The sequence below is a fragment of the Aquila chrysaetos genome, chromosome 13 (genome assembly GCF_900496995.4).
Source record: "Aquila chrysaetos chrysaetos chromosome 13, bAquChr1.4, whole genome shotgun sequence".
NCBI lineage: Eukaryota > Metazoa > Chordata > Aves > Accipitriformes > Accipitridae > Aquila > Aquila chrysaetos.
This window is the reverse complement of record NC_044016.1, coordinates 36776358-36848446: the sequence shown is the minus strand read 5'-3', so window position 1 is coordinate 36848446 and position 72089 is coordinate 36776358. Positions and strand designations below refer to the sequence as shown.

Here is a 72089-nt window from a genome sequence, read left to right as displayed (position 1 = left end):
AACTGGTTTGGATCTATTTTCAAGAGTGGCTGATGATTCTCCCCCCTGCCCAAGTTCTCATTTTGGGTGCCCGTTTTAAAACACTTAATTGTTCTCTAGAACATAAAGTCAATGTACATTGGTGGCCTTTTTAAAATGTTGCCCACAGCATTTGAAGAATTGCCATAGCGCCTTTAAATAATCCTCGTTGCAGAAGAGAACTCAAATCTTTTGAAGAAGTCAGCAGTACTGAAAAATCTCTTGCATCTTCAAGGCTAGGTCATAAGTCCATAGTGGTCTGATCTGGGTAGTTGAATAAACTAAAGTAGTCAAATATACTTCTGAAAGATATGGAGGTAGGTGAATAGACAGAAATGTTATCTATGCTGTTTCCTACTGAAAAGTACCTCTCAGGTGAAGAGAAGGGGCTGGTGCCAAATTTGATATTCAGGCTGCTAAAATACACATTTTTTTCTGCTATATCACTGCTAAAGCTCAGCACTTTGTAAATACGTCTCATCAAACCATCAAAATAAACGTGGAAAGGTAGATACGGTATCTAACTTTGTGGTAACTAGCTATACAACTTAATTAAAAAGACAGCTCTATTTGAGGAATGGAGCAGCTCAGGACTCCCAAGTTTTGCCTTGAAAAGCTGTCTCTTTCCTTCCCTCTGCTGTGATCATTGTATTTTAAAGACAGGTTTTCTTAGTCTAAAAGCAGAAATGAAAATAAGCAAAATGGAGGCTTTTCCCTTCTGGAGCCAGCTAAAAAGATTGATGAAATAACGGATAGTCTTTAACAAAATAGCAAGTCTACCTGACAGGAACCACACATCCCTTCAAAGGGTACAACAGCAAGACTGATGCATTTTAAACATACTCCCAACTGGTTTGTCAGTAACAAATTAGACTTGTCACATTCTCCAAACAGTTTTAGTGAGAACATTAACAATGTTAATGATCTATGGTTTCAGCAAGAGAAAGAAGTTTGAGTCTAGTTCCAGGAAAGCACAGAATGGCTTGCAATTGTTTTGTTCTTGAGACTGCAGGGGTTTCAAAAAAATACATAATGTAAGCAATTGCTTAGTTTAGAAATTTAGAATAATTGGTAGTCATTATGCCCTTGATCATATAATTGTGTCAGCATATGCATAACTTGACTCACTTGGTATCAGATTTTGAAAACACACCAGCTCCTTTCTGAACAATCACTTAAGGGCTAGAAAGCCTTGGCACCCAGTTCTGGATTCTGAACTGTTACGAAAATTTTGGGCTTTGCATATGTCTATGTGTGGTTTTTAATTTACAGAACTGAATCAGACTGTTGTCTGTGTGTTTATATGTGTGTATGCGCATGTGAAAACAAGGAAAAAGGTGGGGTGAGTTGTTGCAAACTTCTATGATTTAGTGTTTAGTCTGTCTTGATGCAGGCTTCTGCCAAGTTCTTCTTGAGGAGATGATACATTGTGGTTTTTTCCCATATCCAAATGTTTATCAAGAAAAAATACTGTTAAAATACATTACTAGAGTTATGTGATTATAGTCATGTTAACAGTGTAAAGGAGTGGAAATAAAAATGTATTTTATTTGTTTTGAGCTTTCATGACACATTATGTTCCTCAATTTCCCTGGCTGTTGAAGAGTATTAAAAAAACAGAGCTGTCTCCCAAGTGGACTAATGTAACTGAAGGGCCCTGAGATACATACTTCAAGAACTCTATTGGGATGCATTTCCCATTCAGGGGAACATTTCTGTTCAACAGTTGTAGGACTCTTATAAGAAGCAGAGTAATCTTTCTTGCTGGTGACTTACTACAGGACAGAGCACATGAGGTTCTTTCACAAGTGCTCATGTAAGACCTACTACAATGGGATCCTCACTGAGATGTTATAGTAACAGAATAATAATAGTAAAAATCCTCGTAGTCATCCTTCAAAGTTTTTCGCTCTTCCTAATCTGAAATACAGGACAGGATTCCTGTATGCCCTTTGAAGCACTTAAGCCTATGTAAAAAGAAAAAAAAACCCAGTATTTTGTTTTTCTTTTAACAGTCTTACTGTATTACTTTTCTTGTTTGATGTCTAATTCAAAGTATAATATTTTATGAGGAAATACGTTTATTGTCAAGTATACAGGAGAACACAGAAACAAATCTACCTGTTTCTCTTAAATCTCCAGTAATTATGCCAATGACCCAGAGTTAATGCATAGCTAGAAGAGAGAGAGAAGCTTGGAGTGATGAGTTGTTCAGGTTGAAGCCAGCTGGTAATTAATTCTGCAAAACAAACACTGTAATTACTAAAAAGTAATAAAACTTTACATTACATTAAAGAGTGTAATAGGTTTTCTAAAAGGATTCTATTAAGTTTAGTGCATTAGAAGTATTCTGTTTATAAATGTGAGCCTTGCAAAATGTCAATAGCCTAGTATTTACTTAGGAAATTAAGGCAACTACATAAAAAATAAATAATTATATTTTAAAACCCATTTAGAAATTCTTTCATTAGTGAAATTAATTATATAATCTTAATGAGGCCTTTGGTGCATAATAGTTCTAATTCCTGAAGCTCTGAAAATAAAAATGAGCAACAGAAAATGAGAACACAAACCAAGGAAAATCCCTACTCTTGCTTGTTTTCATTTCAAAACCAAAAGGCTGTGAATTTAAACCCCTTTGAAGGAGAACTCAGAACTCCTTTAGAGGTCTGGGTTAGGGATGTGGGTGTGGAAAACCACGTCAGATTGACTGGGTGTGGTGATCAGAGGATGAACTCTTCTCAGGTTAAGTTACCATCCTGAGATGTGGTAACTGACGACTTTTTGTGGTAGCGTCAGCTCACCAGTTTTACTTTGAATAAGAAGTATTCTGTTAACAAGAAATGGGACTGTTAATTGTTGTGATGACTCTCTATGTAAGACCAGCAGGGCTAAAGAGGAACTGGGCTGAGACTGCAACACAGTCATCTAGTGAGGCATGTCTATTTCTGCTCTCTCTGTATTAGAACCACTGGCCTATTAAGAAAAGGCAATTCAAGCCATTGTTGATTTGGCAGACTATATTCCCTGTAAAAGTAATGTTCTTTTAGTAAAGTACCAGCTGTCTTTGACCAGGTTGAAATAAATAGTAGTAGAAATGAAGCACAGTGCCTGTACAGTCAAAATACTGTATTCCTATGTACCCTTCACCTTGCAGTTTATCTTGACTATTTAAACCTAGGTGAAAGCATGCTTCTTGCTGGGATTTTGCATTAAAGCAGCTATCTTGGGTCAGCTATTTTGACATGAAATATTTCTTGTTTCTTCTGCCCTAAAGGTACTAATTCATCCTGTCACGAACGTGCTGTTGACAGCGTGCCTTAGTTCTGACTTTCGTTTCTGGTAGGGCTTGTGCTAAACTGTACTTTGAAAACTGCAATGGAAGGGAGAAGAAAATGAGAGGAATAGAGTAGTAATAGAAATTAATACACAGATACTCAGCTGGACTAATCCTGCCACCTGCACCCTCCATATCCTGCTATTAGGACAACGGTGAGTCTCTTTACAGCGGTAACAGTACCATAACTTTTATTCCTGCACCTCTGAAATCCTCTGTGGTGTGAACATAGGAATTTGAATTTCTGTGGGACACACTTGAGTTTTTCCTAGTTAGCTTAGGGTGGTTTTCTGTCTTGTCTTTCTCACGCTGCTTGTTTTTTTTTCTAATAGTTGTCAGTTCTAACCACCCTACTGCTTGTGAAAAGATGTTCAGGCTCAGCAGAGCATCTCATGGGGCTGCTTGGCCATATGAGTTTCAAATGGAATCAGTCTGCATCCCTGAAACATGACAGAGCTTAAAGCAAGCTATTAGACTGCCACGTGCTGGGCTGTCTACTTAACGCAGAGTCCAACACACACAGAGCCATGAAGGAAAGTGATATGAGGGTTCACCTGTGTATGATATACTAAGGTGTGATATAATGTGAGGAGTTCTTATATGTCTGATAGAGAAGTAACTGAGGATTACAGCTGATGTTGCCTTGTTCTCAGCTATTGATTATTTTTCTGTTCAATCACTAAATTGTGTCTTAAGATGAGGACCTGAAACAGACTTCAGCATGACACGGATTCTTCCCTAGGCTGGTGGGAGGTTTCAGTGCTGACAAAACTAACTCCATTACATGTTCTTTGATTTGCTTGGACAGTGGGACTGATGATGTCCCTTAGTCATTTATTCTGTGTAAACTCAACATTCAGAATACCCCTTACCTTCATAAATAAGGGAAAGACAGTTAAAGCAATAAAGGCTTGAGCTTCTTAGTGGAATAGAAAACAGTTCTTGGGCCAAAAAGCTCCCAATGCCTAAGAAATGTTTTCTGTTGTCATTTGTTTTGGAGTGGACGGGCTTTTTGTTAGCATGTTTCAACCTCTAACCCCAATGTCCAAGGTTTTTCACCAAGATTTTTGGTGAAAATATGAAGGGGCGCGGCGAGGGGGGAAGCATAGAAATCTAAAAATACATATTTGTACCTATGATTCTTGCAGGGCCACCTCTTGCCTGTTTCAATAGGAAATGTATATTTTTACCTTTGCCTCCAAAAGCTGCCTTAAAGTCTTAAGGGTATCATTGTAGATTTCACAAGGGATCCAGCAAGATTGTTAGCACTTGCTCCAAATCTTTCTAAAGCCAGTGGAAAGATCTGTGCTGACTACAGTGAATTTTGAGTCAGACCCCTTAATTATAACAATGAAGATAAAAAAATAAGGGCAGAGAATTTGTGTGTTACTGGGGAGAAAAGGAGGGAGAAGTACAAGAAAGTAAACTATAAACCACCAGACTCCGCTCTTGCACGCATATCATCCAAGTGGAATACCTTGCAGCTCCTGCTCAAAGACAATAAATGTTACAGCTTTACAGTGAGAAAAAATGACAAGTGCCATTCCCAAAGGATACAAAATACATCTCTACCTATGACAAGCAGTTAACAATATGGATAGCATCTGCCTGGGCTTTTATCTTGATTTAAATTTGTTTTGCATTCACCAGGCTCAATTGTAGGAGAGTAATATTGAAATGTGCATGAACCACTAGATAAAAATTTTATTACCACCTCTGTGGTATACCTACTATAGAGAGAGAAGTTTATGAGTGAAAAAGATCACAGGATACTTAGTCACCTCCAATATTTGCAGTCCAGACTGAAAGAAGTAATTGATTTTCTAATAATAGAGAAAATTCTTGGCTGGAGGTATAGTATTGTGTGTTAGCCCATGTCTGGGTGATGTAATTTCCACTATAGGCAGTCACTGATCTGCCTTACAGTGAATGGTTTGCAGGATTACTTCTTAACAGTCTTGCAGATGATATAACAGTTCTGGGGCTTTCTAGCCATTAGACTCCTTAAAAAAATGCATTCCCGTTTCTTGCAGCTACGAAGTTGTTGGCGCCTTTGAGTGGTGCTACTGTCCTGGAGGGATAAAGTGCCAACTTTATGCAAGGCAAATACTCTTGAATATTGCTGAGCCCTGGTGTATGGATTGTCCGGCTCATAGTTCACAAATGAGTTTCACCATGTCTGGTGCACACAGGCAACTCAAGGGGGGGTTACAAAAGTGACCCAGCACCGGGTTGCCTTGAGGCCCTGTCTCTCGGCAGAGAGGACTCACAGGGAGCTGTGTAGACAGCTTAGCCCTCGGGTGTCTGATAAACCCTAAAGTAAACAGGGCACTGGCTGCGCCATTCAAAGAACCAAAACCTGAACTGAGTCTTGAAATCCCTTAACAAATAGTATGCCCTGAGTCTCAGTCCAACCACTATTCAGTTGCTGAGGAAGCAAGGTAAAAAAACCTAAAACCTGGAGGGTTTCAGCTTCAGTTTCAAATGACAACCTTGTGTATTCAAACAATTGCAGACCAACAAAGGAAAGACAAGGGGAAACTCCACTCAGATATACATAATCCATTTAGGCATATATCATAATCCACTCAGACATAGTCATACACACCATTCCACAAGTCGGGGGATAAAAACTCTAAGATTCAGGTTGGAAATGGGGGAGTCACTTCTCCAACTATACAGCTGGCTTGCGAAGGAAACCCTTCCCCCCCGCCTTGATCGGGACGCTGGTTGAGGTAACTCCCCTGGGATTGAAAGCCCTTACCTGGAGGGGTAAGTGAATATTGTTTATGCTTTAAGTTTGTAAACGCATGTGTGCTTGTGGTTGTCTGTGAATCGCTTGTGGTTGTAATAACGTACTACTCTTGCCTTAAAAAGTTGCAATTGTGCATTCCTCCATTGTATCTGTAAAACCTGCAATAGTGGCATGTTAAGTCTGTAAATGAAGTTCAAATAAGTTGTTTGCTTGAACCTTACCGTCACACCTGGTAATAATAAAACAGGCACTCCCTACCTGGAGGCAAGGTGGGACAGAGTCTTATTTTGCTCCTGCTAGTTTAATGCAGAGGTTGCCTAAGGCTGCAGAGCACTGTACCAGTGAAGGATACCACTGCCTTTAGTGGAAAGCTACTTCTTCCTTACAGCAATGCTCTTTAGGCCTTCTTGAACAAAAGAGCTGGTTTGTTTTAATAGTAGATCTGTCTGACCTGTCTCAATTGGAACAGAAACAGATCAGAAAAACAAATGCTCTGATAATACATCTGAAGAGATGGTAACCCCTAGCAAGAGAGAAGAGATGGGAAGTCAAGGAATGGTAGATAAAGTAACTTCTCCAGATGTGGTAGCTACCTGTCCAGACTGGGAAAGGAATGTATGTAGGCACAATGGGTAGCAAAGAATGTTATCCAGTGCATTGTGGGGTTTTTCTCTTTCTAGATACAAAAAATTGTGTCCTTCAGAGTGATTACTTGTCTTGGTAAAAGCTGCCAGTTGGGAGAAAGAGCCTTCTGCCTTTTACTAACTGACTGATTTCTGTGTCTGGGGCACAGTCTCAAAAGATGTGTTGCTTCTTTTATTCTGAATTACTGGTATTCATGCGCAAAAAGTATACATGCCATGTTACAGGGAAACCACAGCAGTGCAACCTGATGATGTTCAAACGGATTCTGAAAGTATTTCATATGAATTTCAAAGGGCTTTGGATTCAGTCTTCTGTGAACTGCATAAAAAATGAGTTTGGGCCAGTAATGTTTACATTTTTTCATAATGTTTATATTGAATTATTGCACATTCACTGGCACTTTGCTGTCAGTTAAGAGATGGGAGTTGGAGCTTGGGAATGCCCATGTACTTTTCATTTTGCTGTGCAGAGTTATCACACCAATTCTCTGAGTGATCAAAAGGGGAATGAAGTGCACGTGGTTAATAGTGTCCTAAAGTTATTTTGAGCCTCTAATTACTAAACAGAGTCTGAGCAATTTGATTCAGTTTTTACTCATGAGAAGGTCATTTGGCTCAAAATTGGGAACTTCTAGTTTCTAATCTTGCAAATAGTCAAATTTGTGGACTATAACTGCGTTTACAAATCTGCAAGACAGAGATCTAAAACCAAGGTTCCATGGTAGAGTCAAGGATGTACAGGTCTTCAGCCCCTACCTGTGTCGTATTCAAGTGGCAACAGACTTCCCCTCTCCTTTTTTTTTTTTTGGTTTTACAATATAAATGAAATAAAAAGATTAACTAGTAATTAGGGTTATTGAAAAGAAGATAAATGGTGAACAATAGGAAGTATACCCACTTGCTAATGTAAATCAATGCTATCAAATTAGGTTGAGGTGTGAGGGGCAGGTGTCAGCTGAGCTGCAACTAATAAGGGCCTGTAAAAGAGATTAGCTGGCTACCTATGGGCCTCTCCTTGTTCTTGCCAGCGATGCTTTGTGTGGCAAAGTGGAGCAATTGTGGAAAGGATGCTGGAATCACTTTGGTGAGTCCTTGTGGGCTACAACAGTTTCAGATGTTTTTTGTCTTCCTTAGAAACCTTTCTTTTCTTGATCTTTGCTGGGCTCCTACTGCTGGAGCACATTATATATGTTATGTATATATATTGTGTGTGCACTGCATATGTAAAATTAATGTATGTTTCTGTCTTATCTTTGTTCCTTAAGGGATAGATCACAAGTTTGATACCAGGATATCATTCAGATTGAATGTATGCAAAGCATTCAAGAAACATTTGGTTGAAAACTTAAAGCTATAAAAATCCTACGAGTATAAGTTTGTAGTTTACTATTGTACTTTTTATGGCATGTATTCCTGTCATGCACTGAGGGCGTGAATCATGAAAGCAACTGGCACATCGAACCCCATTGGATGTTTTGGCTTTCAGTCCTGGCTGAAAACAGAAGAATTAGATATGATTGCTGGTACTCTTAATGAAAATAGCCAGTTTCTTGGTAGGACTGACAGACAACCATCCTTTTAGAAGGTTTGGGATGAAATGTAATAAGCAATAGAATTTACCAAAGTCTATTTTAATCAGTAAAACTCTTGATGAGAAGCCCAACAGAAGCAGATGCACAAAGAACCGTGACTCTCCTTTCTTTTCTGCTAAGTTCTCACATTCATGAGGTTAACTGGTTTTGTATCAATATGAGCTGTGATTCAGAATTTTTCTTAACCACCATATTAAGAACAATGTGTTAGTTAAGCTTCCTTTCCAGCTTTGCTGATTCTGAAATGAACTCTAAACTAGTGATCCTTGAACTAACGTACATTCTTGAGATTTTGGTTTTAGGGGCACACCAGCAAAATAATCATGGAGGGAGGCATGAGGTGCAACATCAGGCCATTATTTTGTAAAATTCTAAATAATTATGTCCAGAATATATATTTGGTAGGCAGCCATAGTAAGGACTCGTAATGTATTTTGAGAGAATTGCAGAGAAAAGGAAACGTTACCCTTTGTAGATGCATTCAGAAGAGTTACAGTCACTTTTAACAACTTGATGGAATCACACTGGTACAGAGCTCAAAGGTCTACATCTGTGTTTCCTTGTGGTAGCCACAAACCTCTGGCTGTGGGATCTCATCAGTATTCCTGCTGTAAGACTTGGTGCCGGTATGGTCTTTGTTCCCTGAGCTTAAAAACCAGCCTGTTTTCACTGCTGACAGCTTTATGGAAGCAGCTATAAAGTTTTGCCAGTGCTCCCTCTGCTTGCACCAGTGAATCTACATTTCCCACTACAGAAGGATTGATAGTAGGCTATTTTTATATTCTGAGCCAGATTTATGCATTCTGCGGAATCATATGAAGCTAACCACATAATACATGCACGTATCAGTGAATGTGCAAAAAGTTATGCCAACTCTTCCTGAATGTGTCTCTGCATATCACTAATATTGCAAAAGAGGACTTTTGGAAGGCAAATAATGTGGCAGTTTTAATTCTTTTTTTCTTACAGGTGGTTGGTCTACATAGAGGGGAAAACTTGGATATATGCAGAAAGGTGTCAGAAGAAACATTAAGCTAAATCAGAAGGACTGAGTTCCAGTTGTCAGGCAGCCCTGAGTCAGGGGCAATACTGCCCCTGAGGGCTCAGCCTCAAATGAAAATCCCCTTGGCTCTGACAATGCTGATACTTTGACAGATCCTATAGTTGAGTTGGAAATCTTCCAACAGAAGAAAATGGATGAAGAAATAGAGGGAGAATGACAAAACATTTTTTCTTTGTTTTCTGAGCTACTTTCCCACAGTCTGATTTCCAAAGAGATCTGTTGACGTAAGTGCAGCAGCTGGAGATGAGAGGTTTTTAAAACAACCTTCAGTGATATACAGTTTATACTGGTAAAATAATTATTCTTCAAATATTTCTGAAAAATAGTGTTTAAGGTGTTTAATGATTAAAAACCTGATGTCCTTGAATAGAAATGTTAGATAAAAGAACTGCCAGAGACCTTAATGCAGTTGAAATGATAAACATAAAGGGAGCAATAATGATCAAGCCTGAGGTGATTACATTCTCTAATTAGAACACATGTATCATTTAGGCATGTTAATATTTGTCTGTCTAATGTACTTTGGTTAGACTAACTTATATCCAGTGCAAACTACTTTGATCATAACATCAGCACATGTAGCAAGAAGAACCATTACGTGTGTCCTCAGTCCTCTAAGCAAACATTGAAACTCCCCATAGCATTATGGTTCACCTTTGGAAATACACCTGAGTGGGCTAAGAGCCCAGTTCCCACTGATGTGTTATTGTAAGCATCTTGCTGTATTAGACCCCTTTGAATATTTGCACCAGTATCTTGGGAGCAGAGAAGAGATGTTTAAAATAAGGACTGACCCAAGCAGTAAGCTTGATGTCAAACACGTGCTCTTTAGCATTCTAGATGAAAAAAATCTATTAATGAAGTTATATAGCTGCTATCTCTGCTGCTGGGTCAGTTTGTCTCCATACCTGTGACTCTCAAAATTAACTGAATTATACATCTTTGTCCTTGCTGAGGATCTGGAACATGGATCTTGGTTCCCAGGCTGAAGTATTTAAGAAGCTTGACAAAAAAAATTAAAAAAAATCAGTGTTATCTTAATGCCCCTTGGAGGTGTCCTCTGCAATAATCAGCAGATGTGATTCTGCTCAAGCAAGTCTGTGTGAATGTGTATCACAGCCATTGTCTCTAAAAGCCTTTGTACTTTTCCTGATTCTGCTGCACAAGCAATAGAAGGGTATGCACAGGAAAAGCAGCGGGGCTGGCTGCTAAATCTGCAGTTACTGATGGATTTTGCAATCCCAAGACTTGTAGAATATTGTTACTTAATAAGCTGCTTCTTGGCCAGGGCGGGTCAAAGAGGAACATGGGTGAAATAATAGGGGTTACAGTACAATGTTTTGTGGCACTGTTTTTCAGACTTCCATGTACATGTGGATCGAGATCTGATTCTGAATGTGACTGCCCTTCTGCCCTTTCCCACTCCACTCCGTCTTGGTGATGATGATGCTCATTCTGTTAACTTTGATTGCTGAGAGGTTTCAATGGGAGTAATTTACTCTAAACTGGAGATACTTAAACACAGAAGCATCTTAATCTGCAGGAGATTTTTTTAAACACGAAGGAACTGATGGCTGTGCAGCCCTTGCCCTTCTTGTTCCTGCTTGCAGCTACTCCTTCCTCCAACTTCTCCCTGAAGGGACAATTGGACTATATTTGAAGAAGGGCTTGTCTGATTCCAGGTTGTTGGTTGAATTGGAGCTTTCTTTACTGGAGCTGAAATGGAGGACGAGCAAGTACTGCGTGGTGCCTGCTTTTGTGAGACATGAATCTCTCTGTGGGTCATAATCAGTATGTGATACTGATGTGTTACATTGGGTCTTTTATGGCCAGGAGGTGTCTTTGGTTTGTGTGATACAAAAGCATGTTTGCATCCAGCAATAGAGTCGGCTGTAACAAGTCACGTGACTTATAATGAAGACAAGTCATTATGTTCTGACCCTTCCTGAATCTGCACATGTAGGTGGACCTTTATATGCGATGCGTGAACATGTACTTGGTTGGTCATGGTACCTGTCAGGAGCATTCCTTATTTTCAGGGTTTAGGATCCATAGCAGCAGGTTTCTAGTCACCCATGCTTACACCACCTCAGTAAATGCAGTTCTTGACAGTGAAGGAGTAAATGATGATGATGCTTACAAGGCAATGGGTGTCAGTAGTTCTGGCTTCCATTCCTGGATTTGCCAGTAGTGAATAGACATAGAAGAATCTCCAGCTGCTTGCAGTTCAGTTTTTGTTCAATAAAAGAGAAATACTGTCAGAATTCTTCATCAGTATAAATAGTGGGTTTTCCTCCTGGCAGTAACAAAACTAGTATTTAATCAGAGAAATCTTGAGATCCTCGTTTTCTTTTATCTCTGTATTTCCTCGTGCTGTAAATATCGGAATGTTCTAAAACTTTTATATTTTAAATTAAGCTGGCAGTATTTGGTCTCCAAATGTGGGCTAGACGGTTATGAGGAGAGACAGGAAGGGAGAGTGCTCCATGGAGACCTCAGAGTTTTAATTTGCACCTACATCACCATTGAAATTAGCTTCAGTGGATGTGTGGAGTGTAATCATACCTCTTAGTGTACATTGGTACCTTGTAATGAAGTGAGCAAGGATCAGGCCTCAAACTGATACCAGAAGCAGGAACCCCCTAAAAAAAAGTCTTTGGTAAAAAGAGATACGTTGAGATGCCATCAGCCTAGCTGAGATTTCTGCAAGGCGAGCTTGATTGCAGAGCAGTTTGTCACTGCTAGTAAAGATGGCTGAAAGACTGGTAAGCTTAGGAGATAGAGTTTCAGTTCCATTCACCTGCAGACCTCCTGCTTGACTTTGGGGAGGAACAGAAAAATCATGTGCTACTCCTTTTGTTTCACCTCCCTGTTTGGAAAATGGGGATGTGCAGTTTCCCTCCCACGCAGGCATGCTGTGAAGAGAACTCTGCAAATGACTGATATGCTCTTGCACTGTGGAGATAAGGACCAGACAAACAGCAAGGGCCCAATTTATCCCTGTACAACCCATTTCAGACTTCTCAGTTGCATCCTCTATCCTAACTCCCATATTATACATTAGATGATCAGTAGCCCCATGAGGTTTGTTAAATCTGGGAATTACCCTGGAGTAGATCCAGTCCTGCTATGTCCTTGATTTCTCTTGAATACTTGTGTGCGTGGATACTCCCCCACGGAGGGAGAATTGTGAAGGACGGTTGATTCTGCTTTAAGCTGAGAGTAATTCATTGTAAAGCTTTTGTGCACAACTGCCAGAAAATAGTTGCAACACGGTGGTGAATTTACCTCCAAACAGGAATCGCAGAACAGTTCTGCGCATGAGGGAGAGCTAGTGAAAGTGTCCTGTTTAGTACACAGATGAGCTCTTGGTTGTGCTGCGTGGTGGTGCATGTTAGCAGCTTGGGGAGTAGAATCTGGGAATAGGCTGCCTTGGAAAGATAGTATCTCCTGAGGTGCTTCCTACACTGCAAGAACCATGTGGCTAGATACAGAGGTGTCTTGAAGGACATTTTGGGATTCCCTAGGGTATTCTGGCTACTAGCAAATAGGTAAGACTTTTCTGTGCACCTGCCTTTATAGAACAGCTTGTCCCAGGCTTTGAGAGGTATCCCTCGGGGCATGGCCTGGGAAGTGCTCTGGTGCCAAACTGTCACTGTCCTCTTGGTACATGGTCTTTTCTCCCAGCATATTTTTTTGTACTCTGGTCGGACATGAGAGGCCCCATAAAGTACAACATGACTTCCAAGTCAGCATGATTGAGACACTCAAACTGGTTGCATAAGGTTGTTAAAAGAATTCTTCATTAACCTCAAGTATCCCTCAGTAATGAACGCTGTGGATGAGAAAGCTTTTGAAGGCCAATAGCAAGCAGAACTTTGAGACTGATGGGCTGTATTTGAAAGCAGTGTGTGGGGAGGGAGAATGAGAGACAAACAGGTGCTTGAGACAGGCATCTGAGAATGCTGACAAAATGCAGAAGTCAAAGGGACGAACAAGTCCAAGAGCAAGCTCTTGTCCCCCCCATGCTTGCTCCAACACCAATGGGTCTAAATTTTGTCGTACTGAAGTTCATTTTCTGATTTCTTTTTTTATTTTTTTCTTCCCCTTATTGTGACCCTAAGGTGCGGCCATAACCACTCTGTGGATATGGAATGTGATTTCAACAAATAAAGGTGGAGTCCTATTTGAAGTTTGATAAGGCTCAAGTGACCTTACATGTACTAATGTAGAATTTTATGGCATGAGATACATCTGGCTGCGTCAAAAACACTGCATGTACTGGCTGAGCTCAAAGACCATCCTTTAGAGGCTGATAAATGGCAAATGCCATGCAAGGACTGTGATACTCCTTGAATGCTTAACTGTCTCTGAAGACCAGGGAAGACTGCCCACAGCCCCTTGGGTGTTCAGGCATGCAGAATTATCTGTTGAGGGGTTCCATCTCACCCTGAAGTATTTTTTTGTTTTTTGCTTGTATGCAAAGTTGTCATCCTGGGCCTTAGGAGAGCTCTACAGTTACGTGTCAGAAGTCTCAATACCGTCGTGATCTTGCCACAACTAGACAAGGATATATAGGAGAGCAATTCTAATCCCTCCTAAAAGGGGACTTTAAAAACTTTCTAGGTCTCAGCAGTGTTAGCATACCCTGGCCTGAAAGCGCTGAGTTAGGAAAGCAGCTGCATTTCAGATGTAGATGCAGGCATGTCTGGTCATCCAGCCTGATGGTGCCTATAAAGCTGCTCAGGGTCTGGTTGTAGCAGAGGAAAGCACTGCAGGAGGCATGAGAGATTATTATCCTCATCATGAGAAAATGAGAAGTGATCTTACTAATAAAATACATGCATTATATAAATAAAGAGAATTCTTATGCAATTTATTCTCTTCATGGACATGTTTGATTCTATGTCACATGGAATGTGTGTATGTGCATTCATATTAGGCAAAATAATGGCCTTTCTGAAAAGATGTTAGTGGATTATTTTACTCTTGCTGCAGGTGGCATTAAGATGAGAGGACTTGGCTATTGTGCTGTCAATTTGTTTAATGATTATTAGAGGAGCAGGTGATTTCTATTAAAGGGAAGTGACAGACTGTCCATTAGATATAGATGCATGTTTATTAAATTGGAAGCCTGGAGCAAGCAGCCTGGCTCATTTCCTTCCAAATTCCAGACCAATCTGTTTTATTTTGCACCTGGAAGGTTCAGAGCACAGTAAAAGAGGGAACTATTTACCAAGCAGGCATAAGAGGACACTTGCATTCATGCACATATATTCACTTCCCTCCCAAATAGAGATTGCAGTGGGAAGGAGGCTGGGAGAATGCAGGCTGTAATACGTTTCTTAGTTTAATTTGTTAGCCTTCTCACCTAGATAGGTTTGGAAGCAGAGAGAAATGACATAAGGATTTAATCTTTAAGTGCAAACCCTTTGTCTCTTCAATCTGTGTGTGTGTGTGTCTCCACATAATAGAAAGATTGGTGATCTCCTCTAGCCCCATTTATCCCAGTGTTCTGGGTCTGCTGGTAGCCAGCTGCTTCAGTGGAGATGTAAGCTCTCTCCACAGTGAACAATTACAGAAGAATCTACCCCAAGGAGACATTTATTTGCAGTCCCCACCAGCTATTGGTTTATGCTCTGAAGCAGCAGAATTTATCTTTCTCTTTAATCCGGTTTAATGTGACTGTGGATGTTCTCATTACCCAGACAGAAGTTTAATCCTTTCAGGAAATGTCTCCCCAATTCAATGCCTCTGTTATCCTTCTTTCCTCTGAGTCAAACTGGTGCACATTAAAATCAAATCTTTCTTTTCACAGATCTAATGTAATAAGCTTACCACTCCATCCACCCCCATTAACCAGATCTTCACTGGGATAGTGATTCTGGGTCTGGTGTCTGCAGATCAAAGAAGATACTGAAAAATTGGAAGGGTTCATAAAAGAGCCATATAAATGATTCAGAGTCTGGGAAACATCCTTCTAGTGAAAGATGTAAGAAGCTTGATCTATTTAGGCTATCAAAGAGGAAATAAAGAGGAGACTCCATCACAATGTGCAAGCACAAATACAGGGAAGATGACTTCTTAGAATAGATGGCTCCACTAGCCAGCAGAAAAATATGCAGTGGAATTTGGTTGGAAGGTCAGGATTCATCTTTCATTGGAAGCTGGAGCTAGCACAAGAGTTGGGAAAAAAAGTACATATGTTTTCAGGGTAAGATAATTAGCCATTGGAAGAATTTACCATCAGAGTAACAAATTAGGAAAATCCAGAACACAAGCCTAATTTAGGAGATCCGTAATGCTCTCTGATGAAAAGCATTATTTTATTCTACTGATTAGAGACTAAACTATAAATGATGTGTCACAGTGGACACTTGAATGTTCCTCTTAGAGACAGCAGCTGAGCATCGTGCTGCCACGTTGCAGCAGCGTGGCTGCAGAAGGGGAGCAGCTTAAAACACAGGCTTCTCTGCCAGGAAATTATGAAATCGGGTTCCTGGTATCCTCCTGAATTCCTCTGGGGCCTTAGTTTTTCTCATTCAGTTTTCCTACCTGTAAATATTGATAGCACTGAGCTATCTCCTGTCAGGGGACAGGTGTGGACATCCTCACGTTCATAAAGCATTCTGAATATATGTAATGTTATTTTTGCACCAGAAATGAGCAGTATGTGATGCCTCCTGGTGGATTTCCACTCTGTATTTAATTCCAAATGTATGCATCAGTGCAGCCTAAACTACAATTTACTCAAACTAAAGAAAACAGAAGTCTGGTCTGTGGCATGCTCCCTTTCCTGGTTTATGTATCTGTCACTGCAAAGACAGGAAAGTGTGCTACTGCATGCTAATAAATCACTTTCTTTTTGCGGCTCTGTACTCATGGTGAGTGGCTGTGATTTGTGAATGACCTGTTTCTGCTCTGGGGACAGCTAGACTGAGAAATCAACTGGGAGTTTACAGTGAGCCGATTTGGTTCCAGTCTTGGCTCAACAGCAATGAATGGGCAAAGGCTGCCACCTTCAGTCAAAACCTCCTTACAGCAGCGGAGGGGAGAAATTCAGAGAAGAGCTTGCACCCCAGGGAGATTTGAGATGGAGCAGGGACCAGGTGGAAGAAATGTGTTAGGGAAGCATGAGATGCGGAGCATAAATTGCACTGACTGGTGTCCCATCCCTCTGTCATCTGGGTGAATTCCTGTCCCCAGACTAAAGTCGGCAGGTAAACACCTCGTTACTGAAGTGGGGGTGTTTGCAGAGTGAGGGAGATATTACTGCTGTCCTTAGTTCACAGGGAGAATGAACCTTCTTTTCTCCACCCCACCCTCCCACCCCTTCTCCCTTTGGGAACTTACTTAAAATTCTTTCTGTCCTTGGCTCAGGCACCCTGGAGCCCTAGATGAGCTGATTGCAATTTTGTCATATTAGTCTCCATGAAAACAGAAGTAATGACTCTTGTCAGGTGACAGGCTGTCCCCAGGACCACCCTCACCATTCAAAACACCCTACTGGTTCCAATCACTCATAGTCCCCTCTGATGCTCAGCAAGGGAGAAAAGGGGAGGGCAGACATTAAATATTGCTGTATTTAAAGGCTACAATAACATATTCTTCGCCTCCCCTCCAACTATTTGCTGGGCTGTTATATCACCATTCTTTTTCTGTTTTTTTTTTGTCTTTTTTTTCCTGGGCACATGTTTTTCCAATTCAGGCAAAATCACTACTTCTATACTCAGCTGTCCTGATTGCATGAAGAAGAGTCTGATTGCATTATTCATCTGCAGTGCTCATAAAAGACTTCAAAACTCTTGACTAGACCTAAAGCTTTTGATGACATTCTGTTTCAATAGAAAGGGGGAAAAATACTGTGTGAACTGGTGGCATCTGATCACATTGCAACCCCACCAGCTGTGGATGGGACAGCTAGGCCTGCATGGTACAATATGAGCTGTTGCTTTTACTGGGCAGTTTCTGGGAGGTGGCTTTCTGGGCTGTTCTGCTTTGTTTTTCTCTGTGTCCAAGGCTGCGGTGATGCTGGGGAGCAAATTGATTTTACATACTGGTATGCAAAGGTAGCCTAACTCCAAGGAAATGCTGCCACCTGTGGGCATGTGAGCACGTTTATCCCAGCTTGGTTATTTTCGTATCATTAGAAACTCTGACTTAGCTTGTTAAAATTCTTCTGATTGAAAAGTTTAGTAAACTAGAAAAAGAAAGAGGGTGATCCGGTGAAATGAAGACAGCAGGGGAAAGGTCATGCTGTATTTCACCACTGACAACTGGGTAATTACAGGGACAAAATACCAGGCTAAGTGTGTCTTTGGTCTGACTGATCTGACCAGTCTTGTTTTACTTATTCTATTGTATCACTATTGCAGCTCTTATCATCACATCTACTCTTTCAGTGCCAGGGCATCTCGCTTGTGTTTGGTTTTGAGCAGTAGAAGGACTCAATCCAAAAGCTGAGTAGAGATTCCTAAGGGGGTACTGCAGTATGTACCTGTTGCAGCTCTTGAAAGGAAGCATGAAATGGGATCTGAATGGATGAGTCTTGAGTACTGTGTGTGAGACTTCACAGGTCTGTATTAAGCAACTTACGTTTATACAGTGACTCTGTATACAGTGAGAGCCAGCTTTATAAACTTAGGTATTCCAGAGAGAAAGTACCTTGGTAATGTCACTAAAAAGATATAGTTCTAAATCAGAACCCCCATTCAAATCCTTCCATTGCAGAGGGAGTCCCTCTCAGTATCCCAGCCTGTCAGTCTGCCTAGTGCTGACATGATGCATAGCACTGGCACTGAGGTCACTGCAATGTCACAAGAGCCATGAGTATTCTAGAAGGTCAGGACCAAGCAGTTAAGGAAGCTGAGGAGGAAGAAGGCAGAACAAAGTGATTCCTAATATGGCAGGGAAATTAAACCTCACCTGTGCACTGTCTTTTCAGTTGGCTTTTATTATACCATCTTTGTTTGTTTTCTTGGGAGGCCTGTTTACCATATTGGCTTTCAGGTTGGCTAGGTGTGCTTATGGTTTCAGCATAGAAAAGATCTGGATGAAAAAGGTAAGGGCAAAATGTTTCTGAAATGGCTCATATTTTGCATGTTGATGTGAGAATGCAAGAATTAGATTCAGTATGGAAGGAGTACTAAGAAAGTATCTTCTGTTATAGCATGGCATGTTCAGGGAAAGTTTGGTTTAGTTTTATCTTCGAGTTGATTACTTTGGCAGGTTAGTGCTTTTGGATGTTCCTGTCTTTCCCCTTCTAAGAGGAGGGGACAATATAGTTTTTACCCATGTAGATATTACTAGCTGCACAAACGTATGCGTACTGAAACCTCAGCACCTACATATGCATGTAAACACAGATGTACGTAAGAGCACTGTAATGCTTGCTTTTCAATCCACATTTGCATACAACCTCTGATTCTTAAACACACAAGCTAATATGTGCAAACACACAGTATCTCATACACACAGATATTTAAACACCAAGGCAGAATTCATAACAGAAATGAGGAATACATGTACATGGTCAGGCTGTCTCTCAAGACCATAAGCTCCCCACTCTGTAAACTGCAACTATTGGAAAAATTGTCTTAAGTTGTTTTTCAGTATTTTAGAATAGCCTTTTTCACATGGTCCGAACAGACTGGACAAGGGTGGGATTAAGCATGCTGAAAACAAATCCACCACCAAAAGATCTATGATCTTTTGACTCTGGTCCTCCCTGTGTGCATTGTGGAATTTTTGAGAAGGTATTAGTAGCTCTCAGGATGGTTCTTATGCAATATCCAGGTCACTTATGTACCTGGTTACAATGTCATTTGCAGGACTCAAGAGCTCTTTCCTTGTGTTGCTTCATGTTGCCTCCAACAACTGTTGCAGGCCGTTTCACTCTATCCCTTCCGAGGGAGGGCTTGACATTCTCATCAGCTTACCTGGATTGTGTGGGCAGAAAATGAAGGGAACACCTGTGCTACTGGCAAACTGTAGGCATCTCTGTTTGCCAAAATGTTAAATTAATCTGATTGTCTGCTGTTCTTTTGACTGCTGAGTAGAGGTGGGGTTTTGTTCTTAAGCGTTACTCTTTACAGATTCTGGTGCTTGGGCAACTGAGTGTAAAAAAAGAGAGGCCAGCACAGTATCTCACATTACAAGCAGCATTGGTCTGGTTTTTGTTTTGGTTTTTTTTTTCCTGGTAGGTGTTTACAGGTTTTCTGTCGTTGAATAATCTGTGTTACTTATTTGTTACAGTTATTAATAATTGTAGCTGCAAGAAGGACAGAATCCTACCTCATTGCAAAAGCTAATCAGAATTAGCTGAAGCTGTACGGTAAATCTAAGTCTTACCTGGGGCTGTTACTGGCATACATTAAAAGAGGTAACAGGCCATGTTAGAACAGAACACTGGAACTGAGCTCTTCCAGGGTATATGCTAGGGAAAGTTTTACATGGTCAAAACTAAGAAAATGAATTCACACCTGACATAAGATGGGAAAGGGTGGGGAGACTAGTAGAGAGGTGTTATTAGCAACAGAACACACTCTTCCTTTCGGACTCAGGTTATGAGGCAATCACTTTAAGGTGATGTGAATCACCATTCATTGGTGTAACCAGTAGGGAAGAAATGAGACTGCGTCTGTGTATCACACTATGTGTCTGCACAGCATGCCCTCAGTGAATTCCAGGAAGATAAGGCTTTCTGAAGCTTTTAGTAGCTTAGCTGAAGGAAAATATATTCCACCCCTCTCTTACTTTCAATCTGCATTCAGATTTGGTGGTGGCTGGATGTGTTGGCTTTAGCCGTCTTGGGAAACAGTGTCTGGCGAAGCCAAGGTTAACAATCTATTTGCTTCTCTGTCAGGACAAAAATGTCTGGTGGCCACACAAAAGGAAACAAAGTTCGGTCTACTGGATAAGAGTCTTCTCTACGCAGGTGGAAATGATGCTATCAGCTCAAACATCTATGGGGTGTGTACTGGTAAGTAGATTGGTTAGCACAGGTTTCCTCTTCTAATGCAGGTGGTGAGGCGTATCTGTTCTTTTGAGGACTTCAGGTGAAAACACAAGCATGTCTTACATATATAAAACAAGTATATATGAGTTTTGCAGCTGATACGATCTAGGTCATGCTTTTTCCTGATATAAATGTTTGGCCTCAGAAGATGATTTGGAAAGTTCCTAAGCAGGAGAAGTTATATAAAATGACTGAAACTTACCATCTGATGTTTCCCTAGATCTGGCTGTAGGCAGACTGCTGCATCTGGCTATACAATCTCTGTCTTCTGGGTAACTGAATCACTTCTGAGTGATTCAGCCCTGATGGCTTGCTTGGTGGCTTACTCTTTCAATGGGAACTGATTATAACAGTATTGGTGGTAATCATTTTTGCTATTTTAAATGCATGTCCAAAGGATTGAGAGTGCTGTCTTTATCTACCAAAAAAGGATATGCCAATGACACATCTCAATGGAACTTAACTGGCTTTTTTTTTTTTTAATCCGAGCATTCTTTTGTATATTAGATTTTGGTGACTGGAAGTGAATGAACAACTAGTCACATGGGTTTGATTCCCTGGCCTTTCACAATGACAACCAGGGAACTGGAGTTACGTGGTCAGCTGCATCAAGCCCTCATCAGTAGTAAATTAACATGACAGCGTTGACTTACATTGGTTGTGATTTTGGTTCATTGTGCATATGCCTAACTAAAATCTCTATCTTGGGATTGCTGCAGAGTGTAGGTAACTGAATTTTGTTCCTTCTGCCTCTCCTGTAAGTCATAGAAAAACAGAAAAAGTGATGTTTTAGATGTGTGCTTGTTATAGATGGAAGCTGTGTTACTACCACAGTAAACCTCATAACTTCCTCTTTGATGCCTATGTTTTCAGGTGATACTCGTGTTTCTTCTGAATATTGGTGCTCTTATCATTTATTTTGTCAATCTTGCTGAGTAAGTAGATTACTGATGTTTATCCAAAAAGCTTGTTTAAACTAACTGTAGAAACAAATTGCCAAGCTGATGTGTTTTCTAAGAGCTGTTTTGTGGCCACAGATATGGGCCAGAGGAGCCTATGGGTACTGATATGTGACAGGCCCCTTCGAGCTCCGTGGGTTGTCGTCAGGTCCATACTCCCCCCTTCCTTTAAGATGCCAATACTTTACAGGGACTACAGATGCCAGAAGAGCATACCTTGGGCATAACTGCATGATAGCAGCAGCCCGAGTAGTGCGTGGAACTACACAATGCAGCAAGAAAGGAAAAATTGTGGTTTCTATCTTTCCGTTACAGCTGTTGAAGTTTCACTGTATGTAAGGTTTTTGTGTGTATACCTTCAAGGGTGGATTTTCAGAAGAACTGAGGGACAGATGTCCAAATCCTACAGCTTTTGAAAAGGGTCGGGCACCCATTTTGGTACAGACATTTTCAAAAGCATTCAAAGCCCGGCTGTTGCTATTGCAATGTTTAGAGAATGCTAGACCACCCACTACCCAAAGCTCTTTTGAAAGTCTGGGCATTTATTTTTGGTACCTAAATGGGAATGGGGCTCTTCTGTAACATCCAGCTTTTGGTAAACAATTTGATGGGAATAAAATAATGAGACTGAGTAGGAAAGCACACTGTATCCTCTACCAGTCTTCACCTGAATACATATATTTTGTAGAAGTGCTTGGGGTAAAAAAGATATTAATATGTAAACCCCTTTGATTTAATACACGAGAGCATTGTTCTCACTTCTTTGCTTGGACTGATGCACAGCACTGGAAAAATAAAATGGAATTATAAAATGAAATAAATAGAATATAAAAGCTGTGGAACACTCTGAACTGAATTCAGTCAGCAGAGGTAAACCTGAGAAGCAGAATTACACATCAACAGCAATCCAATATTATGTTTAATCCCAAGACATTATAAATCTGACAAACATCTAGGAATAGCTTCAGAAGGGAAAGAGTAGTTTTTTTAAGGAATATACAGGCAGTTAATCCTATTTATACAGAGTTCTTTCCATGAATAGTGTTATACCTGTAGGTGAGAGTAGATGTTCCCTGGGCTGACCTATGGGACTAGTTCACTTTGTTGTGTTTCTGCTTTCAAAGTATCCCCTGCGTGGGTGGAGGAAGAGGTGCCTCACGTGGCTCATAATTGATGTACCTAACTTGCTGTCAGCCTGGTGTAGGCAATATGTCAGCACGCAAGTGTGTGAACGTGGCCTGTAATCTCTCCAGGTGCAGTCAAACATCTGTTGTTGGACCAGGTGGTACCAGTGGGAGAAGCTTATTCCCACAGCTTTCTACTGCCAGATTTTACCACTTGCGTCAGTCTGCGCTGTTACACTTTGTTTGAGCGCTCTGTAAGCTTATTTCATGCAAGGTCAGTGAGGCTGGCCTAGAAAATTTAAATTGGTGTTGTAAGCTAACCTGGCAGACTTTGATGGAAACTGCTCAGTGCTTCAACTACTCCCTTGGCAGTTAGAAGGCCATGTTCAGAAGGGGTTCAAGTGAGAAACAGCTGCAGGAGCTCTCTCTTCTGCTGACTAAGCTGAATACAGAAGAGTATACTTATACTGGTCCACAAGAGAAGGGTGAAACCGTTTTCCTGAAGAAGTCAACAGAAAGATTTGCATAAGCACTCTATGAATATATGAAACCAAATCTTTCCAGTATATTTGCATGATAGATAAATAACGTCATGTTTTAACATGCTTGCTAATGCTAATGATAACCTGCTATTAGCAGTGATTTATTCTGCCTAACTCACTGAGGAAGTAGCGGTTTAAATTACACAAAATTGTGAATACATTTAAATTTTGGTTTAGTGATTGTTTTATAATAAAAACCCAAACCAAATGTCACTTTATAGCCACTCTATTGTTTTTTGTTTTCTTTTTTTGCCCTTCCCTCCACTGGCTGTGATGCCTATTTCCCATTTAGAGCAGAGGAATTCAAGATCTCCTTTCCAGACAGCATCCTCTATGTAGATACAGGCTTCAATGCTTTCTTCCTCCTTTACTTTGGATTACGGGTAAGGGCACTTTATGGGAAAGTTGAGTTAAAAATGAACTATATTTGGGAGTAGTTTACCTGTGTGGTTAGCAGGTGCTCTGTAGTATAATGTTTGATTGCCTTAGCTTAACTCTGAGCCACTCTGTTTTTTCAACTTTTCTTGTAATTACTTTATTTTCTCCCTTTGGAATCTGGTTATTTCCAGCATTTCTGCAACATTTCCCAGCTCACATGTTAGCCTTGTCTGTCTTTCTCCATGTCTTTAAACCACTGAATGAATTAGTCAGGTCTCTCTTCAGCTTCTCTTGAACAAACTGTACAGCTGTGTGCCATCTGTTGTTAAAATGACATTAGTTGCACTGGTGTGAAATACATTTTGATTGTAGCTTTTGACATTAGAATTTTTGTCTAAGTAATTAGAAAACAGGATATTCCCTGTTACAGATCGATGGAATGAGGATGGGGTCCTGCCCGCCCTTTGGTTTTATAATTCGTTATTACTGATACTGCAGTACCACAGAGAAAGACACCCTAGAAAAAAGATGAAAGGGGCAGGTGAGAAGGAGGGAGAGAACGAGAGCATGGTTATACCTTTGGGTCCAGCCCATTTTGGGTTTTTTGGGGCTCCAGCCCAAGCCTTTCTGGAACAAAGCAGGAATGTTAAGGGGGTGTCTGCAGAAGCCAAAGCAATAGAGAAGGAAGTAGACTGCAAAAATGGGTGTCCTCAGAGAGCTGCCTTCTTGCTCTGATGAGACCCATGATCACACAGCACTGATACTTTTTGATGTTATTCATCTTTAGTTTGTGGCAGCAGATGACAAGCTGAGGTTCTGGCTTGAGCTGAATTCTCTTGTGGATTTCTTCACGATCCCTCCGGTTTTTGTCTCCTATTATTTAAAGAGGAATTGGCTTGGTAAGTAAGACTTGGAGATCTTGCTTTCCATCCATGTTGTCCTGCATCTTACATCAAGACTCCCTTCAAGTTTATTTTGATGTGCAGAGGCTTTGAGCATCAGTATGAAAACTGTTCTTTGGGAGCAAAATTATGCATCGTTGGCAAAAACTTCTTTAATTTTGAGGCGTTTGTAATTTACCCAAGTCTGTCTCCATTCTCTTTATCTGTCTGCCTGGCTTTTAGTATCTCAACAATCACTGTACTTGACCAACTGGATGAGGAGTTACCCAGCAGGGAAGCAAAGATGGTACCTTGATTTTTTGTGAATGGCTTTCTTGCATGCTCTGGGGTCTATAGTCTAGGGGACCTGTATGTCACTTAAGCCTTCAGGTTACAGCTCAAAGGAATTGCAGTTCTTATTTTGTCTCATAATTCAAGGCTTCCTTTGAGCACATAGGTGGAAATCCAGTGACATAAAGGCTCTGAATACTGAGCAGTGTCGCCAAGTTTGAGGTAGGATCCACTATAAATATGTGGAAAACAAAGCATGCATATTTAAACATACCTGAATATGTGGAAACACTCCACTTCTAGACAGACTTTTTCTTCTCCTCTGACTTCTCACTTTTCTGCAGGTTTGCGTTTTTTGAGAGCACTTAGGTTGTTAGAACTTCCACGAATACTGCAGTTCCTCAGGATCACAAAGAACAAGTAAGTTAATGCCTTGCTGAGTACACTTGGAAGCCTAACATTCTCCCTGATGTGTGTATTTTGGCTGACTCGGGTAATAGAGGAAAATACTAGTGTTGCATATGGAAAAAAATTACTATCAATAATGTTGCACTGGAAATTACAAAAAATGTTATAACTATCAGCTCAGTGAAACTCTGGTGGTGGGGAAATGAGTGGAAATCATAAATGCAAGAAATCTTAAAAGGTTTTAGAGATTGATAAATATCAAAAATGGGATTATTTGACATGTTGCCTATGACAGAAAGGGCTGGATGTAGGAAGATTTTTCTAATCCTAAATCCTTCATATGTAATCTTACACTCACTAGACAAGAGTTTTGTTGAGTGGAGTAGGGTCGTGTAGGAAATTTTAACTCTGACAAAGAACGTTACATTTTAAATGTCCTGTGAATTTTCCCTTTCTATCTCCAGTTACTCAATCAAGCTCTCCAAGCTCTTTGCTATATTTATCAGCACGTGGCTCACAGCTGCAGGATTTATTCACCTGGTATGTATCATCAGCTACACATCCTTCCTTGTCACCTTAAACCGGTATTGTCATGTGAGCTTTGGGTATATGTATTTTCCTAACAAATGCAGCATTCTCTTGGGAGAGGATGAATTTGTTGTACCAGGACAAAGCATGACTCAAGTCAGTGTATTTTACTTGTGTATGTTATCAGATGTGGTTGCATTGATGCAATACCTTCCTGCTACACCCTCCCCGCTAATGAATCACTTCTGCAATAAGTAAAATAGGGCTAATTTTTTAATGAAATAATTCTGAATTGGAGATGGACTGAAACCAAAACCAGTTTAACCTTCTTTCTTCTTTTCTCTTTTCCTGCCCCTCGGCAGGTAGAAAACCATGGAGATCCTTGGGTTCAGCCTGCAAATTCCCAGTCCCTCAGCTATTTCAAATGCATGTACCTAGTAATGATGACTATGTCCACTGTTGGTTATGGTGATGTAGTGGTTCAAACAACGTTGGGTCGAACGTTCATTATTTTCTTCATTATTGGTGGTTTGGTAAGAAACCTATACTTCTTTTCTGAAAATGGCAGCTGGGGACAGACAGTGAACAGCAGTGTCACCAAAAATTTGATCTTAGCAGGGATACAGTAGGGATTAAACATCTATGAGCAAAGAGAGTTTTGACATTAACTATTTACTGGTATTGCTATAGAGTAATTTTCTAAGAGCTGGCAGGGCTTCTAGTATTTCTTCCTGCAGCTGCAGATACTGGCTAGAGCCAAAATACTGGACAAAATTAATCCAAGGTATCAATGGCATAAATCCATTGTCACTACATCATACAGTTGTACATTCCTGCCAATGATTTTAGGAATCGGAAGTAAATTTCTTATTGTTGTTCCACATAATTTAAATTCTCACAAATTAATTTATCACGGTTAGGAGAGACAGAATTGGCTCTGAGAAAGATGATTTTTCTTGATGTCTTAGGTACTGTTTGCAAACTTTATCCCTGAAGTTGTGGAAATTGTCGAAAGCCATAAAAATTACAAATCCTCCTATGAAGTGGTGAGTGGGAAAAAGTAAGTATGGTTGCTGTTTGTCTTTGGAAAATAAAAATCAGGTCAGTGACTAGGCTGGGAACCAGCTCAGAAGAAATAAGAAGCTAAATAAAGCTTCCTGTAGTAATTTAAATGATACCCTGAAACTTACTCTTGTTTGATCCTTACCTCAAGACTGTCTGAATAAACCTTGTCGACAGCACTATTCAGCATGGGCTTTATTTTCACAGGAAGAGAAGCTAGCTGACATGATAGCCTAACTTAGAGATTGAAGAGACCTATTTCATTGGTGGGGGTGGTGTGGTTTTTTGGTTTTTGTAGGTGTGGTTTGGTTTTGTAGGGGTTTTGGGTTTGGGGGGCGGGGTTGCCACTCACAGGACTGGGCAGGTACAGCTTTAACCAGGTCTTACAAAGTTCCTTCTGTGACTCTGTTTTTGGAATGTCTACAGTTCACTGCTTCTAACACTTACAGTTCCTCTTCCTTTCCAAAATAACTCCCGAAGTACATAGTCACGATGGATGAAATTTCCATCAAACCAAAGACACAAGCTATCTTCTGCATTATTGTGATTAATATACTACAAGCAGGTGTGTAGTTTCATATAATGTCAGCTTTCCAACAACCATTCTGCTATTTTCAAAGTCATAAATCTTGCTTGATCTCTTCCTGTAGCTATATTGTTGTCTGTGGTAATATCACTCTGGAGAGTGTCACTACATTCCTACGAGACTTTTTGCTTCGGGACAAGGGAAATGTTTGCACAGAAATCCTTTTTCTGGGAGAGTAAGTATCCTTATTTCTCTGAGATATTTGACTTTGATTCCCTGAACACTTAGGGGAAATGTAGGAGATTTGAAAGTAAAGGAAAGCAATGCTGTGTAACTAATTAACACGAGTTACAAACCAAATTGTAGCAATGAAGCTTTTATGCTGGAACGTTCATGATAAAATGTTTTCCGTTGTGATCAACTGGGGAAAAAAGAAAAAGTTTCCCTGTAAGTTCCATAGTAAGCTAGCTTTGCCAGATATACCTGACTTTAAGTCTTGCCACGTCTGGCAATCAAATAATTGTCAGCTGTCTCAATTTCTTATACATTTTTTCATGCTGGGGAGAAAACTTGTAACTTCCACTTGGTCATGCTGGCATATGGCAAAGGGAGGAAAGTGAAGCCACTTTAATGTGCCAAAAATAGGCATTTCAACTGTCCTGTCAGATCCCCTCCTTCTGCCTAGCTGAAGCTATTAGACATGTTTCTGAAAGCAGAACCTTCAGAGAGAGGTGATTGCTGGGAGCACAAACACAATTTTACCTTGGAATGCAGTGGAAGTGGGGCAAGAGGTGAGCAGAATATTATAAGCATCTCTTTTGAAATACCATGACATTTTGAGAGAGCTGTTCAATTGAGGATGAATGGAAATGAGGTACAGGAACAGTTCAAAGACAGGAAAAAGTGCTTTAGAGTAAGAGATGTAGAGTTCAGTCTGTTTAGCATAACAGGAAGAGGATAGGGAGTTTGGCTCAATTAAAGTGCCTAAGTAGCTTCACAGCCAGTTTTAAAATCTTCTTTAATCTGGAAAATATAGGCATAACAAAAGCTAATAACTAAAGCGTAAAGTCAAGCAAGCTCAAGTAAGAAGCAAGGCATGCATTTTTGAAAGTGAGAAGTGATTAATAATCACTGAAACAAACTGCTCAGGGAATGGGTGGATTTTCCAACTCCTGTCTTTAAATCAAGATTGGATACCTTCCTACAGGGCATGCTTCATTACTGGGATCAATGTAGGAATATCTTGATAATGTATTGTACAGCTCATGTAGAAGAGAATGTTACAGAAGTTCCTGGGTAGATACAGTTTGCATAAATTGAATAGGAAAATAACACTTGAGTTGGAGAGAAAGTTGAAGTTCAGCAGTTTCATTTGAAAAGAGAATGCAGAATCAAGCCCTAGGAAGTATCATTTCCTGACTCTTGTGGAGTAACAGTGAGCTGTAAAATTAGAGTTGCATGGATGGCTGTGGAATGATACTCATGAAAAATTAATGACAATAGCAGAAGACAGGAAAAATCCAGGAAACATTTCCATGACTGTTAAGTTTTATAAAAGCTTGTTTTCATTAAAATCTAAACTATGTACTTTAACTGAGCTGCCAAAATCCCTGTAGCTTTTTTTAAACAGCAAGTAGTTATGGCAAATAGCTTCTCTGAGAAATGGAGACTTGCAGAGAATGTAATTACGAGAGATTGATGGATTTCCCCCCCTACCCCCCCCCCCCCCCCCGCCCCGTTGTTGTTTGTATTGAATAGGTCTCTTCCTAGTCTGGAGCTGGAAGCTGTGTTCAAATGCTATTCAGCCTACACAACTTTCTTTTATGGCTCTGCACTAAACTCTGAAGATCTGAAGAGAGTTGGAGTAAGAACTTCATCATTTGCACTTTCTTGTAGATAAGCCAACCTCATGAAAATCTTGTCCCTTCTGAAAGGATGCTTGAGCTGCATTTACTCAATTCATGTTGAGATTTACACTTCAAGGAGCTCCACTTATCTTAGTGGTACCTTTTGCATACCAACATATTGCTCATGGGAACTGAGAATGCAGGAGTCAGGCATAACAGACTTTTCAGGCTATAAATTTTTCAAGCATTGAAACAGGAAAAATAAAGGGGAAAGCCAAACTGTGATCATCTGGTTTTGAAAGAGGAATATTATGGAGTGCAGCATTTCTGGAAATTGTATTTAAATAATTGGAATAACCCTTAGTTAGCTCATCTTTAGAGTGTGCATCATATTTGGGTCTCATTCATGGATGTCCAGAAGAGACCTCGTGTTTTGAAATATTGAAGACTCAGCAAAATATTCCAATAGAAGCAGAAGGAATGGACCTGGAGTAAAGGAAAAAAAAAACCAAACCAACACTACCAACAAACAAAAAACCACCACTGGCTTTAACTTTACTGTGGTTTCTATTTGTTAGCATCCTATTTGAAATACAGTGGTAGATGTTCACCCAGTTCCCAGCAGATTATAAAACCTCCACCATAAATGAAACATTTTGTTGTTGTTGTTAATGACTTTATTACACAGCCCTAATATTGATTAGATGACTGAGACAGAGGTCTTCTGACATGCGCAAATTTTGACCCTTGAAGTGCTTCGGCTGGACTTCACTGGGAAAGAATATAGCAATGCTGCGTATTTTGTAACCTCTTCTAGGAAGATGTTAGCACTAGAAACTTAAAAATTTCACATGTTCAGCACTTTTTGAAAATAGAAATATGCATTGCATACCATATGTTTGACTGGAGCTGCGTCACTGTTGAAACATTCAGGCATGTGCACAACTCCAAGTAATAGGATCATGGTGATCTTGAGGTTCAACAAGGCCAAGTGCCAGGTCCTGCACTTCGGTCACAACAACCCCACGCAGCGCTACAGGCTTGGGGAAGAGTGGCTGGAAAGCTGCCCGGTGGAAAAGGACCTGGGGGTGCTGGTCGACAGCCGGCTGAATATGAGCCAGCAGTGTGCCCAGGTGGCCAATGGCATCCTGGCCTGTATCAGAAATAGTGTGGCCAGCAGGAGCAGGGTAGCGACTGTTCCCTTGTACTTGGCACTGGTGAGGCCACACCTCAAGTACCGTGTTCAATTTTGGGCCCCTCACTACAAGAAAGACATTGAGCTGCTGGAGCGTGTTCAGAGAAGACCAACGAAGCTGGTGAGGGCCCTGGAGCACAAGTCTCATGAAGAGCGGCTGAGGGGACTGGGTTTGTTTAGTCTGGAGAAAAGGAGGCTCAGGGGAGACCTTATCGCTCTCTACAACTACCTGAAGGGGGGTTGTAGCGAGGTGGGTACTGGTCTTTTCTCCCAAGTAACAAGTGATAGGACAAGGGGAAGTGGCCTCAAGTTGCACCAGGGGAGATTTAGATTGGATATTAGGAAAAATTTCTTTACTGAAAGGGTTGTCAGACATTGGAACAGGCTGCCCAGGGAAGTGGTTGACTCACCATCCCTGGAGGTATTCAAAAAGCGCATAGACAAGGCACATCAGGACATGGTTTAGTGGGCATGGTTGACGGTTGGACTCGATGATCTTGAAGGTCTTTTCCAACATAAATGATTCTATGATCTTACACAATTTTTAACTAAAGACATGTGCCACCAAATCATCTTGCTGTTGGAGATTGTTGTACTTCATATGGGGTTAAACCCTGATTTACCTTTTCTCTCCTGGGTTACAGATGGAATCTGCGAATGCTTGTCTCATTCTAGCAGATGTTCACTCTCCACAACCTTATACTGAAGATACTTCCAATATCATGAGGTAGGATGAGATACTCCAGTGCTTTCATCTCTATCTGATTGATATTAACAGTGACACAGATAGTGCTGCTGGCAGGGGAACATATTTGTCCTGTCACGTTTTTTTTCTGCCTGAGAACTCTGAAAGCCAACTGACTGCTTTCTGCTATGATTTTATCAGATGTGTTGAGGGATTGAGACAGGTAGCAGCTGTGCAGCCTTGTAACCCCATACAGAATATAATGTTACTAAATATGGTGTAATTACCTTCTTCAATACCCTGAATATTAGCAGTTGAGGAGTCTGGATCCTTTCCACTGGAGAGAGTTGCACACTACTGGCTGGTGTAGCTCTGCTGTCAGGTCTGCTAATTCTACACATCTTCGTACTGGGCAGACTTAAACTGGGGACTCCCTTAGTACTGCTGGGTTGTGTGAATCTGGTGGCATAATTAGCACACCCCCAAAATAGTCCAGAAGTCCAAGTTCCAAATTGGATTACCTTTATTTTCTACTTGCGAGGCATCTACTAAAGTGGAGATACTAGTTTATGAATGAAATCTACAGGTGGAATTGGCAAAGCAAATAATATTCATTATTGTTGCTTCTCTTAGCTCTAGACTTCTAGTGGGATACAGGTATGATTCTTCACCCTGTGTCCAAGCCACGTATCAGTATCTTAAAATCTTTTGATGGTGATTACCTTCCTCTCCACATAGTGGACTTGGATATGCTTAAAGTGTAGAGGTCCCAGATACGGGTATTGGGTCATATGCTGTTCTTTGTCACGACTCTCTAATCACTGCCTGCCAGAGTAAACTAGTCTGACTTGAAAAATGAGAGACCCTAGCGAGAACCAAGCATATTAATCAGATATTATATCTTTTGTACAGGGTGCTGTCTATCAAGAATCACTACCCGAACACAAGAGTGATTTTACAGATAATTCAGTCTCGTAACAAGGTATCACAATTGTCTTGTCTGTCATGAGAGTTGTCACGGTTGAAATTCTGGCCTTTATGGAATCAAAAATCTCTGCCTTTTATAAAAATAGGATCTTTGTCCAGTCCCTCTTACTCATCCAGTTACTATCCTAACTAGAATATCTTTTAACATTACCAAAAATAAAGAATAACTCTGTGTTTGTTTTTGTTGGTTTTGTCAAAGTTGTCAGCAAATCCACATTTAACATTTAAAAAAAGAAAACTAAAAAACTAAACCCACCCAAAAAACCTCAGAAGTCCATTTAGCTATCTGCTAGCATATTCCAGCACAGATTTAAAAAAAAAAAAATAATTTTGAAGGCAAGAAAGACAAGAATTGTCATTTTACAGAAACATTGTGGCCTTGCCTATCTCTATGCTGATCTGTAATCACTTTTGTACTCTGAAACAGGTATACCTGCCAAACATCCCCAGCTGGGACTGGAGGACAGGCGACAGCATTATCTGTTTCGCTGAACTGAAGCTAGGCTTCATAGCACAAAGCTGCCTTGTTCCTGGTTTGTCTACCCTCCTAACCAATTTGTTCATTGTGAAAGAGGATACTGAGGTATGTCCTTCACTTGTCTTAAGTAATGTGAATGCAGCCCAGTGGAATCTTCTCTGAAGTATGTGCCTGACTTCTGAGTAGAAGCTGCAGCCAGGTCTTTTGAAGCTTATCTTGGTCATGATGGGATTAAGATTGGCACAGATGGCAAGAAAACCTAACAGACTATTTCTAATTTAATACTTGAATTCAGTGCAAGAGGTGAAAAGAGTGCTCTAGAGCATGCTGAAGCAAAAGAACCTAAGGATGCATTTTATAGTAGTGAGCAAGGAGGTACCAAAGCAAAGGATGGCCCATAGCAAGCTATGGTGCTGCATTTAGCTGATACATGGAAACACCTTGTCTGTTGCTGTAGGTTCAAAAGCAATAATGTGATGCTGGTGCTCCACTGCCTCTGCGAGAACACAGTAAATCAGTTTTGGTTACTGCACAGTATGGACCCTGTTAGCTTCTCTGCATCTGTGTTTGATTCCATTCTGTCTGGCATTCACAATTTGAATCTGTGCTTAAAGCACTTCAGTGGAACCACTCCTGCTTGACACCCCCGAAAATGGGCTGAAAATCAGTCCAATGTACCTTTTCCAGTTAATAGCATGCTTTCTTCAGTACCCTTTTAGGCTTATTTATTTCTTTGGTTGGGTCTTACAGGGTAATTTACACAAGAACAGTGGCAATTAGAAATCCTGTCATCTCTATGCAAGGAGGGTGATCCAAATTTAGCCTCCTTTTATCTGTCTTTCCTCATCAGTACCTGCTACAATGCAAAATTGATAAACTATGCATTAACTTCACAGTACACAAGTTACTCAGATATTTCCAAATCAATACCAGAAGACCTAATAAAATAATTAAAATATAGAACTTTTAGGCATGAAGTTGCCTGAACAAGCCTCAGGTTTGCTAGTCCTGCAGTGGACATGGTTTTGCTATCACCTAGTGGCTATATGTGATACTTCACATTAATCTCCTGCACAAAAGAATTTGACTGCTTTCTCTCTTCAGGGACTTTTAATTCACAAAATTAATTTAGACAAACTAAAGAGATATCAGGTGAAATAAGTACAGAGTTTATCAATGCAGAAGTTGTATGTAGAATTGGGCTGCTTGTTAGAGTGTTTTTTCATTGACACGTGCTGTTTCATTCAAGTCCAAATATTTCACAGACATGGCAAAGCTAGCAAAATTGATATTTTAAGGTTTTTTAAGCATACTTTGAAAACTCAGCAAACTTTTTAAATTGAAAAAAAGCCTTTTATGTCAAAATCCATTAAATAATTTTTATTTGGAAAGCAACACTTTTTTACACATTTGTAGTAGCCTATTAAGTTTTATGTAGAAGGCTTTCATATGCTAAGAGAATAGCATATACGGTGACACAGTGAGTGGCAGTCTAAAACCTGAAGGAGCTGTAAGCAGTAGAATGTTTTGCTGCTTTAACTACCTAGGTATAAACAACCCTTCCCTAGTCACACAACTACCAAAGGACAAAAAAAGTGCTTATACTGGAGTAGAAGATCACAGTTCAGCAATAAATCACACCTCTAATAGCTGTATTCATCATTAGTAAAACTTAACACAAGACCAGTCCTCATCTGAATAACTAAGGAGGCAAGTTAATCTTATTGCAAAGTAAGGTGTAACTTTCCTCAGATAATGGGCTCCCAATACTTTGCAGGCATGAAATTTCCCTGTAACTTTATTTGTATGCAGTAATAACACCTGTTCTTCGATGATAATATGAATTGGAAGTGTTTAGAAGGGTTGAGACTTTCCCTGGTCTGTTGTTTATCAACTGTGATATTGTCTCTGACAACATATAGTTGATGTCATTCTGCTTCCAGTAACTAAGGGCCTTTGATGTAATACCGTGTGGTGTTAGAGTATCGGCCCAGTGTTAGATTACATATCCTACTTGCTTTGCCTCTCAGTAAATACATTCTGTTTATGGTTGATTCTTTTAGACAAAGAGAAAATATTTGAAGGACAAAATGCTTCTGGAAGACAAAGACTACAAAGTAATGACTTCTCAGCTCTCCAATGATTTTGCAGACATGACTTTTATAGAGGTTTGTCGGTATGTGGTACAGATGTGGTTGTTTTTCTGTTATTTCGTTCCAGATGTGTCTTTTCACAGTACAGAGATATTGTGACCAACTGTGGCTTGCTTTCTTTCCCCAGGTTGTGCTTTCTAAAACTGAACCTTGTCCTCTTGGGAATTGAACTCAGATTTGGCAGTCAAGGGGAGAGGTAATTGTCTGGCAGACTTCTCTACTAGTAAGAAGTCAACTAATTCCAAACTAACAATTTCCAAAGAACTCAGAAGAAACACGGCCTAGGGTCTGCACAGGTTTTATACACCTCTTATCTTCCTATGCACAGCATTTAGGAGACAGGATCGAAATGTTGTTCCTGGTTACTTAAGTGCTGGCGTGAATTTTACCATATACAGCAATTTCTTCTGCCTCCTCTTTTCTCACAGATAATCAGGTGAGAGACGGGAGACACCATTCTTACCTTTATTCCATATGCAAACAGCATAGGTCTCACTGATTTGGGGTGACCCAAGCATATTTATTTTCATTGGTAAAGGAAACGCCTCCTCATTTTTTTTAGCCACATGAGTTTTACAGAGGCTCCTAAATGCTATAAAGCATTGTCATAAAGGGATAATTTGTCAATGCTGGCAGCACAGCTTTTGCTCTCTGAAGCTGATCTGGTCCTGGGCCAGATAACACTCTGTCTGTTCTAATGATGAAATACAAGACATCCTAATGGGGAAGCTGGAACTAGTTCAGAAAGGGGAATAAATAAGTGCCATAGATCTTTAAAAAGCTTGAGAAATGGCCCAGAAAATGCAGACTATTGAGTGCAATTATTTCTGTTTCCACTTTTATAAAGGAAATGGCTGTTTTGACGAAACTGTAGAATAGAAACTCTGAAAACAGAGGGTTGTAGGGAAACACTGCTGTGAGAAATACATTGGGGCTTTCTTCCAGAATTGTTGAATGAACTCTACACTGAAAGAAGTCAGTAGATGTAGTTGCTTAGCACTAATGGAAAACAGTCCACAACTCAATCTATTCTTCCTTGAGTTCATACATTGTCTGGCTGAAAATAGAATGATGAAAAGAGAAAGCAAGAGGGAAAAGGAAGCTGCATGCTCTTTGAGATGTAGAGACTATATTTTTGCTTTCTTTACACAACAGTTGGCACAGAACAGATACCTCTTCTAAAAGCAGGACGTCTAGATGTTGCTACAGTATCTGCAGTAATAATTATAGTCATTTGTATTTTGTTTGTCCTCTGAGCCATGAATCTGGAGGAGCTGAGTCCAGGCCTTCTGTTGTGTGGAAGGAAAATGTTAACAACCTTGTCATCTTTCCCTATGCCATTCGCACTACCAATATTCATTAAAACTGGGTTGAAAGCAATAGGAATTTGGACTGAGCTGGTACCTTGAGTGGCCTTTGTAGGGGAAAGTGGTAAATTTAATGATGCTGCAGGGGATTCAACATAGATATGCTTAAAGCAGCCCAGCAGCTCAGCATTAGAGCAGATACCTCAAACCCTGCACATCCTTAGTATCTTCAGTTGCACAGAACTTTTATTTTAAGTGTGAGTATTTGGGATTCTCAGTGACCCCATGGAGAAATGACCCATCCAGGCTGCAGTAAACTATGAATTATTTTATTACATTAAACATGTTCAAAAATAATGCACTGGAAGTGAAAGCACCTGTTTCCTATGAAGTTTACAATTTAGCAAATTAATTACAAAAAAAAAAAGCTGCCAAATCCTCAGGAGCCTCAGAGTTGAATAAACTGCAGAAATCCTAAAAAAAGCTGATTTGCGTGCTTTGAGTCCCTGTTCTTCCATGGCTCCCCCAGGTTTCTGTGGACAGTAAATTCCCTTTATGCCATTGAAAAAGCATGTTAACATTTTCATGTCTCGTGTGTCTCTCGTAAGTCACAGAAGCTATAACAAAGAGGATTAATGTAAGATTGTGAGGTGAGAGGAAACTGTTATGATCATATAGTCTGAATTCTCACAACAGAGGCGAAAAAATGTCACCAGATAGACAAACTGTGATTACTCCTTTGATTGTTTCTCAATACAGCACCATCCTGATCAATCCATCTGCGCAGATAAAGCTTCATCAGAATACAATGGGCTTTTTTATTGCTCATTCCCTGGCAGAAGTCAAAAGGTAAGATTCCCTATTACTGTTTTGTTGAAAAGATGTCTAGAACAGAAAATCTTTCAAGAGCAGATGAGTGCATTTATTCTCTCATCAGTTAAACACAATTCAGTTCTGCCTAATTCACTTTTGTTTTCTAGGGCACAGTTCTATTGTAAAGCCTGTCACAGCGATATACAGGATCCAGAGCAGATTAAAAAATGTCAATGTAAAAGCAGACTCTACTCAAAACCTTTTTCAGGTAATTTTTTAAAAATCTGATTCTCATTTAAAAAAAAAAAAAAAAAAAAGAAAAAGATGGCTGAATGAATATTTCCTAACTGTATTTTTATTAACTATTTCTCTAGAAGGTTAGGTTGGAATACACAGCCCTTCACTTACCTGATAAAATAGGGAGTGTTCTGATGATACCAGTAAGTCTCAGAGATTATGATTATACTTTAAATGCTTCAAATTTATGCTTTTCTTTAGGAGTCAAAGCTTCTTGGCTAAAAAAGAGTAGGACAGAATATACCTTGTTCAAGATTTTCACTCGTTAACAGGTTTATCACAGAATACTGTTCTTTAACTTCAGAGACTGAAGCAAATGTGTCTTACTACTATAGCATGAGTATAATTGAAGCAAAAGCTACAGCTGGATAAAACCAGAATTTTGTGTCTGGTTTGTACTAGATTCTTGGTCAGGATTCCCTGAGGAAGTGTGTCTAGATCTTTGTCATCGTGAGAGTATAAAACTTTAAACATGAAGTCAGATAAATGTTTTTGAGGTTGTACAAGTTCTATAGCAACACTTACTGGTCTTTGCTCCAAGGACTGCAAATCTTAGCTGGATGGAGAGAACAGATTAATCACGGGTAACATCTAACCCTAAGCAGAGCAACTTATCCCTTTTTCACCTCTAACTCCATTTTTGAAGATGTGGGGCTTTGTTAGGTGCTAGTTTTCCATCGAAATAGAGAACAGCCTCTCAGATCTATGTGTAACTGCACCAAATTGAAGCTTGCTGCCTTTTCGTTAAGCATTTAAGGCCAAAACGTACACCTCTTCTAGGCTCCTGTAAACTTCTCTGCTAGTATCTCCCCTCCATTGAGATGGTGCTTTGCTTTAAAGAGTAGAGAAGGAGCTTTCCATTAAATGTGGATATACACATGCATGCCTACTTGTATTTCAAACACTTGCAAATCCTTTAAGCAGCAGATGGCAGCCAAGCCACATTACAAAACATGCCTCTGAACTGCAGATGGTTTGAGATAAAGGCAATACTCATTCACACTGTGCTCAGCCAGACTGAGTGAACAAGCACAAACATGCTGACACCTGGAGGACTCCATGTAGTAATGTCATGTAGAAAGAGAAGCTGGAGCCCATTTTCAGTCCAACACACTTATCAGCATAGAAGTAACTAAGGCCCTAAAAGCCAGTTACCTCCCAGAAAAGAGACTTCCATAAACTGCAAAGACATCTCAATAAAAGTCAATGGCAAATGAATAGAAAGACATTGACACCATAGGAGCTCTCCACCTGGTTGGTTTTCTTCTTGTTTCCTAGGCAATCTTAGATTTTAAAAGGACAAGATGACATTTCAGTATAAATGTGTATTAATAAAAAGCAGTTGTTTGCAAACCTGCAGTTCTGCACCAGTTATACTGTAGAGAGAGTAGTTGCCTGAGGTGGATCGGGAGCTTTGCCAGGCAAAAGACCTTGCCATTGGTTTCCCCGAGGATTCTGGATGTATCAGAGCAAAACAGAGCTTAATTATAAGCACTTTGGTTCATTCCTCCACTCTCCATACGATGTAGTTTAAGTGGTACATGGTATTCTGGATTCCTCCAAACTCATTGTGATGGAAGTAAGGGGAAGGTTAGATGGAAAAGACCCCAACTAGTGTAGATGAGTATGCCTCCAGTACCTGCAATAGAAATAAGGAAATTTAGTTGGCAAAAAGCAAGTTCATTGTCATGAATCTAAAAACTAATACAGGAGCCTCACAGATTGCGAGCTTTAGTCAAAGGAGCTACTGTTGTCATTTTAACAGGAGTGTAAATGGTGTACCAGAGTGCAGTCAGAACAGAAAACAAAGGCTATTTTTTCCTTTATCATCCAGACTTAATCAAAACCTATTACTATTATTAGATTATTAATGATTTTTCTAATCATCAAATATGCATTAAGAGGCAATAGGGCTTCTCGAGACAATGACACCCTGCCCCTCTTCGGGACCTGATCAGGCAGTGGAAGTAAATGAGAGCTTTTCTCCCTGTTCTGCATCTGTGCAGCACCTCAGAGCTGCCCTGAGCAGTCAGGCCCTGCGCAGGTTGTTCACAGGAACCCAGGAAGCCTGTGATAAAGGCTGGGACTGAGCCCAGCTCTGTGGAGTTGGCCAAGTATCTTCGTTTAGAAGACTGTAAGAGAATTCTCCCAGATACTTATTAGTTCCTGCATAAGACAGGCTGTTCTGAATTTTCATTCTCTGACTTGACTTATTCCATTAAGCTTGACCTAGAGGAATCAAGTGGCATGTAGCCTCCTCAGAGAACTATCTCTCTCCACATCCAACTCCCGCCTCATTGAACACAGGGCTGTGTAGAAACTGGTGTCCTGTTACTAAGGCTAAATGCACCTGCTTTTAGCACACCTGTGTAGCCCAATTACAGCTTAAGGTTGACAAATCACCTATTTAGACGGATGTCTTTCCCTTTTTCTTCCAGGGGTATTGTTGGAATTGCTAGCTGTTTCACCTGGGTTAGTGTGGTTTGGCAATGGTTACGACATCATAAGAAAGTTAAAGGTGTGTGAGAGGGTTCATCTGTCAGTTTGTGAGATAAAAAGATACATGTGTCTGAATGTTCCTCCAGAGTCCAACCTTTCCTTTCCCATCTGTATGTGTTGGACATGTTTAGACACATGTGACATGGAGAGCTTTGCTGCACCTCTTGTCAAATGCTGACAAGGGGAGGAATGCAGACTAGCAACAAAGGTACGGACCAGGGGAGCGTGAGGAGTAACATCGTGCATCCCGAACCAGCTACATCACCATGAAAAGCAGGAGATGTAGGTAGGCTCTGGTGCTCTTAAAAAATCTCAGAGGGTTCTGCTGTACATTCTCAAATCACTGCCTGGTGTTATAATGCTGGGCTTAATTGCCCATGACCTCAGATTATGGCCCAGAAAGGACTAGATCAAGTGTCAGAGAAAAGATGTTCCAGCTGTTAAATAGCTACTTTAGGATTTCGGAAACTTGAGCTCATTTTCTTGATCTGCTTCCTCAGATTCAATCTAGGACTTTAGGCCACTTAGCCTTTCTGAATTTTGATATCCAGATGGGAAATTGAGGAAGTTAAAAATGGTTTTACGCTCAGAGAATAGTGTTATGAATAATTGCAAGTCACTTAGGACAGGTATAAGGATGGTACAAGTACACAGTATGAACTCTTCCTACCCTCTGGCTTTTTTTTTTTTTTTTTTCTTTTTTTCTTTTTCTTGTATGGAGGACCATGTTTTCATAGAGCACTTAGAGCACTCCTTCCCCCCTGCAGGACCAGGATCCTCCTCCTCCACACTTTTAAGGACAGGCCCAGCCCCAGTACCCCCATGCACCTTGGACTTCCCCCTCCCTACAGAACCAGCCCAGAAACCCACTCACCCCCTTCAGGACCAGCTCTGGGACCCCCTCATGTTCAAATGTAAGTTGTGATTCTCTCTAGTCGAGAACACATCTTGTTCTTTCCCATGCAAAATGAGAGAACAAAGGTCTTACAGGTCACACAAGTGTGTGTTGGCTCTGTGTTGAGGGTATGCTTCCTTCATCTGTGCCTCCACCTGCAGAACTGACAAAGGTTTCCTTCATTTTGGGGGAAAAACTCTGCAGTTCTGTATGAGTTTTAGCCTCCAGATTCCAACACAAGAACCTCACAAAGAGAAGGAGCTCCCTTTGGAATGAAATGGTGTGTTAAGTTTGGAGTGCTCACCATATTTAAGACTGTTTTACGCATGCTAGGTGGAATTACTATAATGCTATGCTGTATTTCTGAGCAGTTGGTATGAATAACCAATTACTCAGAGCTCCTTTGTCTAGCATTTCTGAAGCCCCCACAGAATCCTCAAATGCCACGGTAGCCATTTGCTGACACAACCAAAATGCAACTGAAGGCTATACAAAAGGAACCCAATTCTGTTTCATTGCCTTTGTTTCAGAGAAACTGAAATTCTATAGAGAATCACATGTTTCAGACGGAGAGCCTGCAAAGTCAAGGTCCCTTGGTGTTCTCCCACCTCAGAGTTCTGTTACTGGGTAAGAAATGTGAAGCTGTGTGTATGCTGAGCAGACATTTCCTGGACTGACTTACTGCAAATTTGTGTGGAAAGTGGGAACAGCAGGGTGTGCCTCTTTCCTAATTCTGCTGTTGGTGGTGGTTGTGGTTGAAGTGGATGTTTATGGATTCTCCCTATCTTGATCAATTGAACAGCATAGAAAACACAACGTATGCCTATGCTTCCAAATCCTTAGCCTCTCATCTTCTCCTGCAAGCTCAAAGCCTGTGCTGTGAACTCCTGATAGCACTATGGAGGAACAAAGGGAAAGAGAAGGAAGGGATTGGTACATCTCCTGAAAGTGCTCACTGCCTTCCAGACAGAAGCCCAATGATACCAGCGCTGAACAGCTGAGTCATGAGCACATTTTATTTGGCTCCTTCTGAGAGAGCAGAGTGGAGGCAGGAGCAGCTAGGCGTAGGAGCATTAACAGCCAACACCAAGATTTGCTCTTTGCTCAGATATTTAATTGTAGTGTGACGCTGGCAGCAACCTGGAAGAGTAGCAAACTCTGTTATACTCTAAAAGAAGTTTGCTCTAAAGCAAATGGAGATCCAAGAGAAATCACACACTACAGCCTTTCTCTAACATCAGTAATGCATGCTAGAGGAGTCCTTTCTAGGCCATCTAAATTCTTCCTAGCCAGAGGAATCTGATTTCCCAGCAGGGTTTACAAACTGGTGGCAGAGCATAGTCATCTGCTGGTGTGAATCACACAAGGCAAGGTGTGGATTGCAGTATTCTTATCTACGGTGTACTTAGTTTGCCAGTCCAGTTGACTTGCACCGGGACTCCTCCTAACCTGAGCTGCTACATTCAGCATAAGGAAGCATATCAGCATGTCAGACCAGTATCGTGGTCTTGATACTGAGCTGTCAGTAATAGCAAGCTGTTACGCTCTTCCAAAGCATCCACTAGAGAAGGTAACAGGACATATTAGCAAATAGTGTCACACTAGAATTTGCAGGGAGTGAACAGGAACCCAGTAGGGGAAGAGATGCACAAACTGGTATTCCTTGCCTTGTTTCTGCTTGTGAGCAATTTGCAGCTCTGTAGAACTGAAGAGGCTCAATAAATGATGTCTCCCCTCCCTTCAAAACCCTGTCTGGTGCTTCAGCAGCAAAGGCAAATGTCAGTATGGCAAGGACTCTAAGGTGTCCTCTGGAGAGCTTTGCATCTTAGCAGCTGTCCCCAGCACATACATGGTATTGGGACAATAAAATGTTGCTCAGTGCTGCTGTCCTACAACTGATTAGGTCAGCTGTAAATATTGGGACTGCACAGTAAATACATATGCGCATACTACCAGATTGTGCTGACTTGTTAAATATAAACGAAAACATAATTAGATTTATAATGTGTCCCTCCCCCTCCTCATGCCCAATAACATAATTTACCAAAGGGGGTGGGGGGTAGGGAGAGAAGAACAAGCCCTCGCAACCTGCTGAAATATCATTATTAACATGCACATGAAAAGTCAATTATGCCAGAGGGAGGTATTTAAGTGAAGTGAGTTTCCATACTCCGGGATTACACCTTGGGGATTATATATTTCTTATTTATTTATTTATTTTCCCTGAGATCTCTACTGCTGCTTAGCAGTGAGGAACAAAAATGTTACTAAGAGATATTTTGAAATCCCCTAAAGAAATAGCCAAATATGCAGATAAATAATTGTTCCCATCCCCATCAAGATTCTCCCTCATCACCATATCATAAAGACTCTATATTCTATCCAGTCAGTGCAGGTATGTTTTCTGGTGTTTAGTTTTAAATGACACCAGGGACTGGTCTTCCAGCACTTCCCTGGGGAGGACATTTTACTGTACTGTTGTTATTAGTTGCAGTATTTATTATTTGTATTATAGCGGTGCCTTGAGGCTTCTACTGGGACTGGGATCCTGTTAGGCTGGATGCTGTGTATGTGCATGGTAAAAGGCAGTTTCTGCCTTAAAGAGCTCTCAGTCTAAATAGAAAGAACAGACAAAGAGTGGGAAGGCAAAGGGAAGTAGGAAAGGGTGAAATGAGGTATTGAAAGTCATAGAGGAAACTTCACAATGCAAAATACAGTTCTTTGGGGCTGACTCTTCATAACATTAGAGTTCTCAGATTAATCCTAAATATTTTTTATTATTATTTAAACCAAGAGTAGAATTGGATCCAATTGCCCCTTTTCAGATTAAGGTGAGGTTTTCCACCTGGGGTGTTCTGCTAATAGAAAAGCTAACACTGACGTTTTGCTTCCAAATTAGGATAGTTAGGACAGTGACCAAGGGGAGCTCCATGTTCAAATCTCTGCTCCATTTGATTTAGGATGGTAAACTGCAATCTGATCCAGAGAAGGTAGACATTTTAACGCAAGTCTCATTTCCAGGGTTCTCTGAGTATGCAATAGAGATTACTTCCACTGTGTCCAGCAGGCAGTACTTTTAAAATTACTTGGATACTAACCCTCTCGCCCCTTTAAAGGGTCCTTTGAAAAGATCTGTGTTTACTGGGACGTTAGCCAACTAAATATTTAAATCCCAATTATTTTTTTTTAAACAGAAATTTGCATCTCAGATTGAGACAAGATTTGCATATGGGCTAATCAATGAAAAATGTAATCAAACCATAATTCAGGGAAATTCAATAAAGTATAGTAGGATAAGACTCAAAACATACTTGGTTCAGGTCTTGCCAATATTGCTGGTGTCCTAGACTATTTTAATGAAAGATATCTTAAATTGTATTGCACGTATTACGTCTTGTACATTTCTTCCTTTCTCTTTTTGTTTCCCCCACTGAAAATAAGCAGATCTTTATATCCAGGAGAACTTAATTAGCATCATTTAAAAAAAAAAAAAAAAAGTCATCACAAACCAGTACAACAAAACCCTAATACCTATAAAGCTCATCCAGAAGTGAATACACAAAGACCTGTTAGGATTCCTCAAGCACTTCTGAGCCCCTGCATCGATACACTTGCTTTACTAGTCATGGTTTTTCCACACATTCTTGCCTAAGGCATGACACATTTAATGGTGTATGTTTTGCTGAATTGTTGACTCTTGTTTTTCATTCCTGCTAAGTTTCTAGTGAGGCATAAAAGAATGTTTGTGAGCAAGGCTCCATGTGTACACAACTCTGCAGTGTCTCCTTCCCTTTTGCCCTGGTGCAGTCACTTCAGCCAAGCAATGGATTAGTAGAAACTGAATTAGATTAAAAGGGAAACCAGGTTAAAGAACCAAGTTTTATCTCCCTGTTAATTGTAACTTATCTAGTGCCTGGATAATTGCTCGTAAATACCTGCTGAGTTGCCAAGCCTATGTTAAGGCTTGTCAGTCTTTAATAAATCTTAAAGACTTAAGATCCTACTCTTTGATGCTACCCATCACTTCCCAGTCCAAAGGTAGGGCAAAACAAGGCAGTAATGCTGAGCGCTCCAGCTCAGCTCATCTGGCAGAATGCATCACAATCTTTATAAATGTGTGAGAAGGGCTGTGCAAGAGCTCCTGAAAAGGTCATTGGTATTTTTGGAGCGATAAATCATGGAGGGAAAGATTTGCATTTTGGCTGTATAAAATCCAGGGCTGGATTAGAGAGAGCATACTTTGCAGTAATATTTCTCTCCTGACTTGTTTTATTAGCTTCCTTTAAACATGTTACATTATTGCTTATAGAATTTCATTTACTTGGATTGGCAGCTTGATAAATATGTCTATTGGCGATGATTTGGATTGCTCTGGGCATTAATATTATTAAAACCTGTCACAAGGAAATGTCTGAAAGATGACTTACTGTAAAGATTACAGCATGAAATAAATCATACAATGGTATTTGTTACCGTTTATGGCCTCTTGGAGCCGAGTCAATCCCTTTTTATGTTGCATTATTTTTCAAGTTTTTATAGCCTTACATTATATATCGCTGTCAGAAATGAACAGATGGGGTGTCAAACACGAGCCTTCTGAATAATTCCCACCCTCGGGTTATTTGTATGAAGGACAAGTGTAAAACTGTGTTCTCAAGAAAAAGGAGATAGATAAAGGTGGAGAAAGTGTTGTTACAGTGAGCAAGATCCCTTTTGTCAGCAGGCACATTGTGCTTTTGATCACTACCTGGTATTTACGCTACAGGGTGGGGGCTCTCTGGAAAATGTAGCAGTCTGTTGGCATAGCAAAAAACCTCACAAGTTAGACAAGTTTCACATTCCTTCAGCTTTAGTTTTATTGCTAGAATGGGAGACAGACATGGAAGGGGTGTTTCATTGATAGCCAAACCTCAGAGGGTTTGTAGAAACATGGAAAAGTGCGGATGCCTATAGGTACCTCTCAAACACTTCAGGGGTGGAATTCTAAAAGGAGTCCCTCCTTAACTACACAAACGGCATTTCTGGAGTTTGGGATGCGTAAGGAAGAAGATGAACAGGTATTTTGGACACTGGAAGTTTATGAACTGATGTTAGGCAGGGAGCTCCTCTAGGAAGAGGCAGTAATATTTTGCATTCCACTTTTTGTTGTGTTGGGAAGTCCCATTTTTCTTGCTGTGTATTTTTGAGGACTACTTGTCAGAGTCAGGTTGACAGGTTGGATGGAATGATATTTAAGCTGATAAATACACATGCAGATAACTAGGTTTATCTGACTTCTTAAAAAAATTCAGGTGTGAGACGTCATCCATGCATACTTTCCCCCAAACTTTCTCTCTTCAAATCTCCAGCCCCCAGAATCTTGTGCTGGTACACAGAATATAAATCAGCATTATTTTTGGAACATGACTCTTCTTGGTATAAACGGATCTTTAAGCACCCCAATAAATTGTTATGTCAATGTGGGCTGGCTGAATCTTGCTCGTGGAACACTGAGGTCTTATCTTCACTGAAACTTGCACAACAAATAAAACTGACAAATCATTGTGATGGAGCAGATATTTTAGTGGATTTCTGACACAGAAAACCTAGCTTCCATGGTGTGCAAAATCTGCCCAAACTTGTTTTGTACAGACTGCATTGTCTCTTTGCGTGAAAACCAAGTGTGTTTACTGGCATTGAAAAGAGGGAAAGAGGGGTTTCACTTTTTTTCTTTTTTTTTTTTTTTTTTTTTTTTTGAAACCCCATAATAAGCAAAAGCATGCTCCATTTGGGCCTTTAAGTCACTGGAGGTGTTACTGGTAACTCGTAACAGGACTCTTCTTCCTAAAGTGATTTACTACTTGGTTGAATTTTTGGCTATAGGCCTCCAGTTATTTATTTATTTCTTCCTTCCCTTCTGGAGAGTAAAAAATTCAGAATACTACAAAGATAAAGTCTCAGCCCTTGCCTGCCTTTATATATAGAACTTTTTCTTAACTTGAGTTTGCATTCACGCTCACTGTATTTGGCACCTAAACTCCCTGTGATTTTAGCCAGTTGCCATTCCTTACAAATTTAGTCAGCTAATGCAAAGTTTATTCCAGCTTCTTTCTGAAGCTCTCTTCCCTTGTGTTCACATGCCTCTCTTGTTTCCCTGAGACTTACCATTAGAGATCAGAGTGCCTTATCCTTTGCAGCCTCTCCCTGTATTCCTCAGTCTTTTTTTTCTGTATTTCACATGAAAATACAGCACCTCTCTCTTCCCCAGGCCCTTGTCCCACATCTATCATCAAGCTTGCATAAGAGTTTTAGGGATTCACATTCACCATGCAAAGTGCTGTTGTACTGCACATTGTAACTGGAGTAGCACCCACCTGTACGTACTAATCCGATTCCACGTTATACAATAGTATAATCACTTAAAGAATTTGCATGACTGATGGTGTGAGTTCTGAGTGCATAAGGATAAGTTTCATAATTAGCTTTCCCTGTGAACTTGTGCAAACCAGTCTATTTATAATTTGGTCAGCTCCTGATTTTTAATGAGGGTGCTGAGAGTGACTGAAGCCTCTGGCAGCATGCATTTCATATTTTAATTACCCACAGTAATTCTGACAATTACACCAATGTCATAAATCACATCATAATGACCCATTAAAAAAAAAAAAAAAAACACCCGGATTTAATGATTGGATGGGGATTTAAATTGAACAGATATGCAATGGCTTAACAAGAAGCCAAAAATCTCCATGGAGTTTCGAAGTCTTCCAAATCTTTTCATTGAGCTATGGCTCCAGAAGGTGAAGAAACTTTGTGCAAAGTTTCTTCTACAGGCCAAGTCCTGATTTCCTCAGCAGGTGATTGCTTTTCGTGGGATGAAATCCCATTCCTATGTGCCAGGCTAGAATTGGACTTCTGCATGATTTGCGTCTTGGTAGCTAATTGGCCGTTCTGGTCTCTGTCTTTGAGTCCAGGAGAATTTAGAATTACTCTTGGCAATGCGGATACAGTAGTCACAAGCATCCCTGGATGTCATGCAAGCATTATGGCATTGGTTTTTAGCCAGTTAACTTGAGTTTTAGTAGGGATAGTCCAGAGGTAGAGGTCACATATTTTCATCTTGTGGCAGATAGCTTTTGTTACACTATCCATGGTTTAATGAAGTGTAAATGTATCTATCTTGTGTGTGGTGCTTAACGCCCTTCTTACCATTAACAGTTGTTGAGGAGGGCAGTTAGTAAGGGATGGTCAACATCACACTGATAACATAGCATTTTCTTCTCTGGTGATTTTTTGGGTGGTGTCACCGTGTGCCACCTCTTACACAGACCTGAAACAACAGGGCTAGGCTAGGTCTGCAGGTAAGTCTTCTGAGGAACAGAGTCTGCACAAAGTTACCACCAGCTCAGCCAAAAATAAGGCTGTGCTACCCAGCATAGTCTGTTATTCAGCTGGGTCCTGGCTCCCTGGTTTTAGCCTTTAGTGAAAATCACTTCTATTATCTAAAATTTTGAGTAAGCCAAGTTCTGCTCTTTAGATTATTTTGCTATTAATAACGTCACAATAAGTGGGTGGAAGTAGCTAATGGCTCTAAGCCACAAATGATCCCAAATGTTCCCAGCCTCTACTCTCCTGTAAACCTTGACAGATTGGGAGTGCTTAGTAAAATATTGTAACACTCAACACGCATTTACAAGACGGAGATTTGTCCCATGACGGCTTCCAGATGTGTGAGTGTGTGCAATTTCATAATTCAAGAACAGATTCTATTGCCCTCTGCAGATCCCCCATCAGGCTGTTCATAAATGCTGCTCATAATTAAATTAACCCACTAACTATCCATGCAAATTTTGATAAGCAGTGACCAAAAAAAAAAAAAAAAAAAGAGAAACTGTTGAGATGCTCTCAAAAATGACAAGGTTGTCTTCAGAGATTATTTATCAGTATGAGAATATTTGTTTTTTCCCTTCCTGTTTGCCAAATTCTACTTTGTCCCTTCATACATGACAACTGTTTCAAGGGTTTAATCTAATAATTAGGAGCTTAATTTTGCCACCCTTACTCAAGCTGTCTGCTGTCTTACTCTCTGGAATCAAAGCAAGTCTCTATTCTGTGTGTGGGTAGGAGGATCAGGCTTTGGTTTTTAAAATATAGCCTGTGCCCAGCCCAAGTAGCAGTGGAAGAACAAAAATACGCGTGTACACTTGTCCATGCCGAGGAGAAGAAGCTGCGTTTTATCTAGCCCTCCTGTGACCTTGGAAGGGGAGAAGGAGGCTTCAGCAAAGATTTCACAAGGGATGTTATGAATAGTGAGATGTTGTTTTCTGTCAGAAACAATGGCTTATAGCTCTGACACATGAGATCTGCCTGCAGAAGTAGTATCCAGCTTCCCCGCGAACCATGCTATATAACCATGCTATATTAATTTGCAAAAGTGATGGAGTTATTACACCTGGTTTCTATCTGTGGCTGAACAACATGTCCTCATACAGTAAAAGTGTTAGCTGAGAGAGGTGATTTGGATGGAGGTTGAATGCAGAAATGGAGAGCAGGTAACAAAAGCAGAAGGTGTCTTTTCTTATATATCACACTGAGGTTTCTTTAGTGAAGTAGGCCCTAATGCATCTAGATCAATGTTCAGACAGTTCAGTCCAGTTATCCAGTTACGCATTTTGAATTTCGCCAGTGCTGCCAACTCTTCAGACTTTGCCACACAGGTATCAGGAGTTCTTCTTAAGGCATCATCACGTGGAGTCCTGTTGCTGGAGAATCTTGGCTCCATTTTAAAATGTGGTGTCAGGCAGTGCCTATTAGACTAGGAATCAGCCTTTCTATTTCTGTGTTGTGTAAGTCCCAATGCTACATGTCTCTTTCCGTACTGTTTTCTCAGTTCAACTTAGTTTACCTTTATTGTTCATGTTTACAACTCTAAGTAAAGCAGGAGTCCCTAAACTTAGTGGGGGACTGTAAGTATTGCAGCAATATAGATGATAACTACAGACTATTTTTATTTTAGTGTATTCTGTACAACCACACTGACTTCACTGGGATTACATGTGCATTGCTTAGGGGCAGATTTGGTTCAGTGGATGTAATTAAGAAAAATTTAACTACTCATTTTTAAGATTGGTTTTACTTGTTGCCTGATGTATTTGTTAATTATTGGATGGAATACTCTATAATATTTTGCAATGACACGTAATACCTCTGTGTCAATTAATTAAGCCTCATAGTTCCTTGTGAGGTAGGCAGAGCACTTTGATGCGTTGTGATTGGACTGATATAATCCATGATGATGAATAAGCCAAGTCCAGACAAGCACCGTATTCTCACAGTGTGGGCCTGGGAGTGAGAAAAGGGGCTTTGTAGCAGCCTTCACAGGCACAGGCAATTTTCATTGTGTGTGTGAAACTCCACTCCTCCCTAAAGGAAAAGGTTAACATATGTGCAGATCTGGGAGTGATTCAAAAAACAATAAGAGGATTCCCAAATGGGATGTGAACCGAACAGTCCACATGCCAAGTGTTAAATCATCCCCAAGGCTGCGGTACAGAGGCAAGGGAAGGACGTCAGGGCGTTTGTGCTGTTGGGCCAGGGCTTTCCAGATCCAGCTGCTGGAGCAACCTGCCTGCGTTGCACAGATACCGATGGGTGTTTTCTCTCTGGAGACTTTTGTGCACAGATTTCTCATGTGTGGGGGTTTCTGGGGACCAACGGTGCAACTCTCCCAGGCCTCGCTTTGTCCTGAGGTGCTTTGTGAGCCTGCTTCTACCCCTGTATCTCTCTCTGGGAAAAATTTAGGACACAGAAATAAGCTCCGATTCCTGAGGATTTGCCGCTATTCTGTATTTAGAGATCAGAAGGGAAAGCAAATGAGCACAGACCTCAATGTGTACACGTGACATTAAGACTCATTGTAGCCACGTTTTCCCACGACAAGGAGTGGAAGAGCTGATGTCGGAAGACTGCAGGCAAGGGATTCAACAAAGCTTTTTAGGGCTTTGCAAAGGCATTATGAAGAATTTAAAGATAGCTTGTCAGCAGGAAGTTGTTGGCAGCTAACAATTTGATAAAAGGACTTCCACTCCCTGCCTTCTAATGCTATAGACAACTGTTAATCACTTATGTTAGTCCTCAAATGAAGTTTGAAACATCTTGGATGTGTCTGACCATCTTTCAGTGTAGCTGAGAGCTACGTTATCTACTTTGATTCATGGAAACATGGGTGACTGGTTTAGATTAGGTCATGGCTGTGGAAACAGACAAAAAAGAAATGTTTTACCATGTTGTAGCGCTCTCAGTTCAACTCTGGCACAGTGGACCAAACTGCCATTTTGGATGATATATAAGGTATTGAACTAGCGTTACTTGCGGTATAAAACCAAATTTTTCTCCAAGATTAATGGTGGGCTATTGTAATAGCCTCAGTTCATCTGTGGGTTAGGCACAGACTGAGTATACCAGTGGCTTATGCACCTGACACTGTGGAATAGTATTTTCGAATGTTCAGCCACTAGGACTAAATTTTCAGAAATGCCCACAGTCCAAAGTACCTAGTGTACTTACCTTTTGTAATTCAGCTCCACTTGTATGGTCTTTGGTAACGTGGTCTGGTGGTTTTTTTGATAGTCTGTTCGGTGCAATGTAGGTGGTAAGGATCTCAAATGAGAACATGATAGAGAAAGAAGGGTAACACAGCCATGGCAATGCACAGCATCATGCGAATACAACTATTTTCTTTGCGGATTCATGCAGAGCCAACACGGATAACTGTGCACCCACAGCACAGTCAATTTGTGAACCCAGATAACCTGCTAACAGCTGTAGTGACTGTAGCTCAATCAGAGACTATTTCTATCTCTCTTTTGGGGTACTACAGCATGTCAGTTCCAGTGCCTTCATCCTCAAGCTCCTCAGAGTCCAGTGCAGGATGATTTACAAGTCTCTCAGGAAAATCAGATTTCCCTAAGAATCATGTAACTTGCAGAGTATATGGCAGAAGGAACCTTTAACTAAAGAATGGCTTGTTACATCAGAATGTGCTTGGCCTTGGCAAGGTGGATGCTGTTACGATGAAGTGAGTTTCCTGCTGTCTTTTGCCTCCATCTCCCACTTTAGGGATCCAACAAGTGTTTCCTCCAAGGCGTATATATTTCCCATAATATTAGAATGAGGAGTTGTCATTTCTGACAGGTTGTGTATATAGATGATGGCTTTATTATGATGGAGATGCATACATTGATTGATTGGTAAATCTGAGTCAAGTAAGAGAGCTTGTGAGAAGATAGTCTCTTACTTGCCAAAATACCATTTAATCACTGGCCTAATGATTCGTTATCTGAGGAGGAGATGTGTGGCTAATAGATGCAATTGTTTGCAGTTAGCACAGGGCTGCATAGAGACACTGCAGAGATTTAAAGGAGTACATGCATCCCTTTCTCTCCAGTTTGGTACTAGCTTGCTAAATTCAGGAGAGTTAGTTTGAAGCCTCTCCCTGCCCCTTGTCAGAGATGCAAAACGACCTTTCATTTTGCTGAAGGCTGGGTAATTCAAAGCTGATCAAAAAATGTTTCGTGCAACATGTTGTTTGCCTGTGAAACTTCTTGCTGCAAATGCTGCCGAGAGCAAGAACTGTGCAAGTGACAGAAGAGAGCAACAGCGATAGGCATTGTAGTGGTTTTGGCTATGCTTTGTGAACTTCTGGAGATTGATGGACTTCAGCTAAAGGGCCTGGAAAAAGATTGGAAGTCTCATGGCTTGGTACCACCAGTCTGTAAGAGGAGCAGAGCTGTCGTGAGCTGTTTGGCACCTGGAGCACACTGCTTTCTGTTTGCCCTTCCTTTCTTTTCCCCCAGGTTGCTTCCAGCTGCCAGTGCCTGCTGCTCTTGCCTCCTCTTGAGCTGCAGTAGTGCAGCAGCCAGTGCATACAGATTTGTTTCTACCTCTTTGCTGCCTTTCTTGCCTGAAGGAAAGATTTTTTTCTATGCTTTCCTCCATCAGGCATAGCTTGCACCTTGCTTTGCATTATCTGCTACTTGTCCACATTAAAGGTTAAATGGTGCTTGAGTTGGATCTGCTGTAAGCCATCCCTTTCTCCCTTATCCTGCAGTAGTGTGGAGGGAACAGAGATAGGAGACACTGCAGAACTGGAAAGGACCAGCTTCCAGATTTGGCTTTACAATCAAGCCCAGCATGTCGCAAGTGTGTTGCAGAGGAGACTGGCAAGCAACTAGGCAAAAGTCAGTCATTACAGTTTATGTCCATGCTATTATGTCCATGATCCTTTGTGGCTTTTACATCTTGTGTTGGTTTTAAGATAGGTGAACATTTATAAAACTTGGAAATATATTAATTTAGAAGAACAAGGTAACCTATTCTAATACGATCAGTGCTGGGATTTGTTATTAATCCCTTAGTCTAAGACCTGGGAAGCTAGCAGAAACTGCAAAAAAGTTCCAGCCTGGTCTTTGAATTCTCATGTGGAATGGGAAAGACTCTGTAGCTATGCTGCAGTTATTTAAATGACTGTGACTTTTAACTAGTTATCATGGGTATGGGTTAATTGTATAGCTATGGCATCGTGGAGTTTGGCACAAGCTGCAAACCCCCCAGCCCCATTTGCAAAAATGGCGCAAATTCTCAGGTTCCTTACTGCTGTGCTAAGAAGTGCTAAACCCAGTACCAGCATAAGCTGCTCTGTCCAGGGCACAGTTAGATCCACCTTGCAGGCCTCATACTGAATGACACCTTCCTCTAGCAAAATCCCCCCTCTCCTTTCTGTTAATCACACCTTACCCAATACTGCATGGACAAGATAAGGACAAATTGGACATGAAAAAGAATGTCAGGACCAAACACTTCTCTGGTCATACAGCTCTGCTGAGGCTGTTGTGTTCAGTATGTGTTATAATCCTAGATGGCAAGTTTCAGTTATCATTGTGATTTCAGTTACAGAGTGATTAAATAAACTTTGCTCTTGAGCCAACTGTTCAAGGCTGACTCTAGCTACAGTAAAGCTGGAGAGATGGTGCTGAGCAAACGGTTTATCCAACAGATTCCAGGTCTTTTTCTCTCCATGCCTGGGCTACGAGGAAACGTGTGAACAACCCTTTGTTGTTCGACATGACTTCCCCAACAATTCTGCTCTGTAGCAGTCCTTTGAAACAGTTTGATGTTCAGAGCAGCATCTGATTGAACGGCTCTTGTTTCACTTGGTCTTGTTGCTGCTTCTGAAGTAACACAATGCTCGCAAACACAGGTATGTATCTGAAATTTGCCTCTAAGAATATCCTGCAATATGGGCCTAATTTAAAGTCCCTGAAGACAAGGGGAAAATTCCTGCTGACTTCTTTTTGCTCTTAATCAAGACCATGTTTATATAAATATTTCTTCAATGAATGTCCCCACTGAAGAACTTGTATAATCCTAGGGACCTAGTCCAAACAGCTATAAACATCACAACTAATACAATAATTCAAGGAAACACTTCACAGTATATTTTTCCTTATATTTGTCTCAGCTGACATTGACAGAGGAATTCCTGCACCACACAACCCTTTCCCCCCATACTGTCATGGTTAATGTGTGACTCATGCATCCTAATTTTTCCTTGCTACTATGAGACATGAAAGCTATGATGTAGATAAAGAGGGCATCTCAGCAGCAGCTGGAGATGCGATCTCAACTTGGGTAAACTGTAGGTGCAGCTGCTGAGAGGTTGTTCTGTAGCTAAGAAGTTTCTCTCTTTGTTTTAGGGGGTTTGATGGCCAAGGAGAGGAGAACAGCAGAGTCATCCTAGATTTAACAGGAATGTTCCACTGGTGTGATGCTGTTCCACTGCAGGAGGCTCTTCTGGTAGGTGTAGGGTATTTGCTTTTGGGATCCTCACGTCTTCCTCCTTGTTCTCCTAGCAATAAGCTGGAGCTTCAATGCATTGATCTGGGTGGAGGGCACAGCACTCTCTAATTTACTGCTGTTTACTTACCAATGTTATTTTAGCCAATTTCTAACTTTGATTTCATATGCAAAGGTAAGAGACAGACCCTGCCCTGGAGGGGAGAGACTGAGGGTTTACCATGACCCCCTTTTTCAGGAGTAAGCTGCAGATAAAGTGTCTTGACCAGCGTCGCATAGAGACTCTGTTGCAGTGGTGGGAGCTGAAGGCTCATTCCATGGCCATATTCCCTTTTAATTTAGGTGGTAACCTGGGAACAGAGAAAGATCTCCAAGGTAACAAGGGATCAGTAATGCCTTCCACGTTCATCTAAAGCAGGGCAGGCACCCTACCTCAGGAGTGGATCTCAACAGATGGACAAAGGAAGGTCTGATTGACATCCATTTTATGTTAAAATTTTGTATGTTGTGTTTCCAGACCCCTGTGTCTGTGACACTATTGATCTGGATATCTGTAAGACAGTTTGGTTTATTTATTTAATGTGTCTAATCCGTAAAAGAACAAATCCCATCTAGAAATGGCAGGTTGTGCTCAGAGCTGCCAGAGAGCTGAGAGTAGGCAACCAAATCTTGCAATGAGGTGATCAAAGATTTCATCAAAAATACAGAATGTTCAAGCTGTTCTGCCAGCTGGGAGACTTGTAGCAGGCTGGAATTCATGCTGCTTGAAATGCTGCAGCTTCCTTCCAAGCAAATAAAAGGACCCTATTGCCCAGCAACCTCCAAAATAGGATTAGTCATTACAAATGGGCAAATATCCCAATAGGACTGGAAGCTCAGCTCTGTGAATTGAAGAGTGATGTTTTGAAAAGATCTTACAGGCGGGTTTACATGAGTAAAAAAGCTTACAACTGCTAGTGTGTCCTAACTCCCCATGTGCCACTTCTGTTTTGTACTGAGTGTTTTTGTGTAGCTAAGCTAGACCGTGCAAGGGGCTCTTAATGAGGATTAAGAATGTCCACAAAGGAAGTTAGTGCATATTGAACTTCGTGTTCATGCAGTATCTTCCTTTGCAATCACGTTTCTGGGACAGGCAAGCCCTCAAAGGCCTGGGAGTCTAAGATGTGTTTTTGGGATTGAGTTGGGTGCTTGACAAAATCCCAGACTGTGCTTTGGGTTTTTAAAAGCTACATTTTTAAAGTTGTTTAGCTGCTTAAATGTGCAAGTATACTCCTATGGGATTTGTTGTAACACTTCAGCATTTCATTCTGTTTGGAAACCATGGACAGCTAGATGAATATACTTTACAGAATTTTCTCCTTGATGTCCATGCAAAACACAGGACATCTAAACACGTATCAAAATATGGTCCTCTGGCTTTTACATAAGGTATACATTATTAAATAATTTAAATGTTTTTTTGAAATTTTAACCGTCAGTCTGATACGGCATAAATGTTTGAGAATGTAATTTTTTTTTTTTTAACTTGACCTCGGTAATAAAGTAATAAATGTCAGATACGGCCAGCTTCTTGGCCCAAGGTTGGAAGGGAGGCCTAAGTCCGTAGTGTCTTCAGAATGGCTTACCTGTCCCTGCTGCTCATTCACTATACTGACTGCTCCTGTTGGTCTTGTAATTGTGCATTTCCTCTGCAGATTTCAGCAGTAATAGTTTTTCCAATTGTTCCTATAAAATAAGCTATAAAATAGATTGTGTTTTTAATTGTTTAGCTTCATTCAGCAGACTAATCGTTGGACTTGAGGCATGTTACATTAAATACAGCTAAAGGTTTCATTATTCAATTTAAACTAATCTAATTAGTTAGAGACAATCATTTAATTTGGTTATGATTCTAATCTCTCATCAGGAAACTTCTCCCTGACAAAGTCCCTTGTTTCTCTTTGGAAAAAAACTGCCAAGGAGTGAACATTGCAGGGATATACTGGTCCCACAGTTTCTGGTTGGTTAAAATGGACATTAATGCAATGGCTCTGACAAGCCTGGTTGGCTGGCTTGGCCATACTACCTACCAACCGTGAGGCACCACACTAAGCAATACCCACTCCCCAGTACATTTTCCCAGACTAATTAGCTCACTTGAGAAATATCATCAATTATCCAGAAAAAAACCACCAGGCCAAAGTTGTTATTAAGCTCCTGGTGTTAAACTAGTATTGTTGCTTTGTTCTACATTTTTGATGTTTTATGCCAACATATATGAATTTTTCACTGCTGTAGGATAGATTTGGGATCCAAATACTTAAGGGGAGATACTTCTTTATATATATAGTCTCATTCTTACCCATAGATGTTACGTAGCTAAGAAGTGGTTTAAGTCCTTCTAACTGGAGAGAAAAATCTAAAATAAACCTAGTAGCTGGTTTAGCAAAATTCTGTTTTAAATTTAGAATTGCAAGGACCAAGCAGCACCAAACCTGAAGGATCATATTTTGGTCTGCGTCTTTGGCGATGGAAACTCACCACTGATTGGGCTGCAGGACTTCGTGATGCCTTTAAGAGCTAGTAACTTCATTTACCATGAGTTGAAAGACATTGTTTTTCTCGGGTCTTTGGAATATCTGCAAAGAGAATGGAAATTTATTCAGAACTTTCCAAAGCTGTGGTTATTCTCAGTAAGAATTTTTTGCATATTCTCTTTTCTTCTTCCTTCCTTTCTCTAGCTCTCATGCACATTTCTAAATACATTTTAAAACTTCTTGATGATAGCACAATTCAGATTCAAAAAGGACCAAAATTATCCCAGGGTCTAGACTTGAGCTTGAATCCAAGATGTTTTTGAAAAACTTTCCCTTCTTAAATATTTATTTTCTTCTGGGAGAGTCTTGGTACTCTCTGGTTTCCTGCAGAAGCCCTGAGAAGCTAATCCTGATTGTCAGAGAAGAAAATTCACAGGTCTAGACTTTGAATTTATTGGACGCTTCCCCATTTCCAAAGTTGCTCAAATTTTGAAGATGTTTCCAAAATGCATTTGTGCCAGCTGAGTTTGAAACAAATTTAATGGTCACCTTTCACCCTTAAAGATCCTTCATGTTCAACTTGCTCACATTTCTCCTGATCGCTATTTCTTTGGTTTTATCAGGGTAGCGCGCTCTCCTGTGCAGATCTGAGGGCAGTTAATGTCCAGGATTGTGCCGCGTGTGCCCTTCTGTCTTCCAACATCACTGCTTCAAGCAGTCCTTCCCTGGTGGACACGGAAAGCATCCTTGCCACGCTGAACATTCGATCCATGCAGGGTAAGTCCAGCTCAGCCCCCCTAGGTAAGCGTGCTTCCTTTTGCCTGTGAGCATGCTGATGCAACAAAAATGGAAGCTGAAGGAGGGGAGAATGAAGGGGTCACTTGTCACTAGTCTGAGCCACAGCCTGTCTCTTCTGAATAGAAACATATAAGTTAAAAGGGCCAGAAGTCCATTTTAGCATAGCCAGCTGTACAGCCTAGTCCAGTTTCTGTAGCTACAGGTATGCGAAGGAAGGAGTGATAAGCCAGCATTGCTCCTGGAAATATGCCAGTTCCTCCTGCAAATTCTGAGTGAAGCTTCGAGGTTTCCTGTAAAGAGACCATGGCTGGAGGGTAAATGGTAACCAGTGTTGGTAACTGCTGTATTATTTGCAAAAGCACGTGTGAGTGAGTGGAGGCCCCTTCCACCCTTCAAGAAGAGAAAAACAATACCTTTCCCTTGAGGCTTGATAGGGTGGGTGCTCTGTTCCCAGACAAACAGAGCTTGTAGCTCAGAAATGCAATGGAAGCAAAAACGACTTCAGCCCAGCAGAGTATTTATTGCGTCTCTTCCTCCCTTAATTTGGCGAAGGAGCTAAGATTTGTCTTCCTCTTGAGAATGTGGAGTATTAATTAACTGAAGACGGGCTGAGAAATGGATGGCTCTCCTAAGTGTTTTCCCTATACTTTATTATCATTCTAGGCTTTTAAAACAATGGCTGTGCCAAAGAAAAGATTAGAGTGAGGCAGAGACAGGGTTTTTTTTAATAACTAGACTATATCAATATACAGTGTATACAATCAGAAGACAAATTATTTATAAGGTATATTTGAGTAAGAGGTAATTGTGACTTGAATAGATTACTCTTATCTAATGTATTTATTGCTACATAAATATAAGGATGTATGGAACTATTGATTGTATATAGAGAGGAAGTAAATAGTATGTACTTTTATATATATAATTTACGTATCTCTATCTATAGTGACAGATATAGATACTGTACCTACTGCATCTTTATACCTATACATGGAAAAGAGAGAGACTCAGAGCAAAAAGGATATTTCATCCTATCAATCACTGTCCTACTCCCCTCCGGCGTTTTTTGTTTTATCACTCAAAATTGTAGTACATGGAGTGCAGAACTCTGAACTACAATGTGCGTATGGAAAATAGAAATGTGAGCATCTGATCATCAAAACCGTCCCCAGCTGCCTTGCAGAGTTCATAGTGGTTCTCTCTGAGCTGGTAGCTTTTGGTTTGCTTTGTCTCCTTCCAGCAGAAGACCTCAGAGACCTAATGCTGACATAGGTGTGATCAGTTGGGTAAGCTGAGGCATGGCTTCTTAGGCAATTTACCAGGCGTATCATTGTCAGAACCATCACCACCGGCATACTCAAAGTTTTTGTTTGGTTTTTTTTTTTTAATCCACAAGCATATATTTTTCCCCCATTTCCCTTGGGAAGATGGGCACGTGTTGACTTCCATCAGAAAAATGGGTCTTGCAGATTTAAATCTGTTCAGCATCCTTGCTATCATGAGAGACAGGAGAAAACTTTATTCAATCGTACTGGAAGAAACACAATCAAGTTCTGTAGTTACAAGGTCCCCAAGAACAGTATCAAAAGGATTTCTGAATACAGAATGCAGAAAGAGGCTAATAGAACAGTTAGAGCAGAGACATGCAGGCACAAGGTTTTTTGTATATTACAGCTAACACTGTGTTTCAGCACATCAGAACCAGACCAAATACACAACACCTTCTTTCAGGTATGAGCAGAAATCAGGATAGCTTGGTCCTCTGTCAAGAACCTGGGTAAAGTATGGTGTAGACATTAGAACAGGGCAATGGAAATCAGTGCTTCTGGGTTTCTTTTCTGGCTTCGAGAAGGGGCAGGATCAAGCAAGGGTCATGGTGTCAAAGCTGCTTCTTTTCACTTACTCCTTTGCTGTGCATCCCTGGCAGCTACTAGAGGCATGCTGTACCTCAGCATAGAGCCCCATAACAATATTTATTTCCCAGGCTTGTTTAAAGCCAGGTAAATTCAAGCTCACAATGTAGCAATACACAAATGTAAATTATTCTTGTTATTACCCATTACTGTGATCAGTTATTTCTGAAAGATTGATTCAAACTAGAGATGATAGATTCTATCACCATTTACTATAATAGCATTGTCTTACTCTAGTTGACAAAATACTGTGTTTCTAAACCCACCCTTATTTATCCATTTTAGGTATTTCACTTTGCATATTTATAAGGCACCTATTGCCTAGCTCAGATGTTAGTGAATTGTCGCTCCATAAGCTGACTACAATTCCAGTCTAATAAATCTTTGGCTACTCAGTTAAGGCTATTCCTCAGATTTACGGTGTTTTCTGCAGACAGAAAAGCAGTGTTCAGTTACAGGATGTCATCATCAATGAATAAAGATATATTTGCAAAATAAGGCTAAGACACAACTTCCACTTCTTCTTCAAGTCAGCCATTAAATCTGCTAGTGTAAAAATAAGCTCTCTCTCCTTATAGTTTCGTTAGATGCGTTGCGAAAAAAGCCAGCCCGTTTTCTTCTTTGCTGCCATAGTTATTTATAATTATAGGACCAAAATCTTAAGTTAGGATTCTCATACCAGAGGCTCCTTCAGATTCAACTGCAAGATTAAGGCTATGTCTTACAATCTTTGTCTTTGCTTCTGAAGGTCTCTAGACACATTACAGATGTGTGTTCCCGTAGGATAGTAAATTACTCATAGGTTGTTGCCACCAAGTTTTGGATCAAGGTGCCCAGAGTGGAAACAGAATGTACATGTCCCCACTCCCACCGTTTCAGTCTCTGCTCTCCCTCCTGCCATTGTTATTTTATAGGAATTCGTCTCTGAGAAAACAAAGTTTTCACTGATAAAAAAGTACGGCAGTCCTCTGGGTCACAACCTAGTTTTTTGAAGGAGAAGGGTAAAGTTACATTCAAAACTTGAATCCAAGAAACCTAGCCTCAATTAATGTTAGTAGTCAGGAGAGAAAGCAGGTAGGAAAAGATAGAAGAATAGTTGGGAGAGCTTTCTAAAGCAACATGATTATGCAACTATTACCTGATTTAAAAAGGAAAGGCAGAGGCTGGTGCTTCTCATTTAGTAGTTGCCATTGCTGATGGGACAGCAGATGACTCTGCTGGATATCCAGCTACCCTGCCCATCCAAACGCTTTCTCATCCCGAGCTTTGCTGTACACAAAGCTATAGCGTTTTGCATCCTAACCATAGTGGAAAACAGTTATTTGGATGGAAGGCCCTGAGTTCCCTTAACAGTTCAGGTCCTTTGGTAAGCATTGCAGCAGGCATAGGCTCAGTTTGGAGATTGTAACAAAGCCCAAATCAATTGCATTTCCTGTGGTTTTAGATTTTGCTGTGAGCATTTCACACCCAACAAACGCAGGCCTGTTCTGCACATTACCTCTCTCACGGGGTAGAGAATTAGACAGGTCTTAGAGAACCAGACCCACACAGAGGTAAACATTACTTACACTTGCAAGAATGAGCATTTACTAGGGTCACTGCTGATGCCAAGGACTAGTAGTCTTTCCCATGGAAAAATTTAGGTTTTCCAGTAATGCTGTAATTATCACCCTGTCATGTCACAAAGCAAACAGGTTGGCAAACCTAGGTACCGAACTAAATAATCTGTGGCATAATCTAAACATATAATGGTAATTAAATCTGACAACTTAATAAGATACTGAAATTCAAATGTACAGTAGTAATCTACAATTAAGTAATCTTTTGTAATAGCACCCTGCCAGTTTGTAAAATTCCAGGTAGAGCGCTGTGTACTGTTTCATAGCAAAAATATTGACATAAGGAAAAGGTATCCAGGCAATGATCAGACATATATTCATATCAACCAGTACAGTACATGGAAGGGTACAATAAAGGCAGTGATTCATTTCAGGTATTTAGTTGCTGCCACTAGCATGCATTCAGAGATGCCTTGCTATATTTGGGAAGAACTTTTTCTACTGTTTTGAGGGATCATGGTGCCTGACATCTCTAATGACGTTTTTGGCAGTCCATTGCCTAACTTCAGAGATGGTTGATGAGAGCAGCGGTCCATCTAGGACCCTTTTAGGGTCTCTGATCTCCAATGTTCACATGCTCCTCTGAGCAGAGAGGATCCGTTATACAGTATCTGAACTGGAAGAAGTTCCATATCTAGCAAAATCTTCAGTGGAGTTTAGATTCCATCATTTTGGCTTTGATACTATCTTGTGCAATAAGTAGTAGTATTCATACTCAGTTACCCAGATACTGTGCTAGGTAGCAAAGGAAGAATTTAGACATAATGGTAAGGGAGACAAGATTGGATGTGATCAAAACACAGAAAGCAGACTTCACGTTGGGACTGATTCTACTAAATCAGCTAGCTGGTGAGGACTGGGAAGAAATAAGGACACATGCTTCTAGGAACTTCTGGATTTCTCTTTTAAGTCTTTTTGGTTGCCAGGTTTTAAAAAAATTATGGTATATGCTTTTGCCTTCATTCCTACAGCACGTCCCATCTATTTATGTACAGCCTTCTCGAAGGGGAAGGAAAAAACACAACCCCCTCCCTCAAAAGACCTCTGAGTGCAAACTGGCTTAGTGGGGGCTTTGCGCCAAACAACACTGTAACCAGCACTGCTGTTCCACAGAGGGTAATTATATTTTAGTTATGATGTCAATAAGCAGCTCCCAGGAGAGCTTTTCTTTTTTAATCCTTTGAAGCTCTGAGTGAATAAAGTGAGCCTTGGAAAAGCAAACCAAGGCAAGAAACTTTCTAAATATAGGAAATGCTTTGGGATTTTTGCATGACAATGACATTTTTAGGCATAGGTATGAGATTTCCTGCATTTGTCAGTCTGAGCCATTGTGCCTTGGTTTCTTTCTTCTTTGTTTGGTTTTTTTTTTTCCCCCTTTCTGCTTCTGCTAACTTCCCTCTCTCCTCATGTTGTTATTGACTGTTTCTACAGATGCTGTTTTCAGAGCAAGAGCATTGGGGAATCAATCACAGCCATGTTATAAAAGGATCCCCATCACTACAGAGCTGAGTAAGTTATTCTTTAGGAACAAATTTCACAGAAGCAATATGCATGCTGCATTATTTATTTACCCCAGGCCCTTTTTAGAATTCACAGGCAGAAAGCGACAAGCACTACATGTCCAAGGAACATTAAAAGGTTTGACTTAGATGTTAATTCACTGGCTTTGAAGGAGTCAGGATGGTTTATCAGGAGAATAAATATAACAAAGTGTTACAAAGGTCTCTGTGTGTAGCAAAACTCCAAAGCATCCATTTAGGAGAAAGATAATGTCCTTGGGTTTTTTTTCTACTGGAGTGGATCTCAGGAGATCTGAGTTCTAGTCACACGGCCTGCATTCATCCCACCTATCCTAACATACTTCACTAAGGTAGATAAATCAGAAAGCGTATTTGCCTAGTTTACCCTTATTTTCAGTGGAGAAAGAGGCACCGCCAAAGGCAATTCTGCCCAGATGAAATCTAACTTGCCCTTTGGCCATGCTTTCGTCTCTCTGATGATTTTAGAAAACACTGAGACTGTATGTCCAGTTTTCATCCCACAACAAAATGGGGTGACTCAAGGCCTAAGTCTCTCCGTTCCAACCCTCCCCTTTCTGAAACACTGGTGATGGTTCCCTCCTCCTCTTCTGGATTATGGGGGTAGCTGCAGGCTTCCTCATTTGTACAAGTGGCAGTGACAGAACAGAGCCTGTTCCAAACAATCTGCAGTACAAGGCATTGTGCAATGACTGCTTGGGGTACAGTACTTGGATGGGTCCGTGCACACGCCAAAGTGGACAGAGCGCAGGCATTTTACTCCAGAGCCCAAACACCTTTGTCCTTATTCCACAAGGCTCAGCCTCTCTAGCCTACGTTCATAACTGAAGTAACTCAGGGGGTTCTTTCATGCTGCCCTGGGCTATCTTTGTCTTCATCTCCTGATGGTTACAAACTGGATCTTTTAATTAGGAACATGTGCGCTGATTAAGTGATTACTAGTAACATAGCAGTCAGTGTCACACCAGAGTGGTGTGGCTGGGCTGCCAGTCCTGAGGGACATGGATGTTTAGCTCCATTTAAAGTGCTGACACAAGAATGTACCCATCAAATCAGCATAGCATGTTGCTAGGCATCATGACTGGCCCCTGAGTCACTCAGGCTTTTTTTTTTTTTTTTTCTTTATTTCTTTTTGATGCAATGCTTGTAAATGCTATGTGGACTCAGCATATGTGGGGTCCTTGCTTTCCAGTCCTCCCAAGGTTTGCAGCTGGAACAGGGCTAGTGAGCAGCCTTGGCCTGTAGCAGGCACTAGCAATATTTTATTTATATGAAGCTCTGGTGTACTGCTTAGTCAAAACTTGCACCTGATGAGCTGTGTCCCAGAAGCAGTTAAGCACCTGAATAGGCTATTCAGTCCTGTGTGCTCCTTAGACTAAAACACTGAGGAGCTACTCAAAAAAAAAAAAAAAAAAAAAAAGCACAAAGTAATGATAAAATAATGATGCCTCCTCCTGAGTAATTTCAGAACTCTTGAATTGCCCAGAGTGATATTTGGCTGTCTTGTGCTGTGGTTTAGGCTTTTATTTCTGCTGTGTCCAAAAGTCTCAGAAATGTTCTGAGCTGGCTACTGAGGCCCAGCTCCTCTGAGAAGATATTGTGCAGTCAAGCTAACATCTTCAGACAGGCATTGCACCCCTGTGATTTCCCTCCAGGATGTGGTGTGTCAGTGGAGGGGAAAACATCTGCAATCTGTTGACATGACTTGGATTTTAGTCATGTCAGATCTTTGACAAAATAATGAATCGAGCCCAGTCCCTTAGCACATGGATGCCTGCCCCTGCTGTAGTCTTGAACAGCATAGAAATATGTTCAGAGTTACAGAGATGGGCTGGGAAGCAAAATAAACCCAAGAATTTAAAACCTGGAAGCACAAAACAGCTAATCAAAAACAGCTGGAGCTTTCTTGTGATTGAATAAGCTTCCTGTAAGTTGCTCTGGTAGACCTTGATCTAGACAAATGCTCACTTTTGTGCCTGTCTCTAGAAGCAACCTGAGAGGGGTAATACTCATGTGCCTTAAGTTGTAAGGGCTTTGCTCATTCCAGGCAATTTCTTATTTCACAGCAGACTGAGTGTTGACCAAGGGTCATCTGTATCATTTAGTGTGTATGACATGCCAAAGCCAGCAATACAATACACTGTTGCCGCTGAAAACCTGCTGTAAGAGAAGCTAAGATCCTTCGTACCTTCGGTTGAAGTTCTGTCACCGCTGAAGTCAGTAGGAGTTTTGCAATTAATCTTGACAGGCAGAGGAAGCAATGTGCTATCTCAATAGAGCCAGAACTGCCAAGCTTGACTTGCCTCTGCCATAGTTTCTTTGTGACCAGGATGGCATGCCAGAGCCCCCTGAGTCCCAGAGGTGTGCTGTGGTCCCAACGGCGTGCTGTCCTCTTGCACCTACATAGCTATGGGCACACCGTCAGGGACGGAGTTGACAGAATTAGCTGAGGGCTTGCACTCTAAAGGGGGCTGGATATGAATTTTGCCTTGAGGAGCAGGAGAGTTGTGTGTTGACATCATGCTCTGGCATGCTGCTGCTTCTCCTTGCCCAGTGGTGAGAAACACAGAAAAATAAGAAAAGCTAAACTGGCCACTTCACATCAGGCTGATGCAAGGCCTGTTAAATGGCAAGCTTTGCATGGGGTTTCTGCGGACACAGATCCACCAAGCTGAGCACAGTTCAATGTGTCGAGCATCTTCTGAATTTGTGAGTTGGTCAGTGGGCTCAGAGGCATATTATAAATGGTTACTCCTCAGAAACAATGGATTCTAGAAACCCTTGCCACAAGGAGACAGAGATCTGGGAGAGAAATAGCAAAGTGATCTGTAAAGCAATAAGAATTCTGCAAATATGTAAAGGAGAAAGGGAATGGTGTGGAGAAATAAAGTGGATCCCTTATTGTGGCTGCGAGACCGTGCTTTTCATACCCAGACTGTATAAGCTAGTCAGTGGAGTCATACTGATTAATGCCAGATGCAGGGCCAACTCTAAAATACAGGGTGGGTGAAATATCTGTATTGAGAATACATGGCTGAAGAATGACACCAACACTGCAAGACAACAGGAGACATTAATAGTATTGTGATTCTGGCTAGTTTTAGTCATCTTTAAAAATGATGCACTCAAATGCTTCCTGACCCAAGGGGACATAATAGAAATCAGTCATTACTCACATGGAGTTAGTTGTGCTCGCTCTCTATTTTTTAATGGGAAGATACGGGTTCTTGATCTCAATTCCTCTCAGTCTCCTGCTGTGCTGCTGTCATTCATCAGCATTCTTACTGGTAGTGCTAGAGTGGCAGGACATACCTAGCATGTTCAGTAGCACAGCAGCGGCCTTCTGCCTGGGTGTACTTAGGCAGTTCCCTGAAAATAGAAAAGAAAGTTAAGGAGGAATCACTTTCAGAGTAGGGGGAATTCTGCAAGACTATCTCAGCCAGCAAGAATAAGGTTGAGAAACTAGTGAAGATCCCTGTAACGGTGGGACAGCTGTGAAAGGGACCCTGTAACCCCAATTTAAGCCAATAGAAATAGTAATTGTATTTCTGTTAATTCAGGAAAATGAGGGGAAGAAATGAAACAAGATTTTTTCCTTTCTTTTTCCAAGCAGGTAAATTAAGTATAATCTGATATCTTAAAACTTAAGTTTTAGGATTCTCTTGTCTTTTGTCTGCTATTGCACAATCAGTTAGCAGCACTGAATTTTTTTTTTTCTTTTCTTTACTAATGCTGCATGCTCTGGCTGGTGCTGGACACAGAATGGCAAACTGGATTATTAACTTTTGTTTCTGATTCTGGATGGCTCCTCTCTTTTGCTAAGATGTTTTCTCTTTCTTCCTTGTTTTTCCAATAGAGTCTTCACCAAATGCCCAGTTCATTAATCAGGCTCCCAGCAGGAGTTCTGAGATTCCAGAGCAAGATCAGCTTTTCACCACTGGTGCCGCCACAGGAACTATCTTCTCAGATAGCTTCTTGAATTCTCTTTTGTCTATGGTAAGTAGATGTATCATGTCCTGTCAAATTTAGTGGCATCGGTGTGTAACAAAGTGATTACCAGCCAGGGTAAACCCACTTAATCTAGCCTTAACAATGGTCAAGGCCATGTGTGTCAGAGAAAGGCACAAGAAACGTTGCAGAGATCAGCGATGTGATTAGTTACACGGTGCCCGGAGAATTATACATGTCTATTCCTATTTGAGCAATTTGCTAATCAGTGCGCCTCTGTGATTTCTTGGGGTAGTGGGTTCCATACACTAAAAGGCAGCTATCAGCTCCAAAATATATGTGTCTCAATATGTGCTATTAGCAGGAACTCTCCCTGTTGTTGATACACACATAGAATTATTTGGAGAAACTTTTAGAGTGCTTTCATAAGTTCCTCCCGTTCCCAGCTCCAAAATATTGACAGGCTACAAAAGGTATTTAAAGCCAGCCTGATTTATTTACTTTTTGACAACACGATGTTACAATCAGTCCCTCTAAGGGAGCTGCAGTCACTGAAGCCAAAATTGCATTTGACACCAGCTGGCCCCTTGGTGGAAGCTCCAGCACTGATGCCAAAGGCTGAGAAGATTATGTGGACTCTGAATTCTTACCTGTTCATGTAGAAAGGAGTTTTACAGGCCTGGCTGGAGGTGCATTAGCGAGCTAGGGAACAGGGAGCTTGCACTACCACCACTTTACCATAGCAGGCAATGGGGAAAAATGGAACATTTAACTCTTTTCATCTGTCCATCTGGCACCTAGGCAGAAATTCACTGGAATTTTGGATGGAAAAAATCTATTGAACTCAATGGGAATCTCCCACTGGCTGTTTTCTGAAAAGGTATAAAACAAATTCCACATATGTGGGCCACTGCTGATCCGCAAGACCACATCAGATTTTAAAAGAAGTGCATATTTTGATTCTCTGTAGGCAGTGTGTTCTTTTAAAAACACTTTCATCATGAAGATGGGATACATTGCACCAAAACTGCAAGAATGGAGGGAATGTGGTGATCCCACCCTGGTGACATAATCATTTTAAGTTGCTGTCAAAACTGAGTGATACTGTCAGTGGTGACACACATGTGGGTCACACTTTGGTGGAGTTAAGCCAGCATTTTGGCAGCAAAACAGCAGTTCAGCTCATGAGCTGGCATTTCCAAAACTGTCTTTTTTTTCCTGAAAGCCCCTTTCTTCCTCTTCAACCCAATTCCCCATGCTACAGTCAAGTTCCATATGCCTTGCTCTCAGCTCATGTCCAAGGGGATAGTGCTTGGGTGGCAGTTTCACAGAAACAGAATAAATACAAAACAAATCTCTCCAAGGGATAAGCAGTCCAAAAGAAGTGTGTCAAGTCCAGTTACGCCTTTTTGAGAAGGCTTCAGTGTTAGGGAAAGTATTATATTGCTGCTACTCACTGATATGTCAATCAGCCAGATGGTAATTAATGACTGCTAGTGTCAAGTGTAAAAGTAACTCAAGACATAGCATGACCTGTCTTAAAGGATAAAATTTCACTCAAGCGTAAGATTCCAAGTCTGTCCAGGAATGATCAGCACTCAACTCTGCTTTAAAGTAGAGGGGCACCTTAGGTTGCATTCAGTCATCCTGTAAATACAGTGAAGACTGAGAGAAACACGATATTGCTTAGCAATTGCAGCATGCAGGAAAAGACGTGTGAACTGGAGAAGGAAAGGAGCCTTCAGCAGTCCAATATCACCTCCTTTTGCTATCACTGTGAATATAAGTTGAAATTTCTCAAGACACTCAGAGCAGGAGTGGTGTATTCTTTTAGCTTGAAAGGAGACTGGCAGAAGAATCTGAAAGGCAGAATGTGGCCTATAAAGTGAAATGTTACCCTTTGGAAGCCTGAAGCAGACCTGGCATTTGCTTCAACATGACCCTTGGGGTCTCAACAGGGAGAAAACAATTCAGTGAGCACAATCATTATGGCTCAGGTGCTCTAATGAGCCCTGAATTCCCTTCCTGATCTAGCTGTGGGTTCCTAGCTTAGTAGCAACATGGAGTCAGTGGGACAAGGCAACTACTTGGTGATGGGAGAAGGTTTCTAGTCTTGCCTTTGTATGCAGAGGTGTTCCCAGGAAATCTGCTTGTCTGAAGCTGTAACCAAACATCAACTGGCGAAGAAGGTAACATCGCACAGGCACATTACAGAAATGTTGCTCCTTTAAAGTCAGCTTCAAGACCTATTCTAAATGCAGTGTGTTATTTCCTGAGTACGCGCACACACACGCACACCTCTATAGTTTCCCCGCCTTTCAAATTCCTGCAGTGTAACTCGGCAAAGAAAGTACAGAATGAGGGTGACATGCAAATCCTATTAATTCATCCAAGTATGGAAATGCAATCCTTTTGATGTCAAAAAGTACAGCAATGATATGTTAAAGAGCTCAGCACGCTTCTGTTAAATATGTAAAGTGCAGATTCCCCCGAAGCTGTATCACTCCTGGATAACCCTGGACTATAGCTCCTTACTTTAAAAGACTGAGAATTACTCTAACAGCATTATACCCGTTTGCCCGACAATATGGTCAGATGTTCTTAAGCGGATTTGAGTTTAGCGTGGATTTAGTAACACCATTCCTTCTCTTCAGCGTGTTTAGTTTCTTTACTCAGGCAAATGCAGGTGGCAGATTCCATAAAGTGGCTCTATGTAAGAAATGAGCTTTTTGAGAAAGGGTGGAAAATAAGTTATTTGATGCACTGCAAGCAGAGGAAACACTTTTAGATTTAAAAAAAAAAAAGAGACTCTAGGCCTTTTTTTGCCTTAGATCTGAGTTTGAACCATGGTAATTTTCTCCCCAAAAATACTGACTGAGATAAGGGCACAGAGAGAGGTTTTCAAAACAATGTGACAACTACAAGGACAGAGTTTCCTGCTGCACCTGCACTCTGTAGTGCTGGGCAGGGCAGTTGCGCTCCCCAGCCTCACCTTACACAGTGTGCTCCTACTCAGGTGACATCAGAGCTGCTGCCCAGTTTTCTTACACGCACACACGTGTGCACGCTCACACCCGCTCCGTTTGTGCCATTGAAAATCTTCCGTTCAGACACAGCTTAGTGCATTCTGTTATAAGAGCAGAGGTGGAATCTTCTGACTGCTCTTCGAAGCCGAAATGGGCTAAGTAGGTGGTGATGCATAAATATTGTCAGAAAACTTTAAACATAATTAAGGACTACTTTAAGTATACGGAAAAACTCCAAACTCTCTGCCTGATCACTTTCTCTAGGTTTTCACTGGAAAACTTAGTTTTCCTTTCCAAGGCATGCTCTTTTGTCTTTGATTTGTCTCTTCCTTTCCAGACGTACTACAACCATCACATCTTGGCTCTGCTGCAGACTTTGGTGACTAGTGGGACAAGCCCAGCATTGGGGGAACAGCTGTTGGAAGAGGGCAGCAGACTGCACAGAAATCCTGACAACATGATCTACAATGCCTCCCAAGTTAGATGCAAACTGGCACTCCTGCCACTGTCCAAGAGGTTGTTAACAGAGGTCATGGTGAGTTACATCACTGAGTGGTGCTTCATGGGCTACGCTTTGATCTTTGTGCTAGTACTTTTGGTTTGTCATTACCTAAAGTTTAGTTTCATTCAGCTGAATCTCACTACGTAGCTTGAGCTATATTTCGAAGAGGCAAAGGCATCAGATAGCCTTATTTTATACTAGATTCTTATCTTGGGGGGCACCAGTCATTTTTTTCCTTTTTTCTTGCCAAATATTAGGATACTAAAAGTAGTGAATGGTGGTGATAGCTGGCTAAATACGTGGTTTAGTATTCGGCTGGATTGTCCACTTTCATTCCTTAGAGATAAGAGTGGTTTTGCTTCTTTTATAGCAGGAGGACTGCTTTGGAGACATTTACTGCAGAGCTTTAGACTTGTTTGGGATACTCTGCTTTGGGCTCTACCGCCTGATGGAAGAACCCAATCCATACAAGAATAGGCAAGTATACTTTATCTGAAATTATACCATAGTCAAAAGACAGCAGTCGTGACTTTGAAGTTAGGCATCTGTTATAGGCAACCTGAATTACTTATTTTTGTCTTGGATTCAGACATTCTTGTAGGTAGCTAGGGCCATTTGAGGCAAACTGGTGTGTGGTCTGAACATGGCGCTTACTGGCACTTGTATGAGATTCCCTTATGTTCACTTAAGATGTGATTTATCTTTACAAGTGAGCCTTCTGCATTAGAGAGCTGCTGGAGCATGAAGTTAGTAGTGTTGCTGAGGGCAGGGATTTCAGAGTGTTTGCAGGCAGAGGGAACCTTCTCATCTAACCTGTTCTACTCACTGATTCTTTCAATTTCAAGATTTCAGTGATTGCTTGAGCTTCAGATCTCCTACAGAGACATTTAGTCTTGATTTAAAGATTTTTGAGGAATCAAAAGATTTATCACATCTTTCAGCAGCTGTTCCAGAGACTAATTAGCTTCGTTTAAAATCTATGTATCCCATTCCTAGGTAAAATTAAAGCCTCTGTATATTGTCTCATCATTCCGAAGAATTCTGCACATGCAGTCAGTCATTGCAAAAAAAATCCTACAGCTTTCTGGCTGTCCCAGACACTCAGTTCAAAGGCCTCACAAAGTAGCCTGAATCTCATGTGCTACTGCTTTTTCAGGTTTGTGATTGCTCGGCCTGCCAGTGATTTGAAGATGCTGTCTACGGATCTGCTGTTCTGTGTTGTTCCATTCAACATTGCAACAACTGATGACCTGTGATGTGGGATGGAAGCTGGTTACCAAGGAAGAAAACAGGTAGTACAGACACCTTCATGCCAAAGTGACGAGAGATTGTGAAATGCCCTGCAAATAAAAAATTGTACGAGTTATTAAGACCGCTACAATAAATTGTCTGCGTTCTTATTTCTTAGGGGTGGCAGTTTGAATTTGGCTAAAAGTTAATGTGAGGTTATTACTGAAAATTATATTGTTAAGCTTTAACAGCAAACATATCGGAAAGTAAAATGCTTTCTCTGCGAGGAAAAGGGCAAAACCTTCACTTTCTGCTGAGCATTGCACAGAACATACCCAACTATATACTAACACGATGACTCTGTTGAGTTTAGAGATTCTCTGCTGAAATTCTCAACCTTCAAAGACTCCAGCACATTAAAATTCAGTTTTCTTGCAGCCAGAACTGAAGATGCTGGATTGATAGGCATGAAAAGAAACAAAAACTCAGGCAAAAAATCCCAATAAATGTTTACCATAAATCAGGTCCTGCCTGTAAGTTACAAAGTCAGTTGAGGGAATGAGAAGAGTGGTGGTGTTGGTTTGGGTTTTTTTTTTCCCCTCTCTCTCTCTCTTTCCCCTAACACTAATTAGGTTTGAAAGACTGCAGCTTGAGTCCAGATACCACATGCCGAGAAGAAAGGAACCCAAACAGCTGACGCAGAGTTCAGACTAAACTAACTGCAAGCTCCCCAGGGACATCACAAGGTAAACCTGATAGTCTCTGTCATTTACAATCATTATCAGGCAGCTGAGTCTCTGTAATTTTACTAGGGAGCCAATTAACAGATCCCTGAAGCTCGGGAATAAGGTCTTGGTCCTTTTTCTATTTTAGACAGGAAAAGGG

General features: G+C 40.8%; 1 protein-coding gene across 1 annotated transcript; it reads left to right on the top strand.

Moving 5' to 3' along the window:
- The first annotated feature begins 18446 nt into the window (after positions 1 to 18446).
- KCNU1 (potassium calcium-activated channel subfamily U member 1) lies at positions 18447 to 71885 on the top strand. The gene is made up of 28 exons (XM_041128579.1): positions 18447 to 18476; positions 20274 to 20390; positions 21300 to 21361; positions 23344 to 23434; positions 24217 to 24328; positions 24946 to 25021; positions 25474 to 25549; positions 25900 to 26070; positions 26506 to 26597; positions 27250 to 27360; positions 28884 to 28989; positions 30812 to 30894; positions 31765 to 31834; positions 32267 to 32422; positions 34381 to 34493; positions 34598 to 34666; positions 36537 to 36626; positions 36758 to 36858; positions 40812 to 40908; positions 54015 to 54114; positions 56562 to 56786; positions 57254 to 57431; positions 62392 to 62469; positions 66355 to 66494; positions 69810 to 70007; positions 70348 to 70451; positions 71131 to 71266; positions 71837 to 71885. Exons 1-27 carry the CDS (start codon positions 18462 to 18464, stop codon positions 71228 to 71230), a joined length of 2931 nt encoding a protein of 976 aa, XP_040984513.1. The 5' UTR covers positions 18447 to 18461; the 3' UTR covers positions 71231 to 71266; positions 71837 to 71885.
- The last annotated feature ends 204 nt before the right edge of the window (positions 71886 to 72089 follow it).

What these genes read in the sequence shown, in the direction of transcription:
- KCNU1 (XM_041128579.1), top strand. An exon ending in CCCCATCACTACAGAGCTGA is followed by an intron (nt 62,470 to 66,354) that starts GTAAGTTATTCT and finishes TTTTTCCAATAG; the next exon opens with AGTCTTCACCAAATGCCCAG. An exon ending in CCCAATCCATACAAGAATAG is followed by an intron (nt 70,452 to 71,130) that starts GCAAGTATACTT and finishes CTGCTTTTTCAG; the next exon opens with GTTTGTGATTGCTCGGCCTG.